At 39.9% G+C, this 71699-nt stretch overlaps 4 protein-coding genes across 5 annotated transcripts in view; 3 read left to right on the top strand and 1 right to left on the bottom strand.

The window, feature by feature from the left end:
* Positions 1 to 13950, top strand: part of LOC113168257 (cysteinyl leukotriene receptor 2-like) — a 14519-nt gene extending 569 nt beyond the window's left edge. The window contains 5 exon segments of the mRNA XM_026369266.1: positions 6255 to 6447; positions 9590 to 9757; positions 11053 to 11220; positions 12010 to 12317; positions 12320 to 13950. Of these exon segments, the coding sequence (XP_026225051.1) occupies positions 6255 to 6447; positions 9590 to 9757; positions 11053 to 11220; positions 12010 to 12317; positions 12320 to 12534 (1052 nt within the window). The 3' untranslated portion in view covers positions 12535 to 13950.
* A 4804-nt stretch (positions 13951 to 18754) lies between these two features.
* On the top strand, positions 18755 to 42878 carry LOC113168217 (kinesin-like protein KIF1C). The gene is made up of 28 exons (XM_026369210.1): positions 18755 to 19415; positions 28235 to 28362; positions 29207 to 29283; positions 29387 to 29465; positions 29906 to 30006; positions 30698 to 30763; positions 30846 to 31024; positions 31489 to 31600; positions 31709 to 31786; positions 31883 to 31948; positions 32056 to 32134; positions 32220 to 32298; positions 32410 to 32558; positions 33472 to 33576; positions 33687 to 33820; positions 34147 to 34226; positions 34587 to 34662; positions 35001 to 35080; positions 35381 to 35475; positions 36287 to 36370; positions 36564 to 36744; positions 36916 to 36988; positions 37134 to 37232; positions 37639 to 37800; positions 37896 to 38189; positions 38333 to 38422; positions 38509 to 38731; positions 38880 to 42878. The coding sequence occupies exons 2-28, from the start codon at positions 28254 to 28256 to the stop codon at positions 39770 to 39772; spliced, it is 3843 nt and encodes a 1280-aa protein (XP_026224995.1). The 5' UTR covers positions 18755 to 19415; positions 28235 to 28253; the 3' UTR covers positions 39773 to 42878.
* An 864-nt stretch (positions 42879 to 43742) lies between these two features.
* On the top strand, positions 43743 to 49483 carry LOC113168226 (platelet glycoprotein Ib alpha chain-like). Its single transcript, XM_026369223.1, has 6 exons — positions 43743 to 44123; positions 44807 to 44902; positions 45015 to 45206; positions 45954 to 46049; positions 46199 to 46378; positions 46941 to 49483. The coding sequence occupies exons 1-6, from the start codon at positions 43962 to 43964 to the stop codon at positions 48564 to 48566; spliced, it is 2352 nt and encodes a 783-aa protein (XP_026225008.1). The 5' UTR covers positions 43743 to 43961; the 3' UTR covers positions 48567 to 49483.
* A 1812-nt stretch (positions 49484 to 51295) lies between these two features.
* Positions 51296 to 57042, bottom strand: LOC113168254 (zinc finger protein 525-like). 2 transcript variants are annotated; one of them, XM_026369263.2, is made up of 3 exons: positions 56996 to 57042; positions 53567 to 53673; positions 51296 to 53474 (listed from the first exon to the last, which is right to left on the bottom strand). In XM_026369263.2, exons 2-3 carry the CDS (start codon positions 53582 to 53584, stop codon positions 52416 to 52418), a joined length of 1077 nt encoding a protein of 358 aa, XP_026225048.1. In that variant the 5' UTR covers positions 53585 to 53673; positions 56996 to 57042; the 3' UTR covers positions 51296 to 52415. The 2 variants fall into 2 exon arrangements, with proteins under 2 accessions (XP_026225048.1, XP_033182461.1); XM_033326570.1 differs by lacking the exon at positions 56996 to 57042 and adding an exon at positions 55035 to 56989.
* Positions 57043 to 71699: the final 14657 nt, after the last annotated feature.

The raw sequence follows: 71699 nt of genomic DNA, 5'->3' as shown, positions 1-71699 counted from the left end.
ATCTTTGGACATCAAACTGAAAAGTATTACATTTTAAACAACGATGTTGCTGCTAACGTGACTGTACAAGTCTAACCCAGGTTTGTTTCACATTTGTAGACATCTAAACCTTTTAGATCTTGTTAGATTTCATTCATGAACAAATTCAAAAAGAGAAAAACATCAAAACCATACTCCTACATGCACCATTAATTTTTTCTTTTTGCTAATTAGCCATAAAAAAACCAACATACACAACTGAAACTAAACAGTTTAAAAAGTAAAAGCTAAGTAAAAGTAATGCACCTGATATACTTTACCAAATTGTACTGGAGTAAAAGGTAAAATATTTTCCTTCAAATTACTGTGAAGTAAAAGTAAATAGAAAGAAAAAGTTCAAGTAAACAATGGTACTTTCTTACTTGAAAGTATTACACATTATATATATATATATATATATATATATATATATATATATATATATATATATATATATATATATATATTAATTTATTTATTTATTTATACACACACACACACACACACACACACACATACATATATATAGCTGGCTCTATTAGTCAGACGCCTTAATGGTATCAATCAGAACACCTAGCTTACCTTCAGCAATGCTTGCTGTGTGAACACTTTCTGTTTCTGCCAACACACAGCCTAACTGCTGTGACCTTTGACCTACTCACTTGTTTGGAAAGTTATTGACAATGGAACTGAGTGCACTCCAGAAACCTCATTAATTTTAAATGAACAATATGCTACAAGACAGAAAAATTGTCTCTATCTACCTATCTATCTATCTATCTATCTATCTATATACATATATATGATCAAACTGAAAAACAAATCCACCCAGTAGCACTTTTCAAGCTGAAAACAATAATTAACAAACAAGCTCTTGTTTGTTTAACTCATAAAAGAACTGACGTGTAAAATTGATGGGAGTTGAAATCCTGGACTAACAAGATTTACCAAGTTCTCTAGAGGAAAGGAAATCAAAGAACCTAGATGTAAGAGCCAAACAATGACAAAAAAACAGGATTTCCTTGTGGAACAGATGCCAGCTGGTGTTCCTGAAACAAACAAACAAAAAGATGACAGTTCAATTAAAGAACATCTTTTCCAATAAAAAAAAGAAATTCATGCTTGATTGGCAAGTTACATTGCCTTCATCTTAACAAATTTGAAGCACTGAAGACAAACACTACTACTGTTAGTGTTATTAATAAGGTTTTCTGTGTCCATATGAAAATATGTATTAGCACAATAATCAACTAGACTACATGAAAGGTTTTACTGCACTTGCCTTACTTTAAAAAGTTATTATTATTGAAAATACATAAACACAAATGGAGATATGACAACAACAAGCAATAAATAAACTGCACAGCAGTATTCGAAGGAGATACAAAATACGTTAACGTCAAAAAGACCAAACAGGCCACAACAGAAAGAGACAAGAGACAACCACAAAAAGCACAAAAAAATGACCAGAAAAAGACAAAAATATCCACAAGAAAAACTGTAAAACACATTCAATTAACACTACATGACCACATGCTACAAAAGTACTAAAAAGAGATACACAAACAACCACAAAGATACATGCATCAACAATAAAGAGACAAATTTGCACCACATAGACACAATAAACGCAAAGATACACAATGATTCAACCAGGACTCAAAAAATGACAAACATTTGCAAAACACAAACAGGCCAGGACTACAAAGAGACAAAATTGATCATAGACACATCAACTACAAAGAGACAAAGAAGTGCTACAGTGATGCAGAAGATGACCACAAAAAAACATGAAGCAGCTACAAAGACAAAAATCGTCTACATAAAGACAAAAGTGACCACAAGGAAATGCAAAAGATAAAGGGCCTTAAAAAAAGACAATGAGTTACCACATACTGAAAAGATACACATGGTGACAATGAGACAAAACAACAACTACAATTACCTGGTAGCAAACAGAAAGTCATTAAGGCAGTAAATTTACTGTTACCGCTCCTTTAAGTGCACAAAGGGCTCCTAACTCTTATCATATAATTGAAGTTTGAACCTTTTAAGCAAAGACTTGCTGGTCTTCTATCAATAGCCTGCCCAGAAGTCACATGGCATAGATGGCCAAGCCTGCTATAAACAGACTTTCTGCTGGACTCAACCTCAAAACATGATTAAGCAAACAGTCTAATCACGGCAAAAACCACAAATGTTTCCAGAAAAACGATTTAATGAAATTTGATTTAAGAACAGTAGTCTACAAAGTGACTTATTTACACCATCTGTGAAACTTTTGGTAAGAACAGAAACAATGTGGTCATTGTTTTTATGTTTCACACAAGCAAAGAATGGCGTTGTAAATCAACACTGCCGTCTTCAGGTACAGTAGGTTATTACATCCACTGTAAGGAATGACTGGACAGTTAGTTGTTCCATTTTAAAAAAATATGATTAGTTTGATTATCCTCCGTTTGCCACATTGTGTGTGAGAAAAGTTAAGCAGCTACTCTTGTATGCCTATATGTGTGGGTATATAAAATGAGTATATAAAAATATAAAAAAGAGTGACAACCTCATGCATCCTTACAAAATTAGTGCAAAGTTATTTATCTTTAGCAATGCTACACAACAAAGCAACTACAACGAGACAGATAAAGAACTATAAAGATACAAACAACCATGGACACACAAACACACAAAGCAACTGCCAAAGACACACACCATAACTACAAAGGAGTTGTCTTTAACTAAGTCATCACAAACTTTAGACACAAAACAAACAAAATCACTACAAAGACACAAAAAAAAAACAACCACGGAGAATCACAACTACGAAGATACACAAAAAGAGATGACTAGCACCACACAAAGAACTATAATGACATGCAAACCAATAACGATTATACACAATAACCACAAACAAATGCAAAACAAATCAACAAACTGATTCTAACAAGACACTAAATGACTACAAAGAAACACAAATCAACCACAAAGATGCACTAAATGGCTAAAAAGAGACAAAAAGAGCTATAATTTTTTATTTAACTACCTATTTTTCTGCATGTTTGTGGTTCACCACACCCAGTATTTACATTACCTGTTTGTTACCTGGTTACCTCCAAAGGTTCCTCCAAAACTGCATATGACCAGTTCGCAGGTGTGTCTGTGGTAACACCTAGACATACCTGAATGTGTTCAAGAATAAACTGCAGCCACAGTGGTACAAATGTAAACCTGACTGCAGTTTTTCTAGCAGTATTCTTCTTAAATCAGTACATGACAGTAGAACTTGCCTCTACCTGAGCTTCAGCACACTTCTTCCCACATGTTGATCTCTTTGCGTTACACTCAAACTTGTCCCCTGTGTAAACTAGGGCAGGTAGGAACTAATGTTATTTTAAAGCAAAGAAACATCCATAAATGTGACTCGTGAGTGTGGAAAAAAATCCTAAAGTGCCGTAACTGATAAGTGAAATAATTCTGATTGTGACTTGTGACAAATAACATTACTTAATTCCACTTAATGCTGCCAAAGTAAAGCAAACAAACCCAAACACACAGTTTACTTTACAAAGTAGTACAATAAAATCTGGCAGTGAAGGCATTGTCAGTAGATTCATATTAGCATTTTCTGATCTGCAACCTCAGCAGGACGTAGATTAGAGCACGTAGCAACTAGTTATGCAATGAGCATAGAACCTACTTTATCCACAGTAAAAAACAAAAAAACAAAACAAAAAACAAACAAACAATAAAGCAGAGTTTAGTGTAGGGAGGTACTTTTCTGTACCAACCATCCACGTTTTTATTCTTTTTGCTATTATAAATTTATGTCTTTCATGATTCCCCGCAGGGGTAGAGTATGTGTAAGCTGTGTTTTTCATGTGTGTAAAAATGTTGTTTATTATGGTTTGGTTTGGTTAGGGTTAGGATTAGACAAAGATTGGTGTTAGTAAAGATTGGTGGTGTGAGTGTAAGCATTTTATCTATAAAAGCCATTCAAGTGCTGGGAGTGTCATAAACACAAAAAATGTCTTTGGAAAAAAACAAAAGTGGAAAATACCGTAAGTTGCGGCAAGGAGCTGGACTTCTTCGTTATTATTCTAACACGGAAGAGCTCTCAAGAGTTCTTCGTTATTATTCTAACACGAGAGCTCTTGTCATTAGAACAATAGAAGTGCATTTTCTATGACTCAACTTCCAGATAACTTGGGTGATAATCATCATCACAAAACTCAACATTGTACGTCAAATTTTTTGGTGGTAAAAGAAATAAATTAGTTACATTTTATTGATAGGTTCGGTTTTTATTGGATTTGCAACATACTGGTCACACATTCTCAACATCTTCTCATTATGTTGATAATATGTTTAATATGGCTCAATTTGTCATTGCAGTTCAGTTTTAGGAAACAGGATTGAAACAGAAAATATTTTTATTGTTCCTCATTACAGAAATGACATACCTAAAATAGAGTGAAAGATAATGCTGCAGGTGATCAGATTATTGAATACAAGGCTATACACATGTGATAAAATATGATTAACACCAGGAAGAGACACAGCAGGAATTAGTTTTCATGTACTAACCCTAACCCTTACCCAATAACATGAGACAGAACAGAAGCTAAGTAAAGACAAACTAATTACATTTGGTGGAAACCTGCTGAAGAATTGAATCTTTTAATTAGTCCCTTTAAGGTATTCAAGCCAAGAAGAGGAAAAGCATTTCTGGTTTTCTGAATATTAAAATAACCAGGGACAATCCAATCCAATCAGGGACAATTTGATTATAATGATTCATACACATTTATTGTTCATGTAAACTTCCATAGCTTCTTTGCTTGTGTAAAGCTGCTGTGTGACAATGTCAATTGTAAAAAGCGCTATACAAATAAAATTGAATTGAATCCTGTTAACTCTATGTTAATTAAGTTTAATGTCAGTCACAGTTAATTTCTATTCAGTATAATAAAGGTTTTCATGGGAATTCAGTCTGAACATGTTAAAAAGAGCCTTCAGAAACCGTTGAACAGATATAGCCCCTCCTTTTTAATAGCTAGGTTTTAATGGTATGTTACATAACTTATTATATTGCATTAGATATGTTATTAGAATACATAAAGTACATAATATATTCAGTCATTTCCATGTCATTAGATAAGCAGATAGTTCTACATTCAAGTAGCCTAATTCAAATTTACAATCCAGGAACCAAAGTGTTTTCTCTCACCAGGTGTCCTGATCATGTTTGTTTAATAAAAGCAGCTTTGTCAAAAACAGGTCAACTGGTTAGAGCTGGTTTACATAACTCACACGCCTTCTCGCACGCATTACTTTCCTTGTCTGCAGCTTAGGTCGGGCGGTGAGTTTAGGTTCAGTCAGAGATCTCAGCTCTGAAAAGTGGCAATAATTCATATTTAAGTACATTAAGTATTCCAGTGCCAGACATAAAAACTGGTGTTTCACTGTCAGTCTTTGGGTTTTACAGCAACATCAGGAAAACATTTTTACTTAAATACATTTCAATTTAGCTTTTTTAGCCGCGTAATAATATTTTCAGTTAAAACACGTGAAAAGTACATCATAGTATGAGATTAAGGTGTTTTACAGTCTTTTGGCTTTAAGTCACTTCTAGCTGTGTTTCCTTGGTTCAGTGCTTTGGTTGATTTCAAGAAAAAATTCTTCTCCAAACTTATAACTTGGTTTAATCTAATGAACCATAAGAAAGGAAAAACTCTCAAATACTACGCAGACGAATCAACAATTAGAGAAAAGTCCCCTGAACTGAAAAATAAAATCAATCTCAAGCTGTTACAATAATAATAATAATAATAATAATATTGGTGGTTCCACATTAACACAATAAGGATTCATTAACAGTGGAAATTCTACTAATAACATTTTAAACCATTATCAGCTTCTACAGAAACTTCTACAGAACTTTTTAGTTAATGCCAAAAACTACATAGTAAAAATGCAAACATTCTGAATTTTGGGTCTAATTCATTAAATTCTGGATCTAAAACAGGTTTGGTAAATAATTAAATACAGAGAAACAGTACATTTCAGTGTAACATGTTGCATAAAGAAACACTACATTTTTTAAATTTAGTGTTTCTAAAATTTCAGATGATTCCCAAACAAGTCTCTACTATGTTAATTGTCTTTATTATTATTATTATTATTATTATTATTATTATTATTATTATTATTATTATTATTTGTGTGTATGTGTTTTGTAGAACGCCAGCTAACTACTCGTAGCATCAACAGCAACAACACCTCTGTGACGATGGAGGTGCTGTCGAAGTGTTTCCATGATGACGATGAATTCAAGTACCGCGCCTACACCATCACGTACCTGCTGCTTTTTCCTGTGGCGTTTCTCTGCAACATCGGAGCACTGGTGGTCTTCTTCCTGCAGCGCAACCGCAGGTCTGTATGTCTCTTTCTTTGTGAGTCCATTGACATTCACTAGTTTTTAGTTCCCAAGTGCTAATTAGTGGTAACCGGACTTGTTTATGTTCTTAAAGACGTTTCACCTTTCATACCAAAGGCTTCTTCAGTTTCCCCAGAATGGTTGGGTGCCCCAGGCATTTAATCTCACTGGGTTTCTGAAAGAACAGGTTTAATTATTTACAGCCAGAAACGCATTTCAACACAGAAACAGGTTTTGCTTGCAATTATCCTGTTTCCGTAAATCTTTAACCTTTAAAAACAGAAGACAAACTTTTACAGTCAAAAGAAAAAAAACATCATGGAACTGCTTATAATTTTCAGTTTTTCTACATAACTTGGTCATGAAATGTGATCTGATCGTTAACAATCCCACAAATAGAAACAAAGTCAATATGTCTAAGCTGGGAGAGCCATTATCTTTCGTGTCTTTATTGAACACGTCCATTGAACATACAGAGTGACAGTGAAAAACTAAATGCCAACAGTGTTTTTTATCCATTCTTCTAGGCTACAGGAAACACTTGATTGACATTGTTGCCACCAAAGGTAGTTCCACTTATAAAATCACTGAAAACCAGTGGCGTGACTTTCTCTTTCTCAGCATCATTGTGACATAGACCTCCCTTGATCTGCATCTCTGCATCTTTGTGAAGTCCCTCTGGTGACTTTCATTCATTTTCACATTTTACAACAGAAAATCAAAACTCACAAAAACATCTCAAAACATCTTACTGCATTTTTAAAATGTTGTTCCATTGACTTTCATTCATTGTGCCCATTAATATCAAATCACACAAGCACAGATAGATGCATCCAAATCCTTCATGAAGTCACTCTGTTTTAAATTTAACATTAGCATGTACAAATGCTAAGGTGTCTCCACTGGCTCCTATTTATTCTAATAACATAGCTACATTTCTAATCTCATTCTTAAAATACCTCCAAAACTGGACTAAAGTATATGTGTACACATGTAGGGGTTTCCTCCAGTGCTGAGACTAGAGTCTCAGTCTTAATCTTGTATAACACTTATAATGGGAGATACGATCTGGTTTTCTAGTATATCTAGAAATGTTTGGAAGCAGTTGAGGTAATGTCTCTCTACAGGCTGTTCTAGTTCTTCCACATCAAAGTGGGAAAAGCATTTTTGTAGTGAGTTCCTTTTATAACGTGTTAATACAGGAGGGGAGGCTTTCCCTGTACTTTCACTGTATTTCCTGATACTGTTGGCAACGTGAACACGGTGTTAAGGCTTTGTAATACTTGTAATTTAAGAGAAGTATGTTAGCATTCAACAACCAAATATCCCAGGAACTCACATAGTGTATTCAACTTTTAGGTTTGTTTGTGTTGCTTTTTAATAAAAGTGTATTTTTTTTGTTTATAGTTTGCTAATAATCATGGGAATTAACTTTTTTCTATTGAACTTTGGGGAAATGAGAAATGTCTGGATGATGCTGTCTGTGTCTCAGTCATCAGTGGATTAAAGAGAAAAAACATTTCCCTTTAGCTTTAATCTATTTGTGGACATCAAATTTATTTTTGGGGTTTGGTTGATTGTTTTGTTTTGTTTTTGCCAAGAATATCTTCTTCTTTTCAAATCTAATATGCCAAGCCAAAGGATCAGCTAAAATAAATGCTGATTGTTTCTTTACAGTACTCTACTGTGATGTGTGTACTTCAGGCTGCCAGTGTCGATGCCTTTCTTTATCTCAACCAACCTTCACAATGCTTTCATTTGAAAGCACAGCAGTGTGAACAATGAGTAAGGAGCACTGGTGCAACAGGTTGTTGAAATGCCAAGGCTGATGAATTAAAATCTCTGTGGTCTCGTTCTCATTAGCAAAGATTTCCAAAACATCCAAGTAGCAGCCTCCCTTTGCTGATAATCATCTGTGATGGCATGTAGGGTCAGTTGTTGTTCATTTGTACTCGTTTAGTGAGCAACTACTTTGTTAACTATGAAGTGTCTCTATTTGACTGTGCAACAAAGTGAGACGTCTTCTTCCGTCTTAACTGTATTTCCGAACCAAAAAATCTTCAGTATTTGGACAAAGTAGCTCCTGCGTGAGAAATACAGTGTTTCAAATGTTACTACAGAGCATAAGATACATATTTGATCAACAGTTAGGCAAATATAAGTATTGGATCAGACTTGGTGTCAGCAGATACACAGTTACTGGGATAGTGGCCAAACAAAACTAGGTGCTAATAATCCTGCTTTTAAAACAATCAAATAATCTGACACCTGACACAACACATAAGCCATCACATTATTTTTATTTGAAACTATTGGCTGTTGCACGTTTTGTGCCCTGTGGATCATTTGTTTGCCACGCTGTATACAAATCAGGGACAGGGATATACTGCACCTAATTAGGCTTCTTTTATGATATGCAAATATTATAACATAATAATAACAGATAACTGGCAAACCGTCTGAGTGTGTCTTTGTGTGTTTAGGTAAATATTGATAAATGATTCAGGTCTATTTGTTGAAAGGAAAAAGAAACTAGCGCTGTGTTATTAACACTGTGGAGTTTTCATGGAGCCTCTTGTTAGTACTTTGGGAAAAGAAAACTGCTACAGTGACACGTACAATAAACAGTACATGAGCATTCATCTGGAACTGTAGCGGTTTGCACTTTTGTCTCACAAGAGTGAACTGGGGTCGGCCAGGTGCCTCTCTGTGTGGCTTTTGAATGCTCTCCCTTTTTCTCTGTTTGTTTTCTTCAGGTACTTCGGCTTCCTCCCACAGTCCTAAGACAGATAGGGGTTAATGCTAATTAGTGGCTCTGTGTTATACATAGATGTGAATGTTTGTCTGTTTCTTTATGTCAGCCCCGTGATATACTGGCCAACTGTCCAGGGTGTACCTCACCTCTCGCCCAATGACAACTGGGATAGGCTGCAGCACCCTCATGACCCTTGAGAGGGGAATTGGCTAGGATAATGGAGGGATGCAGTTTAAGTCTGTTCACACCGGCTTCTTTTGGGCATTGGCAACTGCAGCCCAACACACAGCAGCAGATAGTTTTTTACAATCATAAAGACCAAAGTAGTCACTGCTAAAACATGAATAATCAACATGCCTACTCTCTCCATGTTTCCCTTCCAGAAGTTCAGCCTCCTGTGTGGTCATGATGAATCTCGCTATATCAGATGGCAGCTTCTCGCTCACCCTCCCGCTGCGATTGGCTTACTACTTCAGGGGCGGGGTGTGGGACTTTCCTGATTGGCTGTGCCGAATTTGTGTATATGGCTTCTACGTCAACCTGTACACCAGGTAACACACACATATACTGTAACAGTCAGTAGTGTTGAGATATGATTTGCATTTGTTCCGAATGGTGCTTCTTCTCGTGACTTGCTTTCTTAGTTACATTAGTTCCAGTTACAGGCTTAACGAGTGCATGCAATGTAACTCAAGTTTGTCTACAGTTGCTAACAAAATGTGCAGGACCTTAAAATGACCACACCTCCACTTACGAGACATATATCTCCAACACATAGTTGCAGTTCTTCCCTCCAAACTGTGTCAGGCCATTAAAGTTGCATGAATGATTTACCAGGCACAGGTATATAAGTTTTAAGTTTTATGAGGTTCACAAGAGCCCAAAACTTGGAGTTTGCTCTCATGTCTTTGATGTGTTTGATTGATGTTTTGAAATATGATAGAAAGAGTTTGTTAATTAGAAAATTAATGTACCTGTGCTGCAGTTCTATGAATGTTCAATGTTGACTGTGTTCTTCACGCCATTTGCATGAAGATTATAAATGAGGGTAATCTGTTTTTACACTATGTAAAGTGTTATGGACTCTTCTTAGAGAATTGGGTTCTCCTAGTAGAGTCTACTGGAGTTCTCCATCCATCAGTTTCTGTGTAGATAAACCGACACAGGATCACTAACCCTCTATCGAGTGGCCATAGTCAACATTTTCTAGCCAACTAGTTTCACGGTCATGTTTTGATCCTTTGCCTGTTTATGGCCTTTATCTGCCCGCTCTGTACTTTCACCTTTGTTGAACTGCCTCCCTGTCAGATTTTTATCCCGTATCTGATCTTCGTCTACTGGACTATCTTGGTGTTGTGTTCAATGGCATTCGCTTTTTGCTTGGCCTGTTTGTGCTTTTAGCTTGCGGGTGACCTCATTTTCCAGTCTATAATCTGCAGGGCCGTATCAAACTCATCAACAAATTTGAATCATCACAAAAATAGCGGCGAGTGTAAAACAACCTTATTCAGCTTTTCTACAACTACCCACATCAGCACAGCTGCACTGCATGTTGTGTTGCACTTTTCTCTGCCACGATCTCAACATTCATCTCTGAACCCGTCTCCATGGCTTCTGTTTATGTTGTGCAAAGGTGGGTGTTCATGAAGAAGTTCTGCAGTCACTCAGGAAGCAGTTTGCTCTAATCAGTCCCCTTGTGGCAACACTTTTAAACACAAATTTCACGGTGAATGAACTAAATTTCCTTTTCATCCCCATACAAATGGAATAAATTCTTCATAACATGACCACTCAACTCATACCGTTGATAGGTGAAATGACCATGATGCCTCTCTTCCTCTCTCAGCATCCTCTTCCTCACTCTACTGAGCGTGCTCCGTTGGCTGGCCGTGGCCAAGCCCCTCCGTCACCGCACACTGACCACGCCCACTCGCACCCTGTTCGTCTGCCTGGGTATCTGGGTGTTTGTGGGCGCGTCCTCGGCCCCTTTCCTGTCCCACGGGATAACAAACAGGTGAGAGTGTGACCAGGTGGTTTAACTGTAGTAATATGTAGGTTCGTTGGGTTTTTTTGGTCAGTTTTTACTTTTTATTTTCACTTAGTTAGTTGTTTTATGTTTTTCATTCAGCTTCATTAAATTTCTGTGAAAAATAATTTCAGCTCTGAGACTATCCACTGAACCAGCATTCATCTTTAAGGAAGGAAGTCACTTTGAACAGAGGGTTTGGAAAAGGGTCAAGAGCAGCGGCGAGCAGCTTCAGAGCCTCAGCTCTGGGAGAGATCTGAAGTCTGCTGTCACTTTGTTGTTTTTAATTGATGGATTTCTGTAAACTGTGGAAAGTTTTTCTAGTGGAAACACTTCTGCTACTGTTGATTGATCGGTTTAACTGAGCAGAACAGTGAAATTTCTGCATTTTTTTTAAAGCTGACAGCAGCATAGAAAACCTTTTTTGCCTGCAGCTGCCACTTGAGAATTAAAGTATGTCATGTTTGGATGATTGCTATCACCCTGCAGTTTCCTGTTTTGCAACACCATCATACCTGCAGTCAGTTTGCGTGTTTTTAAGATGATAAATTTGAGCTAAGATACACTCAGAGACAGTCCAACTGTGCATCATTAGTCCCAGTAGCAGTGAACAGGGAGAAAGTGAAGGGGAGTTTGAATAACTTCCCTAAAGAGTTGTATTCCATGTGGTGGCTGTCATGAACACTGCAGCCTGTAGGGGTCACTATTTAATTAGTAGTCTGGCTCTAAATTGTGGGAATTTAAAGGGATGAGTAATGACTCTGTCCGGTCCTCAGGGGGGGGACAGCCTCGTTGCTTCGAGCCGTCCAACGTGTCCTCATGGGAGCGGGTCCTCATCCTAAACTACGTGGCGCTGCTCCTCGGCTTCCTCCTGCCCTTCCTCACCATCATCATCTGCTACAGCAGACTCATCCGCCGCCTGCTGGACGCGTCGGGGCCCCGGAGCAGCAGCAACCTGTCCAGCGAGGCGCGCAGCCGCAACAGGCGGCGCTCCGTGCACCTGGTCTCCATGGTGACGGCGACCTTCCTGCTCTGCTTCCTGCCCTATCACGTGATCCGCTCGCTGCACCTGCACGCCGTGTGCGGGGGTGGGGCTGCGACGTCACGGTGGCGCTGCAGCGGGCCGTGGTGGTGACGCTGTGCCTGGCGGCGTCCAACAGCGTGGTCAACCCGCTGCTGTACTACTACTCCACCAGGACGTTCAGGAACAACCTGAGGGACGCGCACTCCTCGCTGCTGTCCAGCAGGAGGGGGTCCTACAGGTCTGGACTGGCCATGATGAACAGGAGGAACACCACCTGAGACACCTGGAGGATCATCAGCGTGAACTGTTCAGCTGGAAAAAGCACATCACAGAGAAGTTTTGGAGATGGCAGCACTGTTATGTTATTTATTTCAATTAAAACTAGGTATTTATAGCATCTTCCAGAAAAATAAAGGTGTAACTTTTCTTAACTAATGAAGGTGGAGGCGTCAGGCTGAGATCAGCAGCACTGGAGGGTTCAGGTGGATGGTAAAAGGTCTGCACTTCTATTTTCTACCTTATTAGTACTCAAAGCACTTTACACTGCTTCTCATTCAGCCATTCACACACACACACACACAGTCACACACTCGTGCAGCAGTCTGATCCACAGGTCCACTGCGTTGCCCAAGGGCACTTGAATACGATGAAGAATACACATGTTGTTGGCGAGTCTCAGGGATCCTTAAGGTCCAATCGCTGTTTAAATGTCCAGCTGTCGACGAGGGTTCTGCCTCTTCTTTCTGTTCTGTATCAGGGTCAAGTGTAATTTAACATCTGAGTTCAAATTGAGTCGTTACAAACAGTTTACCAGGAAGCGACCCAGGAGGTTTTTTTATTTTTATAATTATAGTTTTTGGTCCTAAAACTAGCAACAATTTCTTCCAGTTTGTCATCATGTCCTGTAGAGTCACAGCAACCTCATCAGGATTTGCACTAAAAAAACAATCACATCCGATTACCTTTGATAAAACTGACTGAAAGTGATGTTTGTTCATGTTCAGACTCAAATCAGCAACGACTGTATCCTGCTAACAACTCTGTGTGTCGCAGCCTGATAGATGTGCATGTGTTGTTGTATTCTGTTTCATTATTATTATTATTATTATTATTAAGGATAAACAAGTGATGTCGTTTCCAGTGAAGAGTTGTTGTTTACGTGTTTGTTAATAAATGTTCTAAATCTGAAGTTTCAGTCACGTACAACGGAAATGTCTTCATATGCAAGTCCCACAGGGAGCATCTCTTCCTCTCATGCTGCACGTTTTGGATTGTTTTTATAGAAATCTGTCATTTTTGGGAGAAATGCTTGCTTTGATTTTTGTCCCGTGATTGTAATCCTGTGTGGTTTGTGTCCTGGTCAAAAGCCAGTTTGTAAAGCTCAGGCTAATTAACCCGTTTAAGAGGTTCTTAAATTCACAGTAATTTTTCTATAATTCTATAAACAATTATTTATAAACACCTCCAACCCAACTTTAAAAGCATTTTAAAGATAATTTGCTCCATGGGTTGATCGAAGGCCTATGGATGCTTTTATCTGACATTAATTAAGGTCAAAACCAGAACACAATCACCCAGTTGTCACAAATATTTAAATTGTCATGTATTAAAACACAGTAAGGTTGAATGCTTGTTTTCATTGTGGTCAGTGTAACATGCAAAGCAAAACAATGATAAAAAACAGATGTATGAACATGTAAAGTACATGTAAATAATATTAATTTTAATATATATGTGACCTTACAATTAATTTAGTCACTAATCTGCTGTTTCTTAGTTTAATAAATAACTGAGTCCAGATAACTTTGAATCTTAGTTTTCAGGAATTAAATATGTCAGGAGGCAAAATGAGCATTTGGACATTGATCAATTTTCAACAAATCAATTATAATTTTGTGTTTTTAACCGTGTCCATGCAGAGTTGAGACCACATTGATTTAACTGATATTACATACACGTATGCCATTAGTAGGAATTTGCCAGGAGTACTTATCAGTGTGAAGTACTGACAAAATGTGATGTTTTCATAAAGTACATAAATGTACCACTAAATCAATTCTAATAGGTTTTAATGATGTTCAGCAACATGAACATTATTAATTGGTTTCAATGCAGCAAAACAAACAAACAAAAATAACACAAAATATTATTTTACGTTTTTTAAATTGATAACATTAAATCATGGGTTTAGTTGACTAATAATAACAAACTTTGCTTATTTGCACACACGGTACTTCCCAACATGCACTGCTGCAGTGCTAAAATTACCCAGAAACAACCAAACAACCTGACACCTGATCTTCAACCTGGTGCTTTTGTATTTTCCTCTCCAAGAATGAAAACATCAATGGAAGCAGGTATTAAACGGCACTGCAGCAACATCTGATGCTGTGTTTTTATGATCTTGGTTGGAACATGAGACCAAAGGACAAGAACGTCCCTGTGCTTCAGTGCTCCGGCAACTTCCCTGACCTGAACCTCACTGGACATTTCTGGAAACACATGAAAAACCCAGTTCAGGACGTGCAGCAGGAAGGCACTGAAGGACTTGTGAGTAAATATAGACTTCATTTATTTTATTATTTTGTCGAGTTGGCAGATCCAATGCCCACAAGGATGCAGACGCTTTTAAAAACAAGGGGAAATGTGAAAAAAAAACAAATAGTTTAAACAGTACTGTGATAAGAAGGCCCTTCTCAATGGACGCTGGATGGATAAGTAAACACATTTTGATGTTTTCATGGCGTTTAGGTTCAGTAAATATAATGAATATCCATAATAAATACCACTGACAAACTTCCTGGAGCCTTAATGTGCTGTATTAAAAGTTACTGTCTGACATCAGGCCTCAAACTCAGCATCACAATGACATCTGGTGGTTTTTTAAACTAACAACAGCAGCAACACTTGAAGCCAAAATGCCACTTCACTTATTTAAATACTTACATTCACAGATGTAAAAGGTAAAATCCAAGAATACTGTACAGACACTGCAGTACATTTGTGACACTTTAATTCACATGTGCTGCTTCAAGAGTAGATTTTGCTGTGGGGCTGTAAAATAATCATGTCCAAAAAGTCTCCTGAAAAATACTAATTATTCATTTGTTTTACCTTAATGGTTAATATTTATGTCAACATTTACACACTAGTGTCGATTTAATTAGTTTCAATAAATTATTTATACTTTTACCAGAAATCATTTTAGGTGATCATCTGCATGGAAAACCTTTTTTTTTTAATACATTATGGAAAATGTTCTTAAAACTCTATGAATGTGAAATTATTACTACTAAAAATATTGTCTGTTCCACAAACATGTATTAATCATTTCATATTATATGTGAATGATATCATGATAAATAACATATTTTGCACGGTGGATCAGCCTAAAGTCAAAATTCACACTTATAACTTTTAACCTGACCCTCCATTAGTAATTTTTTTAAACTGTTTTTGTGTTTTTTATTTTCTTGGCATCCATGAGCTTCCATTTCTATTTAAGCTTTCTATTCAAACAGTTTGAAAGCATTAATCAACCCCGCCTAAAGAGAACACAAACATCTGGTGGAGAGACAAAGGACACATTGTGGAGCAAAGAACAAGCCAGGATCCTACTGAACTACACGATTGACACGACACACCCTCAGAAAATATAAATATAATATAAATCACAAACCCTGAAATAGAAGGATGCAGAAAAAACAGAGGTGACTCAGACACGGCTGAAGAAAAAGGTAGAAACATCTGGGAGTGGTGAAGCATCAGGAACTGAGTCTGTTGGAGCCACAGTAGTTTTTATTGTGAGCTTTTATTTCACTGTGGTGGATCAAGATGTTTTCCTCTCCTCCTCATCGTTTCTCTGCCTGTGTCCAGACTCTGAAGACTCAGGCTGAGCTCCAGGTTGTTCTGGGACGTTTTCTCTAACTACTGTGGTGAATATGATGCTCTGGTCCTCTAGTCCTGTGTTGGTGGATTTCTCTGGAGCTGCAGGGATGATGGACTGTTTTGAAGTGCCTGGGACCTCATGCTGGATTTGTGTAAAGATAGAGTCGCCCTCTCCTGGCCTGGGGCCTTCATGGCCTTGTTCCTCTGAAACAGCTGGCTCACATCCCAGTGTTTGAAGTTACAGACTTTTATTTGAAGACTCAATATTAAAGAATGAATAAATTAAATCTAATATGAATCAAATTCAAAACACAAGACTGGACAAACAATAACTGTTCTTTTGTTCACAGCCCCAAAACTGTCAGATAATTTATCTACTGAAACAATAATTTCCAATATTAATCAAACCGTGCACTTAATTATGATGTTAGTGAACCAATAAATTCCACATTAATTAGGCTACAGAGTTATTTCCACAGTAATTATACAGAGGTATTTGGTGGCAGCTGCAGCAGCAGAGACGAGCTGTGGGACAAAGTATCATGCTGTAATGTGAAGTGGCTTCCAGCAGAGGGAGCACGTATTCAAACCGCAATTGAATGTTAGAACACTATGAATTGTGGGTATTTCCTGTGTGTGTGTGTGTGTGTGTGTGTGTGTGTGTGTGTGTGTGTGTGTGTGTGTGTGAGACCCCTCCTCACAGCTGAGCTTCATTACATCACCAGAGGAAATCCTGAGGCACACAGTGTGGAGGAGGTCAAAGGTCAAGCCTGACAACAGCAAACCTCATCATAAAGTCACAGACAGAAATTTTATTATACGGTTTGTTTTTACAGATTTTTAAAAAAGAAAGAGCTACTCTCTCTCTCCGTGGGTTTCCTGACTCCCAGGTGTTTCCTAACCCCACCTTCAGGTTTGACACACACTCGTGATGTTTGACGTTGACCAAACACACAGACAGAATCTCATGTGATAAAACCTTATTTACCTTACAGAGACAGACCCATAGAGAGAGAGTGAATGTATTGAGAGTGTATTTACTGTTGTTACATTGTGTTACACAGATTATTATTACACAGATTAATAAAGAGAGAGTCTTTGACATAAACGTACTGTTTTTGTTTACATTTGATCAAATTGTCGATGTTAAAAGGAGACAAATTAACTATCATCAGATTTTGTTTGCAGTGTATTCCTGAATGTGCAGACAACTCTAACAGAATTATCTTTATAACGATGAAAACCTAAAAACAACAAGATTCTTCAGCAAGTTCTGCAGTCGTAGTTGTAAAGTGTTTATTTTTAATGACGTTGAAGCGGATTTTATTCTTGATGGCTGTATTTCTAGTTAGTTACACTGAATATAAAACATTTGTATTGTGTCTGTGTGGTCAAATATGACTGATTCAAGCAGCTGTCTACCTTACTTAGACAGCTGTAGCTACTGTTTTCAAATGTAATTATTAAATCTTAAAAAGATCAACAAAAACAAACTTATAACAATTTCTGTAAAAGCTGTGATAAACTCAGTCTGGGTTTTAACACCAATTACAATACAGATACTGAACAGCTGGTTTCTACAGTGTCTGTAAAACAGACGGACTGCTCCTTTAACATCGCGTCCCAGTGACACGGCGCCAAAGATCGTCTCTGTAGGAAGATTATCTATTCCAGCAGGTTCATGATACTACAATTTGTAACTTCTTCAATAGGTAAAAACCCTATTCATGACGTTTTAAGTGTAAATTATGGTCTATCGCAATTGTTAAATGTTGTGGTCTGAAGTCGTTAGTTAACTCTAAATTACCTTATATGAAATAGATTTTGAGACGGAGTTAGATTTATTTATTCAGATTCATGACACATTGACTCAGTGTGTGATTAATAATTAAAACCTTTCAGGAATTAAATAAAATATGTGATGTATTTAGAAAAAAATAAATGTTTTCTTTACTTTGTTCTGATATGAGTTTGGGATGTTTCCTCATATAATTCATGCGTGTTGTCATTGTCAAATAACTGAATAAAGTAAAAATAAGTTAAAAAAAAAAGTTAACATTAAGACAAATGTCAAATACTTATATTCTACTAATGGGAGTGTAGTATTATCAATGTATTTAGGATACTTTAAATATATTTACTTCAGTTTTACTTTTTCAGCATGATTATGAGGGACTTTAACTAGTTACTATGGTCTTTTAATAAGTGGTGGTTGTAATAAAAGTATTAAAATGATTTAGGTTCAACTATTACGGTAAAATATTCTGTTATGTAAAAAAAATCCTTCTTTGTAGTAATTACCAGGAAAGTACTAGTAACACTCAGCAGAGTGTAACACGGTTAAAATTAAGACATTTCCCTCTGTAAGTAAGTAAAAAGTGGAACCAACACTACAAACTACTAAAGGACAATAGAATGAAATAAAGTATGTAGTAAATGTACTGAGGTACTTCTTTAAAAGTACTTTAAAGAAGCTTCTGGTTGAACCATTGGTCTTGCAAATGTGAGTCAGAGTGAGACCTCTGTCTGTCTGACCTCCGGAGGAGGGACCGGGGCTGGGACTCGGGCAGGGCGGGGCGGAGCGGCCCGGGCCCCGGGGCTGACGGCTGACTGGCTGGCTCTCTTCCCGGATCTCGACTCCTCCGTCGCGGGGACGCGCCCGCAGCTCACACGCACACACCCGCGGCGCGGCCAGGCCACCGGCCAGCCTCTGTCCCCCCTGTCCGGTCTCCGTCTCCTCTATTTAAAAGTCCACTGTCCGGTAAAACCTCCCGGTTCGCCGGTAAACTCCCCCCACGAACACCGGCCCGGACCAACCAGCGGATTGTTACCGAGTTTCAGCGACTAGTTCGGGGCCGGACCTGCCGTGATTCACCGCCCAGGAGCCGCGGGCCTCGACTTTCTCCGACTTGGTTCCGCTCGTTTCTTCTTCCGCCGGTTCACCGGACGCGGACTTGGGTCCCGGGACGAGTCGGGACCCTCCGCCGCCGTTAAACCGGACGAGTTGAACTTTTGTACCAACGTGACGCTGACCGACCCAGCAGCGCCCCCTCGACCCAACTCTCCGCCTGGGTGTCCGGCACCGACAGGCCCGGACCAGACCCCGACCCCGGACCACGGCTGGACCCCCGGCTGCTCCCTCCGCCCGGTTCCCGGTTGTTAGTTGTTTGTTTGTTTGTTGTTTTGTTTCGTGAACCGAGAAATGGGGACTGTGTGAACGGATCAGCGCGTGGCTTCCACGAGACTGACGGTTTCCTCCGGTCCGGTAGAGGTGAGTCCCCCCCGGTCCGGGTCCTCCCGGTCCGGGTCCTCCCGGTCCGGGTCCTCCCGGTCCGGGTCCTCCCGGTCCGGGTCCCGGTGATATACTGGGCCTGTGTAATAATAACGTAATATACAGTAATAGTAAGTAACTAAGAACAGTGACTAAAGTACTGTACCTAAGTACATTGAAGTACTTGCTACGAGTATTTTTTACTTCAAACTGTGTTCTCGAGACACATGTGGACACATCTGTACTATTTCAAATACTTTCAGTATCAGTATCTCACCCTCCTAGTGGAGTACTTTACTTACAGTAAGTTTGTACTTTACAGTAAATTTAGAGTGTGTACTTTGTACTTCAGCTTGAGTAAATAATTAGAGGTACTTCTGCTTGTTATTTAGTACTTTTTAAAGTGTTGATTGGTGTAGTTAGTTTAAAAAATAAATAATAACACATGAAGAGATCATATAAATTAATAATTACCATTAATTAGTAGTTTTTCTTCTAATTATAATATTAGTATACTCATAGTAAAGTAATATTTAATATATTGTTAGAAACTAGGGAATAATCTCTGTTGACATATACTTATACTGTTTATTTTATTGTTTTATTAGTACGCTCAATGTTGGCAGTATAGCTCAGTGGTGAACATAGTACTTCATTCTTTTACTTAATCTAAGTAGTTACCAATACCACAATAAGTAAAAAAAAACACTACATTAAAAATGTATGGAAAACATGTCAGAGGTAAAAGTACTGCAGAATGACACATTTATAGTATTTAATGTTACATTTAAGGAACTTCGACATGCTGGTAAATAATAACTACAGTAGTTACCTCTGAAATATAGTTAGGAAAAGTATGAAGTATAGTTTATAAAGTATAAATAAGTTAGTACTGTAATTAAGTACTAACTTACATTAAGTACTGTAAAATGGAAAACTGAAGTAAAAATCTACACAAATACAGTACTTTTCACTGCAATTATATAAATATACCAAATACAAACTAAAATAAAGATTTGAGCCCTGTGAAGGTGTCGCTCTGGGTACCTGTGACGACATTTGTCATCAAATGTGAAAGAAACTGCTCTGATTTGCTAAAATACTGTTTGAACCTCATATTTTATTCCACAAACAATCAAAATATTATAAAACAAAGAAAATCAATTAATTGCTGCAGCTTCACAGACGATTAATTCAAACATGAATCAAACAACCAGCAGGTTGTAAGTAAGCAAGTAGCTTCATCCCGAGCAGCTACAACAGTGAATAGCTGCTTGTACTTCATAAATAACACTGACATGGCCATTATCCCACTTCAGTACCTTTACCTTTAACAAAAGTAGAAATATGGCAATAGATGATAAACACATCATACAAACCAGTCATGTTTTCATGATGTGTTTGAAGATATGTTTCATGTACCAACACCACCACCTGTGGATTTTTAAAGGTGCAGTAACAAAAACAGGGAGTGTTCGTATTCGTGTTCTTTAATTCACTGTTATTATGTCGACTTCTACTTAACATCTAAATACACGATGCAGACGTGGAGTATGTGGACATGTGATTCCAAAAACCAATCTTCATTGTTTACAAACTAACTAATTATGACTGTGCTGCAGCTTTAATATTTCTGTTCTCTGGAACTGTAGGGACGAACCAGACGCACTGGGGTGTCCACATGCTTCTGACGATCAGAGCAACATTTAGAGGCAACATTGCTGTCAACAGAGGAGCAGAGATCCACGTTCAGTGCACACTGTTCGTGTTGCTAACGTTAGCCTGAGTGGCTAAAGCAGTTCTCAGCAGGCATCTCAGCTATCTGCATGTGTGTTGTGTATTTATAGCTGCATGTTGTTTGGATTCTGCTCTGATGTTATTAGGCAACAGCACAAAGTTGATAACACGAGTCGTCTGCTTCATAATGAGAGGCCTCGTTGTTTCCTTCACCTCCTCCAGGTGAGGAATGTTAAACGTCCCGTGCAGCACAAAGTGTCTGAGACGCTCCACTTGTTAGCATCTCAGTGGAAACACGAGTTAGCATCCAGGTTTAGCACTTAGCTCAGACCTTCCTCCACGTTAAGCGACTAAACTCACCTGAACTTTGTCTTTACATGACAATAAAAGCTGTTTTTTCCTGCTCCTCTCAGCTGACAAACATTGAGTGGTGAGGCGTGACACAGGCAGCTGACTGATAAAATCCTTGTTACATCACCATCTGATAAAATCAATACAAACACAGATGCAATGTGTTTGACTTATGTCGTCTCATTTATGTCAACAAGTCGAGGTTAAAGAGCAGAAATGAAGAACAGTTCAACAACAGGACAAATCAAAGTGATCAGAAACTGAACGTCACCTTCATGAAGGAGGATTTAAAGCAGGACGGTGTTGGTTTTTAACTGTGCAGCTGTTTTTAGTGACATGGGCAGAGAGCATCACTGTAGTGGGATATTAAGTTCACGAGATGGCAAAGTAGAAGTGCTTTGTTTGTTGCTTGCACGGCTGAGTGAAGCAGACGGTGCAGCAGTTTTAACAAATGTGACCCTTGAACTCAGCAGGACGTCCATGGATTTGTTTTAAAGTTAAGAAAGAACAGTGGATGTAACGTCACCACTGGACTTCATCCAGCTGTGCCTCTTAGCAGCCTACACACACGAACAGGGTTTGTGATGCTCGAATAAATGGATTCATCGTATTATACCACTCCTCTTTTTAATGATTCTCTATGGAGAAAATGCTTTTTGGGCCAGTGAGGGGCATTTTGGAGCAGAAACCACCCTAGTCATGTCCTCAGAACCCGGGAAGCATTTCAGCACTTCCTGTATCCCTGTCCTGAAGTCACTGGGTTTCTGGTGAGATGCCTGAAATGAGCTCTGTTAACACAGTTTTTCCAAATACTAGTTTCCAGGGCGACTTTCAAAAAGCTGTCAGTGTCGCTGTCATACTTGATTAGTGATTGGTCCTTAAACTACACACATTTAGCTTTGATACTAGAAAAAGTTGAGTCCTTAAATGTTGAGTTGTTAATAAAAGTTTAAACTAAGACATTTAACTAAACAGCCGATGTCTTCGTTCCAAAAGAGCCAATGAAAAAGATTTCACAAAGGACTCAAGGGGACTTGAATGGGATGCTAATTTGTCTAGATAACAGTATTTCCCAGGGCATGTGAAGGCAGCACGTGGTCATTGTCATGTGCACAAGACGTAGAGTCGAAATCAAACAGTGTCAGAGAGTAAAATGTTCTTCAAACTGGGCGTCGGGTCGAGCTGATGGCTAAGTTTAGCTCAGTGTGTGTGTGTGTGTGTGTGTGTGTGTGTGTGTGTGTGTGTGTGTGTGGTATGAAGACCGTTCATTATCACATTCCTTTAAAGAGGCCTACACATGGGAACCAAGTTTGTCTGCGTCAGACCTTCTTCACATGGCTGTAATCACATCATCACGGTGATCTAACGTGTTCACCTCTGATCAATAATCAATCACCAGCAGCCGGAGTATCTGTAGATACCACATTAAACATTAATTTAACTATTTTCTTAGGGTTGTAGTTTACATCTGTCTTCATCTGTCGGTGTTATTTCCTTTAATAAAGTGGCAGACGAAGGTGGAGATGAACAAACACGCTGGTGCTGCAGGAGTCGGAGCACATGCAGCTGATGGAGGAGGTTACATTAGAGATTAGATTAAATCTGAACACACAGGCAGGAGACAAAGTCAGATTTGAGCTAATCTAGTTGCTATTGTGGCAAGTTTAGCTTTTCTCCGGGGTGATTTTCTCATATTCTGTTGATAAAAGCTGATTCAGTGAAGGAGTTTTTAAAGACTTGATGATGTAAAAATGCCTCTGAACTCCAACTGTGCTGCTCGCATGAGCTGTATTCATTAAACGTGGGCTCTGTTTCCACACGGTGTGACGACTGTTGTGTAATTTCTGGCTCTTTCTGCTGCAGCTCGTTGGCTAACGGACGGTTTCAGCTGCGAACCTTCATCCACAGCAACTTTTCCCCTTTGAAGCTCTGCAAACTTTTGTGTTTCTGTCTTGTCCTGTGTGTTTAAACAGCTGGTTAGTTTGTCTAACAGACAGCAGATTTACAACTAGCTGGGCCTGTTTCACCACACGCTGAGTGTGTGTGTGTGTGTGTGTGTGTGTGATGGGATGCCTGTGATGTGATGTCAGCGTTTCTGCCCGTGCTCTGTGGTATGCAGGCTGCTCGCTCACCTAGACACACACACAATAAGATTACAGCACAATCCTGTATCTGTGTCCTCCATCTTGTCTGTGTGTGTGTGTGTGTGTTTGCTGTGTTGCTGACTTGAAGCTGTGTTGACAAAGCAAACACACACACACAAACACACACACTGTGTGTGTTTGTGCTGTAGGAACATTTAAAACATGTTTTCAATCAGCTGAATCTGGAACCAGTATCAAATCCGAATCCCTCTGAGTTCTTTATCAAATTGAATTCAGTTTAGTTTTTTATCATTTTCAGATTTATTAACCAAAAGTCAAAGGTTGAGTTTAGGTCAGTGACCAAAGAGTTTATTTTAATGACTAAATCAATCAGTCAATCAATGAGAATGAGCTGAAATATTGATTATTGAGTGATACGTTAAAAAACAGCTGGAACAAACTGATCTTTACACCCAATTGTTCACAGACGGCTTCATTCAAATAATGGAACAAATAAATAAAAATAAAGGATTCAGTGAGTTGAATCGTCCGACTTATAATGATTGGCTGTTCAGCCGAGCGAATCACTGCGTAGGAACAGAAAATGACTTTTCAGGCGGACTCTCCATTAGCAGTCCTCGGTCTTCTTCTGCTTTTACTTTTTAAATAACTAATAAAGATTTCCGGGCCCCTACAGCTACAGAAAGTTAAATCCTAGTACTACTTACTGACCCAGACGAAGTTGACGTTGCCTTTTAATTACATAGACACAGTAACACAAAAACAACACAGTATCGTGATACTGAAGCTTACTGATATTTTCTTACACCACTAATCCGCCTCCAAACGAGCTCCACTAGTTTCTGCTGTTGATCATTTGCTCAGACGTTGAGAGCTCGTGTCATGTCGCTGTTCACTTTTTAATCAGACCTCTGTGTGTGTTACTGTAATGTGCTGTTAGCTGGTTTTACTTTAACACGATTAGTTCCAGTGGCTGAACTAACAAACCCAAGCAGAGACTGAGAAACCAGGCAAAGCTACTCTAGAGGCCAGTTCCTGTTTTGTTGTTCCAGGTAAATCCCTGATATTTATGAACTCATCAGATCGACTAGTTTTGGCGCCAGGTTGGATGCTTTGATTTCCACTGCACCCACACACACAAGAGTAAAGGAGGATACTGAAGAGTGTGATTATTGTTACTTACTATGTGGCTGGAGAGTGTGACACAAGCAACCAAAGTCAGGAGAGTTCACTTCAGAGTTCAGACGACTGTGGTTAATGCTTCTATGTGATCAGTGTGTAGTGTTTTTACACACATCATGTTTTGGTATCGCCTCAGTTTAGCTTGAACCTCGACAGAGGTGATACCAAAAAAGCACCAAGTGCTCCCCTCCACATTTTCCAGAATGAGCGGGGTCGAGTTGATCTGATACCACGTGGTGGAAAAGCACTGTTAATCGACTTAGTGTGGAGGACCTGCAGGTTCCTCTCAGGGTTTGTGGCTCCAAAACATGAATCAACATGTGGCACCAACAGAGCTCAAATGGCTGCAAGTGATTTGATGCTTGTTGTTTATTGTCACATGTGAATGATGCACTGGGCCTTGTCGACACCACTGTATATCTCTGTTATGGCACCACGTTCTCTGCAGAGAACAGCGCCATAGCACGAGGAGGTCGTCCACAGACCTCTTGTTTAACCACATTTTATATTATATAACCACTAAGTTGGAAATGAAATCAAAAGCACAAGAGATCAGAGTTACAGTAGCAGCAGGAATGACGATGAGCAACATCAGATGGAACAAACAGTTGAGGGAATGAATTCAACTCAGTTTAGATCGGTAAGGCTCGTTTTCAGTCTTGTGACGATCGTGGAACATCAGAATAACATTTATGTAACATGATGGTTGTTATCGCTGTGACTCTTCTGGGGCTCGGCAATGACTTCAGTGACAAAAATGTTTTCACAGCTCAAAGGAAAACTGGACAAAGTGTAATGATACGCTCACAACGTACTGCAGGCATGGGGCAATTGGAATAGTGACGTCAAAGAAAACTAACGCCTGCATAAGGACCCATCTCCTATCTGCAGTCAGAGTGCAGATGGGATTTTCAATTTAACCAGTACAACCTGGCTTAGTTCGACTGATCCACTACGTCTAGCCGCATCTGAAGGAAGATGTGTTAAAAGCTTATGATTAGGATTAATTGAAAATGTATTAACTGAACACACTCCATTATACTGTACGTGCCCTGATGGTTTATTACACCAAAATAATAATTATTAATAAAATAAAAAATAACAATCCACCAACACCAACTAACAGGATTAAAGTGTGATCCAAGTTGTAATAAAGTGGATTTAATTTAAAAAAGTGATTAAGGTGAGCGAGTCCGTCCTACTGGAAGACTGAGGAACACCTGCGAGTCATAGGAGTGTCTGCGGCCAGTGCGGCCACTACTTCATTTGTTTGTTTTTGCATTAGCATCCTGGGCGTCGTCTGTGCTGCTGAAAGAAACAAATCTCAGAGAGGCTGCAGAGGAAGTGTGAGAGGACTGCAGCCGGGCAGATACTGAAACATTAGCTGAAAAACTACAGAAACTAATAATAAAAAGAAAAATTATGGTTTAGACTGTAGTTTGGACAAAATCAGATATTTAACTCATAGTCTTAAATACAGTGAGGGATGTTATAAATCATCTGCACGATTATTTGTCTTGACTCTACGTCAAGTCTACGTGTGTCTATGTTAATAATGGAGTTTGACTCACTGATGTGCTTTTAATAGATTGGGGACAATAGAGAAGCTCTGTGGCTCAGGGGAATAAGATAGCAGACTTGAACAGCATGTGTAACACTGACACCGTCTCTATCGGGGCGTTTCCACTGTGGGAACTTTCCCAGAGCACCAGAAACCTTTTGAGGAACTCAGGAACTGAACCAGAGGAACTGGGGGGCACTGTTCACTTCAAGTGCACAAAGAACACCGTGCTCTGGGGATCTAGGTGGTTCTTTCCAGAGTTCAGGAACTGTAGGGGCGGAGGCTACACGGACGGATAAACTGCACAGAACTCATCAATAACACGGTCACAGCCCTCACTTCTTTGTGTCTTTGTCTTCTGTGGACACTCGTTGACGTGACACATTCTCTAGCATCTTACCCTAAACCTAAACATCAGCGCTTCATACCTAACCCAGCCCTAACCCTTAGAGAACCCTTTGGAAGTATACGGGGCAAAATGTTCTCACCGTGATGGCACAGGACAAAAATGTGTCCACACAACGACATAAAGACGTGTACACACACTCAGTAACGTTATCTGACAAGGTGTTTTCCCATGAGTTTAACTGTGTGGGTTTAAAGGCCTGAGGTGTGGGCGTCCAACAAAGGCCAACAAAGACAAAGAGAGTGAGAGAGAGAGAGAGAGAAAGAGAGAGAGGGGGGACATGATAAATGAAAGAAAAAAGAGAGAGAACGGGCATTAGAAAAAGGAACTGAGAGATGGAGACACACCGAGGCAGAAAAAGTATAAAAGGAGACAGCTGTGCAGCTTCCATAGCGACAAGGAAACACATAACAGAGGACAGGAATGTAAAGAGAGAGAGAGAGAGGGTAAAAAAATGTGGAAACATGAAAGAAGGAGGAAGGGAGAGAAGGAAAGAAGAGGAGGAGGGGTTAGGGAACGTTAATGATAGGAAAAGAGAGCCTGAATGTGCAAGATAAGTTAGAGGAGAGGACAAAAAAGTGGAAAGACATGATGATTATAAAGGAGGGGGAGTAAGAAAAAGGGGAAAGAAAAGGTAAGAGAGGAGGAGAGCAGGAAGAAAAGGAGGAAAAAGAGGAAAGGAGGTTGTAAAATGAGGAAAAAAAGAGGAGGAGAAAAGTGGTTTGAGGAGTTGAGAAAGGAAAGAGAGAGAGAGTGGATTGTGTGTTTCAGAGTTCTGCTCTTTGTACGTAGGTAATCCAGATTATAAGGTTGGTTCTCTGCCACATGTCTGAAAATGTAAAAGTTACTGACAGAGAACTGGCTCAAAACGTGGTATTGTGAAACAACTTGGTTGATTTATTTATCATTTTATGTTAAAATACGCAGATTATTTGTCACCTGTTGGCATCATATCACCATTTTGAATAATTTTCTACTGTGAAGAGTTATATAAAAAAAAAAATATATATGTAGGTAGAATAAAATTTAACACTTAAAGAAGAACTGTTGACATTAAGGTGAGGTTTTGTCACTTGAACACCACCTTTTATTAAAAGATGAGCTACAAACTGTTCTCAGGGTAAAGCTGCTCTTTGTGACTTGTGACTCACAGCTTATGATTCATAGTCTGCGATAAAGGTTTAGGAAAAACTGTGGTGCTGAATCTAGAGCAACATAAAAGCAGTGAAAGACAGAAAGACACTTAAAATGAGACCTTTGTTCATGATTGTGTTTCACTGCTGCATTCTGGGAGAGTTCCCAACACACTGACCTCATGTACCTGCAGTCACGTCATCTTCTTAATGTGAGAGCCCAGTGTTACTGAAGATCAACACAACAAGGGGATAAGATGAACCCGGATTAATGTAGCCTGGATTAGATAAACATCACAGTTTGATGACACACAAGTGAAATGTTCTCATTGTTCCGTCCCCAGGTGGAGTGGGTGAAGCTGAATGATGGCGGGTGCGTCAGTCAAAGTGGCGGTGCGGGTCCGCCCGTTCAATTCCCGAGAGATCGGACGCAATGCCAAGTGTGTGATCCAGATGCAGGGAAACAGCACCTGTAAGACACTGTGACACACACACACACACACACACACACGACTGATCAGTAGTGGTCTCAGAGGCTGAGAAGCTGTCTTTAAAAGTCCTGAGAGGTGGTTTATAGACATGTCCTCCTCCTCTGAGACCACTACTGGAGATCCTTCTTTTGACATGACGTTTGCTGAGTGAGGTTTTCATTCTTCACATCACATTCTGTCTGTGTTTAGACACTGTACAAAGCTTCACTTTTGCACAGATTCAGAGCTGTGACTTGTCATTTTAATGTGAACTTGAGTTGATAAAACTCACAGGGACAAAGGAGTTAACGTTATCAATGTCACTAAATGGCTTGAATTTAAAGTCCGGCATAGAAAACGTGCAGAATGTTAAATATAACCTATTTATTAAACATTTCATTACTTGTTGTGTCTCAAATAGTAGCATTTGTACTACATTTAATATCCTGCGTTTTCCCAGTCCCAGTCTTCCTATGTTGGAGGTTTGCATAATTTAAAAAAGGCCTCAGCAATCCCAGAATGCCTCTGCTTGTCACGTGAACCTGCTATTTAAACACCCACAGTAACACACACATGAACATGCTTATTAATAGACTTTGCTGCAGCAGGATTGTTTTAGCAGCCGTCTGAACACGCTCTCTGTCCACGCAGATATTTATACATTGAACTTGTTAATGACGGACGTAGTCAGAGTCAGATGTTCAGTGAGCGTTGGGGTGGACGTGTGCAGATTTCACCTTCATGTGTGTCTGTCTACATGCTGCTGGCCGTGGGCTGCATCACAAAAACTAGACGAACAAGGTCGAGGCTCTGCTTGTTTTTGATTATTTGTCTGTCCCCTTCCAGGTATCTCAAACCCCAAACAGCCCAAAGATGGAGCCAAGAACTTTACCTTCGACTACTCGTACTGGTCTCACACAACGGTGATCACACACACTCTCTGACATACACTTTGAAAAATGATTCGTAGTTGCACAGACAGTATAATAACCAGAAGTGTGTGTGTGTGTGTGTGTGTTTCTGCAGACTGATGACCCCAGCTTTGCGTCTCAGAGGCAGGTATATAAGGACATTGGAGAAGAGATGCTGCTGCACGCCTTCGAAGGTAAAATAACCATATGTGTCAGCACTGAGCTACACAACATCATAACAAAGATGAAAATAAAGATGTCAGCGTGATGCTAATATGATTTTACAATGAATGCTAATGCTAAATATCTCAATGATGTTGCAACAGGGGTTAATACTAATAACAATTATGTTACAGATTATATTGTGGGTGCAAAAAAACACTAATATTATTGGTGTCAGCACTCAGGATGGTTATGAATATGCTCATGCTACGTATGCTAATGACGCCTGTTTGAGACTTAATTTGGGAAAACATGTAATCTGCTCTCAACACACATGGGTCTCGGTAGTATCTTTTAAAATTATGTGTTGCTGATGTGAAACCTTGATAAATAGTTAAAGGTCCGGTTGTTCAGCTGTTTTGTCAAATTGAAAACAGGATAAACAGTAACTGATATTATTGTTGTTTTCCAGGATATAATGTGTGTATTTTTGCATACGGCCAAACTGGTGCAGGAAAGAGCTACACCATGATGGGAAAACAGGAGCCTGGACAGGAAGGGATCATACCACAGGTACAGAAACTGTTAAATGGAGAGAGACACTTAAAAAAGTGACTTAGTTATTTAACATCATTTGTTTATCATCTGCTGATGAACTGTGTAAAAATGTATTTTTTCCAATGGGACTTTTGAATGTAAAACAAAAAAAAATCTACCAATTGTTCTGTAATGACAACAAGCTGATAAAACTAAGTTAAGGAACCGTGGGCTGCATTTTTTACTGTTTAGTAAGTCCGACCCAACTTACATTACTGTTCTTTTCCAGAAAAATAACTTGGATTTGACCCACAGAAGCACATTTTGAGAAATCTGAAGCTTATTTTTAATGAGTTATGGAGAAGAGCTCCTCCCGAAGGTAGCAGCATAAAAAAAGTGGAAACATTTTAATGATATGTAATCTGCAGAGGAGATTCCTGAGCCTTTTCCTTCTTCATGATTTAACCCTCAACAGAAGAATGTAGGAGGAACACTCTGATGTGTAGTGTTGTTTTTTAGAGGCCACAACAGTATGATGGTGTTTTTCTACTGTGTGACACAGCCTCATATTAACTCTACTCCTTTTTTTATAAAGATGAGTAGAGTTGAGTCAAGTTGAATCAACACCAGGCAGCAAGGGAAACACTATATTATGTGTAATTATGAACTGAATCTTTGTTATTTTAATGATTGAATCTGATCAGTGATCCCGTGTCTCTGTTTTCAGCTGTGTGAGGAGTTATTTCAGAGAACAGGAGAAAACACAGATCCCGACCTCACCTACTCTGTGGAGGTAACCCCGCTCTAATCTGTTCTGTCAAACTGATCTGTTCAGTAAGTGCCGAGCGACTGAACGCTGTCTCCTCCGTCTCCAGGTGTCCTACATGGAGATCTACTGTGAGCGAGTTCGGGATCTGTTGAACCCAAAGTCCCAGGGCACTCTGCGGGTTCGAGAGCATCCAATCCTGGGGCCGTATGTAGAGGACCTTTCCAAACTGGCTGTGACCGGATTCACAGACATCCGCGACCTGATGGACGCCGGCAACAAAGCCCGGTCAGTCCTCCTCCTGTGGATAGTTTCCATCAGCACAGATCCAAGTATTTCTACTAATCAAATTGGAATCGGAACTAAACAAGGCTGAAGTTTGTGAAGGAAGTGTGTTTGTTGGTGCTGAACATGTGCTGAGCTCATGACTTCATCGTTATCTGGTTAATATAGTTATTTTATTGATGAATGCACTAGTTGGTCTAAGTAGTATTACCAGAAATATAAAATGCCCATCAGAAGTTCAAAGTGACCTGTTCAACACCTTGTTTTGTCAAATTAAAGACACTAAAAATAAAGTGCAGAAATATAATTCTCTCACGTAACTGATTCATCGTTTGACATATTTATCTATCAAATAGTTTCATGCTGTTATATACAAGCTTTGAATCCCAAACTTGTCCTTAACGTAAACAGAATTATTCACCTATTGAGTCTGTGATCGATTATTTACGCCCAGTTATTAATTACAGGACGGTTGCTGCCACGAACATGAATGAGACGTCGTCCAGGTCACACGCTGTCTTCACCATTGTCTTCACTCAAAAACGACGGGACCAGATGACGAGTCTGGACACGGAGAAGGTCGGTGTCCTCTAAGTGGTTGTGAGAACTCTGTGTTGTACATGTGAGGATCCAGTACCTTTAAATTAAAGTGCCACCTCACACTGGTGCTGCTAACTTTCTCTTCAGGTCAGTAAGATCAGTCTGGTCGACCTGGCTGGAAGCGAGCGAGCTGACTCATCTGGGGCAAAGGGCACCAGGCTGAAGGTCAGAGTTGGCTCGACTTAAATCTCAACAGTGTCTATGAACATACTCACGTTCACTGTGCCTTTATTTGATACCTACTGTGTGTTTGTTGTACAGGAAGGAGCAAACATCAACAAGTCCCTGACCACATTAGGAAAAGTGATATCAGCTCTTGCCGAGATGGTAAGTCAGCACACAGTCGATGTTTGAAAGTTTCTAACACAGAAAAGTGAAGCTGCTGGTTCTTGTTTTATGATGAATGACGACTTTTCCTCTTCCGCCCCCAACAGCAGAGCAGCAAGAAGAGGAAGAGTGATTTTATTCCCTACAGAGACTCTGTTCTGACGTGGTTACTGAAGGAAAACCTGGGTAACTACAGCTACTATAAGGGACACTATAACCACTGGAACAAGTGTTGGTGATAACATTAAACTTTTAATGTGCTTTATTCCAGGGGGGAACTCTCGGACGGCCATGATTGCTGCTCTAAGTCCTGCTGACATCAACTATGAAGAAACACTGAGCACTCTGAGGTCAGATACTGACGTGTCCTATGTTTTAACATGTAACCTCCTGACAGCTCCATTGTAAGGGTGAGATAAATCCACTTTAATCTAATCTAACTCTGTCCCAAATGGTTCCAGATACGCTGACCGGGCCAAACAGATCCGTTGTAACGCTGTGATCAATGAAGATCCAAACGCCAAACTGATCAGGGAGTTGAAGGACGAAGTAGAGAGACTGAGGAACCTGCTGTTCTCCCAGGGCCTGCAGGAACTGCTGTGCAATACCAGTACGTGTAAATATACAATTTATACAGTATAATAATGGTATCCTGGAATAAAATAAATGTTGGATAGTACAACAAGTACAAGTAAACGCATATACTGTTAACTTAGATAACTGTGATATCTACAAATTATAAATACATTAAACTGGTAAACAACTAATCGATTAGACTGGTATACACATTACTCTGTATTGATTGTACTTGTATATGCACAAATAAATATAGAGATTATACTAATATACGGACACATACACACACACACAATATACTGTGTAGTACACACTGGTGCATAAACATAATATATGTATCATACTGTGCACGCTGTGTACAATAGACTGGGGCACATACTGTACATAATAGTATGCATATGTAGCAATAATAGTATACACACAGTACTAAAAAGTGAATTACTAAAGTACTAGATACACTATACTGGTGTTTACTCATACATTCTACATAGTAGTATACTCATACAGTAATAATGACACACACATTACATTATTATACACATAGCAAATCCGTTATACTGGAAAACAGAATAAAACAAGTTGTTAAATACGTTTTATGCAGTATATTGTACTTTTTATACTTGTACTAGTATTTACACAGTATATACTAATACACACATGTAATACTCATCATGTATAAACTGATTAACTGTATTTCAAGTGGGGTGTGTTTTATTTGAGTTTGGTATGTATGTTATGTCTATGTGCGGCATGTTTAGAGGCGGGTATTTAAAGACAACGGCAACTGTGTGTGTGTGTGTGTGTGTGTGTGTGTGTGTGTGTGTGTGTGTGTGTGTGTGTGTGTGTGATATTTACAAGCTGTTCTTCACATAACCAGCATATCAGAGATTCCTTCTTGTTAAAACATGAAACCCAACTCTGTTCTGCTTTCTCTCCGTCTCTTAAAGTCAACAACAACGGCCCCAGCGGCGTCGCAGGTGTTGTCCCTTCGCCACTGCAGCTGGCACTCACAGCCAATGGGGTTGCAACTAAGAATGGCTCCGCCCCTCCAGGTAACTGTGTGTTTTGTTGACTTTATCCTAATTCCTACCTGATAAACAATCTGCTGTCAGCAGCTACAAGTGTTTTTTTTTTTAAACAAAATGTGTTTGTTTGTCTGCAGGTGAGCAGGTTGAACCGGCGACGGCAGGTGACGCACCTGCTGATCCTGAAAACCTGACTGTGGATGGAGAGGAGGGAGAAGAGGCAGTTGCCACGGAGACCATCAGTAAAGAGGAAGCAGCGGAGAGACTGTTGGTAAGGCAGAGAGAGATAGTGCTGTTAGGCTGAAGATTGGAAATCATAGAACAGATGTGGCTCCTTACAACTGCAGAACTTGCTTAAGAATTTATATTTTTTAAAGTTTTCTTTGGTTCCAAACTAATCCCGTGATGTTTATCTGTACGTCCTCGATTACACTGCAAACAGAAGCAGATAATAAACAATTCAGCTACTTTTAATAGGGACAGTTACTACAAACTTTCTAAATTGCTGGTGAGTGTGTTGGAGATGACTTAATTTTATCTAATGGAGGCTCACACTGACTTTGAAACCTGGACCAACCCTGACGTTTTGTGTTCTAGGAAACTGAGAAAATCATCGCTGAACTAAACGAGACATGGGAGGAGAAACTGAGAAAGACTGAATCAATTCGCCTGGAAAGGTAACATCATAAACCTCGCTTTGTTTTTCATGTACCTCTAGTTAATGTTTAGCTTTAGTCTTAACTAAGCAAACAAAACTGAAACTATAGGACATGAAATGAGTCAGCGATATGTAGACTGACAATTACTGCGGCTTGATGAAAAGAGCGACAGACCCCTTTTTATAGGGCAGTAAATTGTTGGTACTGAGCTGGTTTATTAATATACAAGGTGCGCAGTTCAGCTAATGGCCGTAATAATGTGAGTTTCCTCCTTTAGTTTTATTCTGCAGACATTGAATTAATGCAATGTCGAGGCAGACATGAAAGATAACAATAATCACGCCTCTATTCACTCTTTCTCTGTGTCTTATCGCTCAGAGAGGCTCTGCTGGCTGAGATGGGAGTGTCCATCAAAGAAGACGGAGGAACGCTGGGCGTGTTTTCTCCTAAAGGAGTGAGTTTCTATCTGCTCAAATGTCAATCTCTTCATAAACTGCACTCTGTGTCAGTATGAGCCTCAATAGGAGCTATGTGTAACACCTGTTATGGTTATTTTCATATGTTCTTTGTCAAATGTAATAGAAAACTTTTTAATTTAAATGACAGATGTGTCATTTCATGTTTTTCTTCTGCTCCAGTAAAAACAGAACTGTGAATTTACTTTTTGGTTTAATTTCATCTGCACTGAGCAGCTGGAAGGCTGAGTCAGGATGAAAGAACGTCTTTTGTACGACCTGTAGTGAAGTAGAGTTTAATTATGCGGCGCTCGTCGCATGACTCTTCGTGTTGCAGACGCCTCACCTGGTCAACCTGAACGAAGACCCTCTGATGTCAGAGTGTCTTCTCTACTACATCAAAGAGGGATTCACCAGGTCAGACCCTGTTTTATGTTTAACGTAGAGCTGCAACGATCAGATATTCTCATAATTAGTTAAGTCAAGGTCGCTCTAAACCACACCTCTATTCTTGTTTTATTGATTGGGCTCCAGGTTTGCACCTGGCTCCAGTTGGTGTTTGATATGTTTGTTGATATTTGTGACTTTGGTGAAGATCTGATCATGTTTCATCACCAGTTTAATAAAAGCCCGGTTGTATTCAAATAATATGTAACATAGAAAATGGTTTGTATGTGTAAATAAACTCTGAATGTGTCTCTCTCTTGTCTGTCTCAGGGTGGGACAGCAGGATGTGGACATTAAACTGTCCGGTCAGTTCATCAAAGAGATTCACTGTGTGTTCGTCAGTGAGACCAACGAGCAGGGAGAAGGTGAGACACCTGTCTGTTTGTGTGTGCTCATATAATGAGTCAGTGTCGATAAACAAGTTAAACGTGTGGGGGGGTGTTCCTGTTCTAAAACATCAATCAGCATAAACACATCGAAGACAGAGAACAGACGTAAAAAATGAAAAACTCCCTGAAGGTGGCGTGCTGCTTAATTGTTTTTTTTTTAATTGATTTAAAATTTAGCGTTGCAGTGCTGCCCACTGTCCTGCTGTTGGTTTCCTGTCAGTGAGTGTGTTTACGTTGCCCCCATGTGGTCACATCTGCAGCTTCAGAGCATAAATCTTTAACTGTCTTTAGTTAAAACCTGAACCTAGAAACTGAAGATGCTTTTATTAGAGTCATTTTATTAATTAATTCAGTACATTTCTACTCCTCCAGGTTAACATTCATCAGATTGTATAAATAAATATATTTTGATTATGCTGTAGAGTTCTTGGTACTAACTCTCTTGTAGAATCTGTGTACTTTTACACATCAGCCTGGACCGCGTGCTGACAAACTAGTGTTTGACTGTAACAAAGTGAATAAATCCAGTGAACTGTGGTGTGAGGTTTATAATATATATATTTGAGTTATAAGATCAGGTGTGAGTGACTCTTTGTTTTTCTCTCTCTGTAAAAGCTGCCAGGAAATCTGTCAGGTATCGTTGAACAGTCACTGTTAGTAGCTGCCCTGGCCTGTGTTTCCTGTGCCTCCTCTTCCTCCTCCCATTTCCCTCCCCTGTGTGTGTCTGACTTTACCGAGCGTACAGATATTTGTGTGTTTTTACTTTAAGTCTTTTCTTCTTCTGTAGTCGTGGTGACTCTGGAGCCGCTGGTCGGAGCGGAAACGTATGTTAACGGGAAACAGATCAGCGAAGCGGTCATCCTCAAACAAGGTACCAGGGAGACTCAAACACATTTATTCTGCATTGTTCCAGATGTAAATAAATTATTTTGTCCTCTGGAGTCCAAACTCCTGAGTTTGATCTTCTAAGTTTTGAGAAAACTATTAATTCCTCTATTTTCTAACAGCAGACTAAAACATAAAAAGGTGTATTTTGAAAATTCCCTGTCTCCCTCTCTTCCTAGGGAACCGCATCGTGATGGGAAAGAACCACGTGTTTCGATTCAACCACCCGGAGCAGGCGAGGCTGGAGAGGGAGCGCAGCGTCACGGCTGAGCAGCAGGCGGAGCCGGAGGACTGGAACTACGCTCAGAGAGAGCTGCTGGAGAAACAAGGCATCGACATCAAACTGGAGATGGAGAAGAGGTAGAAAACCAGACCAGTAAAAAACTCCAACCGAGAGTTCTAGTTTCTGTCCTACATCATCAAGTTATGTAATTCCAACACAATTCACATGGTGTTGTAGGGCAAACTCTTTAAACCTGAAAGTCCACTGATACATTTAACTTAAAGCCTATGCGCTCCTCTTCATGACAGACTGCAGGACATGGAGACTCAGTACCGTAAAGAGAAGGAAGAGGCTGATTTGCTGCTGGAGCAACACAGACTGGTTGGTTTCTGTCAGTTTGTATTGATGTCACTTTACGTTTTGGCCGACAGTAGAACTCCAGTGTTAATCCTGTGTGTGTGTGTGTGTGTGTGTGTGTGTGTGTGTGTGTGTGTGTGTGTGTGTGTGTGTGTGTGTGTGTGTTCAGTACGCAGACAGCGACAGCGGTGACGACTCAGACAAACGTTCCTGTGAGGAGAGCTGGAGGCTGATCTCCTCGCTCAGAGAGAAACTACCAGCCAACAAGGTTTGTATAAGACCGTCTGTTTTGTCTAGATCAGAGCTTTAAGTTGGTTTGTCATCGGCCACATGTGCATGACAAACAGCTGCAGACGGAGAAGCCAGCAGAGAGCAAGAGGGGTTCATTTGAGAGTCTTAAACTGATTTCTGTCAGTGAGACCAGAGTAACTGTAACTGAAGGTCGATACCAGTTTGCAGTGAAACCATTAATGTACAGACAACTATCACTGGATTCATTTAGTCCTGATGAAAACCTAAAAACCTGATGATTCACAGGCAAAACGCAAACAGCAAAGAGGCTCTTCAGGAGCCACAGAAATCTGTTTGCTGTGGACAAAACTGATTTCTGACTTTGCTGCTCTGTCAATTTTTCTGTTCATGCAACTTGCTGCTTCTGGTCTGTGTGTGTCCAGGTGCAGTCCATAGTGAAGCGCTGTGGTCTGCCCAGCAGTGGGAAGAGGAGGGAGCCTCTCAGGGTCTATCAGATCCCTCAGAGGAGGAGGATCAGCAAAGACCCCAAACGTGTCACCATGGAAGACCTCCGCATGCAGGCCGTCAAAGAGATCTGCTACGAGGTCTCGCACACACACACCACATCTGTACATGGACCCAGCAGCATCTGCACAGAACTTGTTTTTAAATGTTCCTCTCTGTGTGGCGCCCCCTACAGGTGGCTCTGGGAGATTTCCGTCACTCCCGACAGGAGATCGAAGCGCTGTCCATCGTCAAGATGAAGGAACTCTGCCGCATGTACGCCAAAAAGGACTCCAACGAGAGGGAGAGCTGGAGGGCCGTGGCCCAGGACGTGTGCGACACCGTGGGCATTGGAGAGGAGAAGAGCCCCCCCACAGAGGAGGGAGGAGTTGGCGGAGGAGGAGGAGGGGGAGAGACGGGAGAGGGAGGACAGAAGGAAAAGGTGTATGACCTGAAGGCTCACATCGATAAACTGACTGATATCCTGGAGGTGAGTGATGTTACTAAGCAGCACATTTTAATTTAATCCGTTTGATTTAGGTGAGTCGGGAATGACACTAAACATCCTTTTTCCTGTTCTCTTCTGTCGTCTTGATCTCACTTTGATTAAACAAATGTCTCTGACTCCCTCAGGAGGTGAAGCTGCAGAACAACATGAAGGACGAGGAGATCAAAGCTCTGAGAGACAGAATGATCAAGATGGAGAGCATCATACCTGTTCAGGTGCGCTGACTCCTCCTGCTCTGTCAGCTCATCCTCGGTCTGTTTGATCGCCGTGTGACCACTCTCTGTTTTCCACTTGTTTCCAGGACGATGATGTGAACGGCGAAGAAGGCGAGTCTCCTCAGCAAGACTGGAGCGGGGCCAGCGACAGCCCCAACGTGCCGGAGGGCCGAGTTCAGCGGCTGATGGACGAGGACCCGGTGTTTAGGAGAGGACGCCTGCGCTGGCTGAAACAGGAGCAGCAGCGAATCCTGAACCTGCAGCAGCAGAACATCACCAAGAAACTACGAGGACAGAACCAAAACCCAGGTCCGAGGTTTACTGCTAAGTGAAGTTTCAGAACTATGTAGGAGACTTAACCTGGATGTGGTGTCGAGTGTGGTTTCAGGACCTGAAATTGATGTGTAGACTTTCTCGATCCAGTTTACTTACTTCATGTGTCTCCCCCCTCCTGCAGGTCAGAACTCTCCCACTGTCCCTGTTCATCTTCCGGGGACCGGCCGCTTCATCCCTCCCCAGGAGTGCAAGCTCAAATTTCCCTTCAAGAGTAACCCTGCTCACCGGTTGTCATGGGGACCAGCCAGTGCCGCCCTGCAGGCTCTTGGTTTTGCAGATGGAGGAGAAGAGGAGGGCGAGGCGAGGGAGGAGGGGGGAGGCGTGGAGGGTAAAGGTTCTCCTTCACCTCCTCCTCAGAGTCAGTCTCCTGCACTCTTGCCCCTCCCTTTCCCGCCTCCGCCACCCCGAATGCGCACCCCCAGCCCTCATCGTGCCTGGCAACATCGCAACCAAGGCAACCAGGGTAACCAAGGTAACCAAGTTGGCTTTCACTACCATCACCAGGGCAACAACCAAGACCACCAGCGCCGTTACCGCCGCAACTCTCTGGACAGCTCCACCCGAGGCAACGGTAACTACGACAACGACCAACATCATGGAGGTGGAGGCGGTGGTCACCAGGGGCGACCGAGGCAGAGGAGGGGGGTATCGCCAGGGGGGGACAGAGGAGGAGGAAGAGGTGGAGGAGGTGGAGGAGGTGGAGGAGGAGGGAGAGACAGAGACAGAGACAGAGACAGAGATGGTTTTTATTATAATCAACGGCAGCACCATCAGTTCCATCACCATCCCTACTTCAACCCCCACAGTGCACCATTCCAGCCAGGACCCCACCCCAACTACCACAGCCTGCCGCGCTCTGGCATCCTGCCCCCACCTGCTGACATGCTGCTTGGGGCGGGGCCACCACTGGCAGGGTGGGGCTTCAACACCCCACCCAGGATGAGACGGCAGTTCAGTGCACCAGACCTCAAAAACAACAACAATAACAACAACAACAAGGCGGCGCCCATCTGACCTCTGACCTGACAGCAGTCTTCTCTGATTGGCTGTGGGGGTGGTCCTGATGCTGTAGAGAATAGGCTGTGAGAATGTGTGTGCGTGTGCGTGTGTGTGTGCGTGCATGTGTGTGTGCACGCGCGTGTGTTTGTGTCAGCACTTTTACTACACTGACTCAGCCGGTCACACAACAGCTAATGTCACACACATCCTGTATCCTCAATCCTGCTGTGTTTTGTGTGTGTGGCTTCCTCCTAGCCTTTACGTTAGCACGGGTTAGGTGTTTTTAGGACAATGATTATTTTATTTTCTGTCAGGCTGCCAAACAGGATCAAAGTGTTCAATGTGATGATTTAGTTTTAATGATTTTATTGATTGATATTCTGATCTTGATCAGCTTTTTATAACAAGGTGCCTTAAAGTGTTAGCACTTGTTAGCACAAGCCTCCGGTTGAAGCTGTTTTGTTTTATTAGTTGAAGTTTGTTCTTCCTGGGCAGGATGGGTGTTTGTACTTAAATAGACTGGAGTTGTAGCCGCTGTTAGCCCAGGAGGCTAACTAGCCTCGTTCAGCCTGAGTGGTCTCTGTTAGCTTGTGCTAGTAGTCAGGAGTCAGTTAGCCTGAGCAGGGAGCAATGGATGACTAGTTAGCTTTTCAGGCTAAGGTGATGTGGTGAAGTGCTAGCAAAGGCCAAGTCCAGCACAGATGAAAGTATTATCTTAGCTTAGCCTAACCAAGAAAGCATTCATGTTATATGGGAATTACAGTTTACACTGCTTCAACCTTAAATCACCATGGTCGCAGTTTCAGACTCCAAGATTTAAAGACACCAAGACTATCTACAGTACTTTAACTTGGTATCTTGGTCTTGAGGGTGTATTTACTGTCTGGAAAAAAGCGACCTTATGGCATTCTAAAAGAAAACGTGAATGATTTTAACTGGACAAACAACCTTTAAATACATTTGATGAATTGTTGATTGAATTGAGTTAACTGAATCTTATTCATGAAGCAAGTCACATTTATGACCTGAGCGCTGTTGGAGTTCTCTCTAAGCTTGAAGCTTGTTTTTACTGCGTCTCCCATGTGACTTGAACGCTGCGTCGCTGAGTGCTACAAACCAAAGATTTGCTGTGGCGCCTCCTGCAGGAGAGCAGAGAGCTGACAGACAAACACTGCTGTAGAGAGAGAGATGGAGGGTGGACATGTTAGTGCTGAAAGACAAAGAGTGTGACGAGGTCGTAATGTCGAGACAGACTCGCGTGTTAAACCGTTTTAAAGTGTTGTGTGTATATTTGAAGTGTATCCTGACTTTTTTGTTTTTGTTTTTATGAAGATGAGTCTATTTTAAAAAACAGGCTGTGACATGCAAAAAATGCTCATGGTGAGTTCACGGTCTCTTGCAATTATGGGAAATATAGTAAGTGACACCTGACACGCGATGCCTCATGAGATATAGAAATACTGACTTATTGAACAGAAATGGGAGATGTAGTGAATACGATGGATTATAGTTAATGTAGGGCTGTGAAAGCAAGGAACTGTGGGAAATGTAGTATGAGACAGATGAGGAATAAGAGAAGGCAGAGAAGATGGAAGAATGAGATACTTGAAGGACTTTGAGATATGAGTTGTAGTAAGGGATACTACAATGTGCTCTGTGTGATATTTACTCTTGGAAGGATCTGACACTACGTTGTGTGATTATCGACAGCAGTTGTGACGAGAGGAGACGAGGAATAAACTGCTCTGACCTTCACAAGTTGTCAGGAAGTTGGAAATTGTGGCTTTTTTCTATTTGAGTAATTCATGTTGCATTTATTGTCACTTTAAAGACTGTTTTTCAACATAGTTACTGATGGTGGCAAATATTTTTCTAATGTTGTCAAGTTGAGGCTGCCATATGTTCCCACAACTTATCGCTGCCCAGAATAGTTGCTTATTGGTGCGTTCACTGCACCTCTGAAGTGTAGAAACTATCAGCCACAAATTTCCCACCTTGTACGTCAAACTGAACGCAGCATCGAAGTGTTTAATCTGCCCTGAATGACGACATGTTTACTGTTAGTAGGAGCTGGGAGTTAGCAGTACTGCCTAAACCCGCCCCCGTATAGAGCAAGGTATGGTGGGATATGGCGAGTCTTTGTCCTCCGTTACTTTCAGACCTTTACAAAGACAGGTTCAAACTGACTAATGGGAGCGCTCCCTGCGGCCACGCAGCCAGTCAGGGAGAGAGTTACCACAGTGATGATGACAAAAAAAAAACAAAAAACACGAGTGTGAAGTGAAGTGGAAGTGATTGTGATTGGCCTGAGAAAACATGACATCAGCAGAATTTTCTATCTGCCTTGTTTTGCTCTGTTGTCTCTGGAGTCGACCAATCAGGGGACAATCCTGATAACCTGCCGCCACCGCCGGGCTTGATGGGAAAATGTTTCCTTTTTGTTTATGCTTTTTACCTTTTCCATTTCCAGCTGCGATTGGCTGTTTTTGTCCTTTTTCCTTTTTTTCTCATTCTAAATATTTTAACTCTGCTTCATGGTGTCATCATCATTAATATGATTATTATAAAGTTATGATTAATATTGGGTTTTTTTGGCTGCTGCTACAAGGAGCTTCTTCGCCCTCGTGCAACCACCTGAGAGTGTGTTTGTGTGTTGGATGTCAGTGTGTGTCTTTCTGGGTTCATTTAGAATCATTATCTTAAGTTTGTTTTACTTCCTTAAGCAGATTTTACCGTTTTTCTTTTAATCGTTTGTTTAGTTTTTGCTATTTTGGAGATTTTTGAGGTGGAGGAGGGGCCTGGAAAGAGGGCGGTGCCATGGCGAATTCCAGGACACTCTAGAACTCCCCTCACTGAGTGGCCCCGCCCATTCCACTGCAGCTTTGCTCCAATCACAGCCTCGGAATCTGTGACATCACAGAGCGATGTCACTTCACGACTCTGTAACACAGGCGTGGACGCAACGACATCAAGGTCTAGCCCTCCTCCTATTGGCTGAGAGCCCCTCTGAAGTTTTTCCTTCTGTGTCTGTTGTTGTTTTTGTTGTATCAGGAACCAATCTCAGGCTCTACCTGCAGACAACATGTTGGCAATAAACTGTCAGTAAGAATGAAAAACTAAACACGACTCACCTCTTTCTTTGCCAGACGTCCCTCCACCAGACAAAATTTACATTAAATAAAAAAAGTTCCTCACACTCACACAACACAATCCAACATACTGTAAAGCAACATAAACCAAGCACTCATCACACCTTTGAGGCTCGTTTGCTACACATCTGGTTGCTGTTTATTAAATTTAGCTACTTGTAAGAAACTATGTGGGGCTGCAATGAAGTGATTTTCAGGCCCACTGAAATAACAAACTTCAAAAAGAAATATTTCTGCTTTACCAGCCGTTTTTTCCTCCTTTATTTCAATCCAAAAACTTGAAGGACGACAAACAACAAACCACAAAAAACACTTGTTAGAGTGCACTGTAAAAACAGTTAATTCAGCATCATTTTACTGGTCCAAGTTTGTTAAAATGTAAAAAAAGTAAATGAAACTGATTGAACCACATTTAGCAGTATTAACCTGCACAAGCTCCTCCTCCAGCTGTGGATCAGACCTGCACAACATCAAGGAGGAACTTTGGACCTTTCTTCCTCACATAACCGCTTCAGAACAAACTGTCTAAGAACAGCTGACTTGAGGTCACTCAGCATTTCTAGTGAGTCTACATCTGGGCTCTGACTCACATTTAAAACCGGGAAACCGCCGACAGCGGCATCGCTTTTTCTTTTTCTTTAAACACTTCACATCAAGTCAGAAACAGTTTTAACAATTCAGATTTTTTAATATTTAGGAAAGTGGACATAAACTAAACTAACCAAGCAGCAGATTACACTAGTAAAGTGTTGGTGTCGCCAACTCAGCTTTCAGTGTGTTTGTATTTTTCTGGTAAACCGCCGCAGGAAGCCTTCAACATGTAAATAGGACATGACTTTAAAAAAAGGATAAGAGACATGCTGAGTGACAGAGGAGTCAGATACCAACAGACTCAGCTGAACTCGAGTATTTATCACATTTCCTGCAACAATTAAACTACACACACACAGACACACACACACACAGTGGATACTTTCTGGTACTCTGTTCAGTCTTCGTTTCTCCTCTCAGACAAACACACGTTGATTTTCAGGAGCTCAGGGTCTTTTTCCACAATGCACCTCTTCCTCCACCTTCTCATCCTCCTGTCTCATGTTGCCATAGTTACAGCAGTGGCTGGTTGCCTCAGTGACAGGGACAAGGACCACCGGCCGAGGGAGAACTGCACGGAGGCCGGGTTCAGCGACATCCCAGCAGGACTCGGCGTAACGACCAGGGTAACGACATGAAACAAAGAATCTATTACATTTAGAAAAATAAGAGAAAATGCAATTTGAAAACATTCAAAGTCACATTTAAAAAAATAAAGCATTGAAATACTAGATTCAGAGGAGACAGTTTTCTATTTGAGGGCTTGTGTCTGACACTCGTAATGATGCCGGCTCAGTTTAATTCTCTTTCGAAAAGAGGCTGAAAGTTAAAGAAGTATAAAAATAAGCTGTAAATACACGTTTGACATCAGGTCATCACTGGTTTTGGTCTTCTCTGAGGTTTGTTGTCTACCATCTACTGTACATGTGTCGCCTGACTGGTTGAACATTTTGTCAACAAGGTTTAAAACACTTTACACCACATATTTATTTATTTATTGTAGTATTTCGCTGTAATAGTTCCTGCTGAATCATTTCAATCATAGACTTGATAATTTGGTGGCACAGGCTTCATTTGGCATCAAAGTGATCAAGAATTACGATCTGCCAATGAATCCATTCACACAGATGTACAACAGCAGACACTGAACATCACTGTCCTGAACTCAACCGTGACTGGATGAAGTGTTTGAGTGAAGGGACGACACGACAGCGGACACACAAGCTTCCTTTTTGAGGCTGATAAGGAGACTGTTAAACAGGAAGCAGCTCTAAATGTTAACTTCCTCTGTTTTCTCTTTTTTCTTTAGGTTCTTCTGTTTCCCAGGAACCTGTTCACCAGTCTATCCTGGTCTTCCTTCCAGACTTTTACAGAGATCTATGAGATTGACCTCACAGGAAACAAGGTGTCTGACTGGGTCATGCTTATGAATGAATATCAACATTAAATCAATAAAGTTAAAGTTTCTAGCAGTGACCATAATTAAGTTTCATTAACATGACTGGGGTTCTCTCCAGGTTCCAGAGGTCACACCAGGCGGAGCACCGATCTTGCCCAGCCTCAGTGTCCTCCGGCTGGGGTCGAACCATCTTAAGTCCCTCTCCGACGGCTCCTTCTCGGCCTGTCCTGCTCTGACTGAACTCTACCTGGAAAACAACGCCATCACATCTCTGACCGACCACACCTTCTCTGGACTCAGCCTACTGGAGGTCAGAATGTTATGACAGCTTTAATTAAAAGGCCTGGTCATAAATGTTGGATTAACTCATTTTAACCTTAGACCCCAGTTTTAGTTTTAGGTTGAACAGTGTGTTAGTTCTTATGCCTGGTGGTAACTCCTTAGCAGTTTAAAATGGGCTGAGGTCTGGAACCTACAGACATCACCAGGAGCGTCTTCCCTGGTGATGCTCTGCCAGGTCTTTACTGCTGCTGCCTGTTTTGGGATGTTTTGCCTTCAACAAGTGAAACACTTGCTTAGTTGTATTCAGTTCAGGGTAAAGTTAGGGAAGGGAAGGAGCCTGTCCACATTGTTCATCTGAACGTTGGTGTAGACTACAACTGCATTGATCTGACTTTTAAGAATGAAAGAAAGACATCTACAATCATGTTTCAGCTGGTCATAATAATGTTTTTGAATATTCAAAATAACTTCAGTGACTGTTTAACCCTTTTTTTTAGATTGATGGAATATACTTCACAAAATTCCAGCTTGTTTCTGACTACTTCAAACCGTAATCTGAGATTTATCGAAGGTATTAGTCATCCTGAGTCGTTCTTAAAAGTCTTAACTTAATGTGTAAATATAAATCCTGTCCAACTTTAAAAACACTACCATATGTACAGTGAAAATAGTTTTTAGGAAGAATAGTTTTTTTTTATTTTGGAGGTCAGTCTCTGAGTTTTCCTACTAAAGAGCTCTGGATTCATTGGTTCACTTCTGACTGTCCAATTTCTAGATTTTGGATCTGTCATCCAATCATATCAGTGTGCTTCCCAAGCTCATGCTCCACCCTCTACCAGCTATAGAAACGCTCTATGTGGAGAATAATAAGGTGAGACTACACACACCAAGAGAGTTTACAACCTATTCAAGCACAAAATCATTATGTTAAGTTACATTATGTAGATTACAGATGGTACAAGTTCACAGCAGGTTGCCTCAACATTTCCATACTTACAGATCTTATCTTTTCCACGTTAGATTAAGGTAATGCCAGATGACTGGTTCAGCAAGAAGGAGGAAGTGCCATACCTTTACCTGTCAGCCAACCCATGGGCCTGTAACTGTTCCCTTGATTATTTGCACAGATACCTTAATGACTATGAGCTCAATGTGTACGTCCGAGATGGCCCGATAATCAGCTCTGATATTGAGAGTGTGGTGAGTAACACAAACAAAAAAAAGACACGTTGTCAAGAATAAAATGTGATCATAATTGTTGTTACTCCACTCTATGGTTCCTGATAAACTTATCTACCTGTGTTTTCACCAGAGTCAGCAGGGTCTAAGTTTAGTTCCACAACCATAGTTTTACTACAATGAAAAATACTTATTGAAGAAAGAAACTTCAGCAAAATACCATTAGTTTGCACACATAGCAAAAACACTGGAGTTGTTTTGTTCTCTTTTGCTTGTCTGCTACGAAAATCAGGATGGAGCAACCCAAGATATTTAAGGAAGCAATGGGACCAATACTTAAAAATAATGACATTCATGCTTTTCATACATCAGTTGCATAATTACAATCGCAATTGACTTTTACACAACATAAGGTTTCTGCACTTTAGTTCCTAGAAATAAAAAGTCCCAGGAACTTGGGGAAATTGCCAATTTTTGAAAACTAAAAAGGATGAATGGACAGTTGAGTAATTAGTAAAAAAAAAAAGTTGTCTCTTTAATGCATATTTAAATCAAAAGAGATTCATTTGTTATCTGTCCTCAGGTATGTGATTCTCCACAGTACCATAAGGGTAAAGCTGTAGTGAGTCTGGAAGAATCTGATCTGTGTTCGCCTTCAACAGAATGGGCTCTCAACACCTACAGGGCGGTGGAATATGAGGGTCATGGGATTTCTAACACCCCCTCCTACTGGCTAACACATGGTGTGCCTACTGAAGCTCCAAATATTCACATTTCTACACCTAGAAACACCTTTCATACTACTACTACTAGTCCTGCTATTACCTCGGCTGCTCGTCAAATGTCCACAGCTGTGTACCGAAAAGTGGTTACGTGGACCTGGTATCAAACATTTGCTAGTCTCATTGAATGGTCAGACCATTCAGGAGGCAGAGGAGATGGATCTTTATTTGGGTCACGGGACATAGGTACTCATTCACCTTTTCCTACAGTCACACCGTCAACTGAAAGTCCTGCTATCATGACAACCACTGTTCCTACAGTCACACCGTCAACTGAAAGTCCTCCTATCATGACAACCACTGTTCCTACAGTCACACCGTCAACTGAAAGTCCTCCTATCATGACAACCACTGTTCCTACAGTCACACCGTCAACTGAAAGTCCTGCTATCATGACAACCACTGTTCCTACAGTCACACCGTCAACTGAAAGTCCTGCTATCATGACAACCACTGTTCCTACAGTCACACCGTCAACTAGTGTTACAACGAATCCCACGATGTCCACAAAACCTGGGACAACTGAATCTACTTCGTCAATTATAGCATCAACGACATTGATAACAACAAAAACAACAACATTCTTTTCCACCAAGGCAGCCACCATGTCAGTCCACCCGCTGGTGATCCATGAAGCTGACCGTGGTGGTAAAATTAGAGCCGTCAGTGCTGCAGCAGTTTTCTGTTTTTGGCTTTTCGCAGGGTGCCTGCTGCTGTGCATTGCATCGGCAGCATGCGTAGCGGCAACTCTGGTGGGGCTAGTTGTTTGGTACAGGAGGGTGTACGAGCCACTGAGTGCGATGCAGGCAAGAAAGAGGGCAGGAGGTAATGAAGGACAGACACTTTTAACATTCAACAGGAGGGAAGAGAATGAGGTGTTAGGAGGAGGAATACTGGCACTGTATCGTTCTGTTCTTTATGTCCACAGAGAAGGGCAAGAGGCTGGGGGAAAGGAAGGTGAAGGGGCAGCAGAAAGAGTCCTTGTAAATCTGGAGCCAGCAACAGCAAGGGGAGAGGCAATAAGGGAGGAAGAGGGACACAGAGAAGGAGAGGAGAGGGGAGTGTACAGGAAAACGCTTTACCGCTTGCTAAGCAGAGAGGAAGAGATAGAGGGATGGAGGGACGTGATGGAGGAGTGTCGGATTTCTGCAGAGGGCGGAGCGAGGAAAGGAGTCAGGAAAGAAGGGGAGGTGGGTGGAGGAGAAGTTTCAAGGAAGCGCTACAGCGTGATCCTGAGAGAGGAGAGGGAAGAGGCCGGGGGAGGGAGAGAGGAGCTGGACTGGGTGGTGGGAGGATGGGAGGTAAAAAGAGGAGAAGGGATAAAGGAGGAGGAGCCCAGGAGCAGCTGGGGGGAGTGGCTGGCCCACTACTTACCCAGCATGCCGTGGGGGGTGACCACACCTCCCGAAGGTGAGGCAACACCATGATGTGCTCATTATCACTTCACTGTCTTTCTGAAAAACTTTGTTTCTGAAATGTATTATCTACATCAGTCTAAGGTTGCAGACTGTATCCCTTGTTTTGACCCAATTTGGTTATTGGATTTATTCATTGGAACGCTTGTCAGACTTCTTTCCTAACGAGTATTGTTGTATTTAAAGTGTACATGTTGGTAAACAGCATTTCTAAAAGCTGGGGTGGTGTTCTCTGAAGGACACAATCACACAACTACAAGTAGTGTGGTTCTTAAGATTTACAGCAGAAGAACATGACTTCTGCAGGGTTGGAACAACTCAGTGTTGCTGAGGTTCAACACTAACATGGGTAATTGTTCCTTAATATGTGGTGCAAGAAACAGAAACTAGTTATTAATATAATTATACAGATTATTATTATTTCTATCATGTCTATATAATTCAGATGCTTACATTAATGTATTGTTTGGACTTTGGAATTCAGCTTAACTGTACTAAAATGTCTAAAGCTTTATTTGTTGTTGTGAACCTGTAATCGATGAATACGGATTGAAGGGTTTTAATCCAGGATGCAATTGCATTTGATTATTATGCTTGTTTTACCACTCGCTACATTTTTTTTCCTACCAGATGAAAAAATGAAAATATAATAAAGAAGGTCTCTGAACTGTTGTGTAGCTCAAATCCTCAACCTCAACCGTCAGGGAAAGATTGTGGCTTTCAAAACTAAAAGCTGAGTTCCGTTTGCAATTCTGTTTTGTTAATGAAATACTTTATTGATCCCCAAGTGGAAATAAGAACAGGCGATGAAACACTTTCCATTAAAAATATGTTTGAAATGTTTTGCAAAAACACACTTTTGTTCAATTTATGCAGTTATTTAAGTATTTGTGGAAATAAAACATCTGACAGAACCATTAAATTTGACAAGTAACTGGCTTATTCAGGTTTAATTAAATGTTTTGACTGTAGAACAATTTTTATCTTTATCGTTAGTGTAGTGGTAACATCACCGCCTCCCATGTGGGAGACTAGACTGTCATCAATTTAAAACACTACAGAGGTTGAACAGACAGTGCTCCTGGATGTCATTGACATGACATTGTCAGAAGGTTTGCTGTGTCTTCCAGCACAGTCCTAAGAACAAAGAAAATAGTCCAGGAGTCAGATACTTTAAGAAAGCTGGACGGGGCCGTAGAAGGTCCTTAACCCATCAACACGACCGGTATCTGATCATTTGTTTAAGGAGGAACAAGATGAGCATTGTCAGAGCAAAATGACGTCCTCTTGTGGGCCCTATGCTCACTGTCCGGCACCATGGAGCTTGATTGGCCATACAACAGTAGAATTGGCAGATCCATCACTGGGCCCCTGTGCTGTTCACTGATGAGACCAGGTCTGGCAAAGCTGTGGAGAACTTCTGCCTGTAACATTGTTCAGCATGATCGGTTTGGTGGTGGGTTGGTAATGGTCTGGGGAGGTTTGTCACCTTGAGTGCCATTAGATATTGAGATGAAATCCTTAGACCCACTGTCAGACCCTACACTGGTGCAGTGAACAGATGGAAAAACTAGAGTAAAATCAGCAGTTTAACTAGTGACGTTTGGTTGTTTGTTATTAAAATAAGTAAGTAAAAATTTACGTTGACCAGTTTTTCCTACCTGCAGCTCAGCTCGAAGATCCAACATGTGTGACAGTAACAACTGTGGAGTCTTGGTCCATGTAGGAGGTACAGTTAATTATTCAAGTAATAAGGTTCCTGATGCTGTGTTTAGCTGCAATAAGTTGGGATGAAGAACTTGAGACTTGCTATTTGGTTCAGTCTCTTTGTCTCCACTTGGAAAATAAAATTTAAAAAAAGGAAACAGGAGGACGCAACAAGTAACTTGACTTTCACAATAAAACACAGTAGAGCATTTCTACTGTCCAGCAACATGGTGTTGAGAAAAAAAGAGGAAAAGTTAGTCTGTCTGTGGTTAGAAGAAGAAAGTAGTTTAAATTCACTGCATGTAGAACAGAACGGATTCCAGCTGTCACTGGATGAAAGGTGGTGTACTGTACCACGTCACTCAATATCCATATAACTCATTATATATTCAAATTAATCATTGTATATACATAATGAGGGTTATACTTTTACATTTATTTTTTTCATAAAACTGCCATTTGTTATAACTTATAGTGACCCTTATGAAACTTGCCTTTGCCCTTGTTAGACAGTGCACCAGACTTTTATCTTAAGGAGTCAGACAGGATGTCCTGGCATGGAATTGACCTCGAGACAAGAACCAACTGTAATGTCTCACAGACAATTGTCATCTATTCACCTTTCCCTCCCATCTGAAATCCATAAAAACAACTGTATGTGTTAGATTCTTTCAGTATGTTTCTGTCAGTCGTGTGCTGATGTATTCATGCTCTCTGTGTAAGAAAATAAACTACTGCCTTATTAATCTCATCGGTTGTCCTGAGAAGTTTGTTACAGAAGTTTTTCAGTTTTCTTTTTCAGGTTTAACACACTACAGCTTTGTTGTTTTTGTTGACTTCACGAGAGTCAGTTCTTCATGTTGTGATAAAATCGTTAAAACACTGGTTGATTAAATAACTTCAGGCTAAATAGTGTCTATTTAAAAAGTTGCCTGATTGTTTTCAGTTGATGTCTTCAAAAGAAATCAAATTGTTAATGTAAAAAACAATTCAACAATATGATCATACAAAATATTTATTAGGAAAAGGCAGGAATTAAAAATAAAATCAACAACAAAACAAACAGGGTGAGGGTCTGATTTACCACTGTAGACCTACACATAGCTGAACCAATCAAATACTGAGGATTAACACATTATTGACATGATATGAACATTTTAACTGAAAGATTCAGAAGATAATTAAAGATCATCAGGTTTCTATCCACCAACAACAGCACGTTTCATTTGTCCTGTCATCAATTTAAAACACTGAATTCACATCATTCATGCTGCTGTTTAGTAGAATTTAATTTTACCTAATGAATTTAATCAAATTTAAAAATTAAAAAACAGACAAATGTAATACTACATTTTAAAAATAACAAACACAATGAGTAGAATATTTTCAATGCATTTCACAAAACAAAACTAACAACATATATCAACTTCATCTTATCTAACTTTAAGATTACTGATGCTAATACAAATAATATGAGCTACTAGAGCTAGCTATAGTTATACAATTGCAATTATTTAAAAAAAGAGATTTTAACAAAGAAAAAACGTAATACAAAGTCCAGATCTGGAAGGACATAACATCATCTGTTGTCTCATTAGGAGCATGTCCTGATGTTGTCAGTCGTGTATACAAGGACATAACAGCTACTGAAAACCATTTGACTTGCTGCAATGACATTTCAACAAAATGGACAAACCTCCCACCAGATGTTTTTCACTTTGGTTTTGAAGGTGTCTTTGAATTCAGTCCTCTGTAGGTTGATAACTTGAATTTCCATCAAACAATGTGGCGTCCTGTTGTTTCTTCCACATAATCGAGTCCAGATCAGTGTAAATATCCAGCATGAACTTTTTACCCATTAAGTTCTGATGGATTTTAAAAATCATCCTAACAATTTTTTTAGCAGTTCACTTTAATTTAATTTTACTTATGGAAAACAGACTGTATTACTGAAAACAGCTAGTTGACAGTTTTCATACAAACTCTGAACAGGCTGCAAAGTTTACATTTGTTATGGGGTTGGAAGACAAAATTGGTGAGGATCCATAAAAGGTGACACAAAAAAAGTATGGCGCAGACTCTTTAATCCTCCAGGTAAATGTATGATTAAAAAACCTAATTCTGAGCTGATATGAATGTTTTCTCAGATTGTTTTCACTTATTGGGTTTCTCTCCAGTGTGAATACCTTTATGACGCCATAATGAAGTGTACCTGCTAAAGATCTTCCCACATTGATCACAAGGGTAGATTGTTTCTTTAGTGTGGATGTTTCTATGAACCTTTAAATTTGCTAAGTAAACAAATGTTTTCCCACACTCCTCACATCTATATGGTCTCACTCCAGTATGTGTTCGTTCATGGTTGTTGCGCTCTACTAAAGAAGTGAAAGTTTTTTCACAGTGTCTGCACTGGTATGGTTTCTCTCCACTGTGAATACGTTTATGAATTGTTAGGGTTCCTGATCGAGCAAAATCTTTCCCACACTCGTCACAGTGATAAGGTTTTTCTCCAGTGTGAATCCGTTTATGATACCTTAATGAAGCGGAGGTGCTAAAGATCTTCCCACATTGCTCACAAGGGTAGATTGTTTCTTTAGTGTGGATGTTTCTATGAACTGTGAATGTTCCTAGGTGACCAAATGTTTTTCCACACTCCTCACATCTATATGGTCTCACTCCAGAATGTTTTCGTTCATGGCTGTTGCGCGCCGATGAAGAACTGAAAGTTTTCTCACAGTGTCTGCACTGGTATGGTTTCTCTCCACTGTGAATACGTTTATGAAGTTTTAGGTGTCCTGATATAGCAAAATCTTTCCCACACTCGTCACAGTGATAAGGCTTCTCTCCAGTGTGAACGCGAAAGTGACATTTCAGGTTACCTAACTGAGAGAAAGCTTTACCACACTGATCACAACTGAATGGCTTCTCTCCAGTATGAACTCTCTGATGAAGTTTTAATTCTCCTGCTGTTACGAAAGTTTTGTCACATTGCTCACAACTGAATGGCTTCTCTCCAGTATGAACTCTCTGATGAAGTTTTAAGTCTCCTGCTGTTACGAAAGTTTTGTCACATTGCTCACAACTGAATGGCTTCTCTCCAGTATGGGTATGAGTTTTTTCTCCACTGTAAATTATCTGATGAAGTTTTTGTATGTATGATGAAGAGAATTCTTTGTTATAATACTGAAATTGTTTCATTGCGTTTCTGTGTGTCTAAAATGACAGAGAGAGAAAATGTAAGGTTTTGTTAATGGAGATAATAAAAAATGCAAAATATGTGAGATGTGAGAGATTTAAATTCTGACCTTTTGGGGAGAACTCATCCTGCTTCTTTCTCAGTGGCACTAGATTTCACAAAGCTGTCCTGATGTCAGGCAAAACAATGTTCGTCCTCACCTGAGATGAATGTGATCTGTGAACCAATAAAGACACAAGATAAGACAAAAACACAGCTACAGAATATCACTGACTCAGCAGATGAGGATCACTGTGTGCAATTGATCCCGTTGATTACTGACAGCTGACTGTCACAGTGAACAAACCATTTATAGAAACTGAAGTAGAGAATGACTATTAAAACATGGCCCTCCCTGCCTCACACCAGCTGCTGGATGTCTCCCAACTGGGAGATTTTTGACCACCCAGACCGGGAGGAGCACACAGCAGCAGTCCTGTGCTACATCAAAGACTGCACAGATACTGTTACTGTGGACAAGTGCATCCGAATGTATCCTAATGAAAAACCCTGGATGACCAGAGAGATCCAGCAACTGCTGCGGTAGAGGAACACAGCCTTCAGGTTCAGTGACATGAACGTGTACAGCTCTGCCACAGCCAACCTGAAGAGAGGCATCTGATAGGCCAAACTGGACTACGAGCAGAGGATTGAGGACAACCTCAGCACAAACATCACACGGCAGGTGTGGAAAGGGATCCAGCATTTAACCAACTACAGACCAAACCTCGCTACTGTCGATGGGGACCTTTCAGTGGCAGAGGAGCATAACCTCTTCTTCGCCCGCTTCAAGGTGGAGCCACCAGAGGTCTGTGAACCCGAGGAAGACTGCCGGACCTGATGGCATCACTGGTCGGGTGCTCAAGGACTGCGCGGATCAGCTGGCGGGGGTGTTTACCAAGATCTTCAATTGGTCCTTACATCAGTCCATTGTCCCACCCTGCCTCAAATCCTCAACTATGGCCCCTCTGCCCAAAAAATCCACAATCAGCAGTCTTAAGGACTACAGACCAGTTGCCCTGACCCCAGTTATCATGAAATGCTTTGAGAAATTGGTACGTAGTCACATCACCTCATGCCTTCCATCTACACTGGACAGCTACCAGTTTGCATACAGTGCAAACAGGTCCACAGAAGACGCCATCACCACCACTCTCCACATTGCTTTGTCCCATCTGGAGCAGCTGGGGAGCTACGTGAGGCTGCTGTTTGTGGATTTCAGTTCCGCCTTTAACACCATCCTTCCTCACAGACTAGTGTCCAAACTAGAGGCCCTGGGACTCTCTACCTCCACATGCCTCTGGATTTGGACTTTCTGACAGCCCGCCCCTGGAGGGTTAGAGTAGGGTCCCACATGTCGACAGTTCTCACCCTCAGTACCGGCTCCCCACAGGGCTGTGCTGAGCCCCCTGCTCTACACCCTCTACACACAAGACTGCACCTCCACCCACTTTCTCAATCTTCTAAAGAAAAACAACCTGAATGAGAAACTGCTAGTGTCCTTCTACCGTTGCTCAATAGAGAGTATTTTAACATACTGTGCCTGTGCCTGATTTGCCAGTTTCACAGCTGTGGCCAGGAAAGCTCTCTGGAGAGTCACCACGAGAACCCAGAAGATCATCGGCTGCCCTCTCCCATCCCTGGAAGAACTGTACAGTTCCCGCTGCCTAAAAAAGGCTCCGAACATTCAGCAGGATCCATCACACCCTGAACATTTTCTGTTTGAACTGCTGCCTTCAGGCAGAAGATACAAGGCAAATAAAACAAGAACAAGGAGATTAAAAAACAGCTTTGTTCCAAGAGCCATTGTTGCCTTAAACGCTGCTAAAAAAGGTTAATTTATTGAGGGAACCGTGCAATAGCTGGAGTATGTGTAACCTACTGGTGTTTTATATTTTTCTTATTTAGCAGTTTTTAGTTTTCATTTATTTATGACAATTTTTTTCTACCAAAACGATTGCACTCTAATTTCATTGTACAACGTACAATGACAGTAATGTCATCTGATTTTATTGATTTGAGTCCTGGAGAGACTTGGCAGAATTTACAAATGAGAGAGAGCTACAGATGAGGAATGTCTCTCTTCAGACCACCGCTGAAGAAATTTTCTTATCTGGCTTGTCAATCCACATGACCTACCTTGGCTTCCCCAGACTCAAAATGTTTTGTGAGAACAAAACCACAGGGACAATAATAAGCCAGAAAATCAGAAGAACAGGTTCTTCAAGTTGAGAATCTCACAGAAAATTGTCAAAGACCTGAAAGTGATAGAGGAAACAAAGAGAGACATCCTTTGGAGGGTAAGGTAAGGCTGTCTTAACCTCCAGAAACCAGGAAAAGTCTGCATGGACAAGTAAATGATTATTTTTATGGGCCACTGTTTCATGAGGAAATTTGTTCCAGGTAAGCTGTACTCTACTGGTTAAAGGTATTTGTACTGGGTGGGGTGGACCTCTGTGACTACAGTTGCAAGATGTTCCTCTGCATAACAAAGAAGAGAAACTGCTTCCTAAAGTACCGTCACTAAGACTTTAATGAAGGAAGAAAAGAAAGAGGAAGAGAAGGAGAACAGTGAAGAGAAGGTGGTGTTACAGATTCAAACCTGTGCTACCCAGGACCTCTGGACTGGAGACTTTAATTTATGTTCATGTTCAGTTTCATTTAGAAAGTTTCATTAGAAAATGGATTGACATTCTTGTTTTCTTGTCAGTCTATTCTGATTTTGAAGTGTAGCTGTTTTCTAACAGTAAATTTGTTCTGCTGTCCACTACAGTGGACATGCTGTAAAATATCAAATAATAATATGTCTGTGAAGATTTTCAGTCCTCCAGGTAAAGTTATCTGGAAGTTGAGTCGTGACAACTGTACGTCTTTCTTGTTTGGTTGAAATGTTTCACTACTCATCAAAGTCGCTTCTTCAGTCTGAGGAAAGTTGGTTAGAGACAAACAACAAACCCTTCAGGCTGGAAACCAACTAGTGATGTCTGTCTGACTTCACCTTGGTTTCACCAAGAACACCTTTTACCAACAACTACTGACTAATAATCAACTAATCTTTACAAACATGTATGAACATTATTCACAGAAACTCTAGTTACACTCATCACATCTTTATAAAGACGCTGCTTTTACCACAAATCTTTGAATGAATGAACCCATTTTCAAGACAGTTGATGAATTGATTCATTTGAACATAATCAAAACAACCTGGAAGAAACATTTTTCTTGGTTTTCAGTAGTAAATATATGTCTTCATAAAATAAAGTTAAACATTAACAGTGAAAACAAAGACACGGTTACACTGTTATGAAAGGAAGCGTGGAAACTTTGGTTTCTTTAAAGAGCTGTAGAGTCCAACAAAAACACGTAAAACCCACGATTGTTGCTAAAACTGAAATAACTCAGTTTAGTTTCTTTGAAATATAAGTTTAAAACTATCATTTAGTACTTTTAACTACGTTTTATCGACGTAAAAACGGGAGAACCCGCATGGACTCACCTCAACGCAGAGACGGAGGAAAACAGGAAGTATACTCAGGAAGTGACATCATCGGGTCAGAGGTCATGCACAAAACTCCTTCAAAATAAGATTAAATATACAGTTCCATACATGTAGATGTAGTAGAGTGATGTTGTTGCACTGTGATGTGAACAGGACATTTTACGTTGTACTAAAAATTCCATAAATAATCTGAAAAAGATTAAAAAAGATGTTCTCCTCACATTACAGTATCAAGCAGTTTGTTTTATTTCCAAAAGAAAACTTACACATATAATTAGTTTTTTTTTTTTTTAAAACAGGAAGTCTTCTTGTCTTATCATAAAGTGTCTGTACTAAACTCTCCGGTTTGTTTGCTAATTTAAAGTGTTCATAATTTTATTATTATATTATTATTAATATAAGAACAAAGAAGAATAAAGTGTGAAACTGTCCTTTAGCACAGTTTCTGTCCACAGTCTTGTTAAATCCTCAGTGAGACTCCTGCTGCTTCTCTTGTCTTCATCAGTCTCCACAGTTGTTACTGTCCCACATGTTGGATGTTGGATCTTCGAGCTGAGCTGCAGGAAGGAAAAACTGCTCAACGACAACTTTTACACACTTATTTTAATAACTATTGACTGAACATCACTGATTTCATCCACTTCATCTACTGACAGCTGGTTAATCTGAAATGATTCAGTCCTTTATTAACTGGTTCTATTTGATACGGTACAAATACAAAGTAGACTTTAATGACAACACTGTAATGTACTTTAGTACAGTTGTTACTTCCTGGACCTTTATTTATCGACTTTATTAAATATTAATTATGTAATGTTACAGTTTTCAACTCTTTTTACGGGGATTTATTGGTATTTTTACAGATAATAATTATGAAGAAAACACGTCTCTGTTGGTGTTTGCTGATTTTCAGTGCTCTAGTTTAACTGTATTTATTTTTTTAGGTTGGTTTATAAGTTTTTCTAATCACTTCATATCTCTTTATGATAAACACACTGTGCTGTGGGAGTAGATTCTTCTCAACAAAGAGTCTGAGTGTTTTCTGAAAGACTGAGATAAGCCTGTATTCTGACCTTGACTGTCTGAAATGGGATTTTCCATTAAAAATCACCCTCAAACACATTTCTGTACTTTAGTAGTGTGTGGATCCAGGTTTCCAGTCCAGGAGGGAGCACCCTTTCTCTGGCTTCTGGATTTACTGTATATAAGTTCCTTTTATTAAACCACCAACTAACAAAAGAGGTTTGTTTAAAAAACTGTGGGTGGGAAGTTGTGTGCTTTAACCACAAGGCTGTTTGAAGTGATGGATCTCTGAAGAAATGTTTGTTCACAAATTCACAAATATGGTGAGTTTGTCTGAAAGTTGAGTCATGTCAACTGATTCTTTCTAGAGCAGAAACTTTTCTCCACCAACATAGAAAAATGTGTCATTTTAAACCAGATCTGTCCAGAGGAAACATTTCAGGTATGATCAGATCAGGTAATAGCACTGCAGGACTCTGATGCTTTAGGGAGAAGGGGGGTGGTGTAAGACCATTCTAACCAGTGCTGTTGGTTGGTCGTTCTGTCTGAATGGAGGCTCCTATTGTTATGTTTATCTGAGCTTGATGAGAAGATTCAAATGTCCTTTCTAATGATAAACAGCTCCTGAAGCAGGCAGACTGAGACACACTACATCCAGGTGTAATGAGAGTTAGTGAATTTTATTAGGTACATTTGTGAAGTCCAATGCAGCCTAATACACCCAGTAACTGATAAACCTCTAGAAGGTAGTTTGACAGCTGTGGCAGCGTGAGCTGCTATTCTTATGCTTATCTATAATAATTATTAATTTAACCTGAAAGCAGGTGTAAATACTGAACAGAGGAGAAACAGATGTTAGTAGGTACTGACCTCCAAATGCTTTTAGATTAGATTGTTTAAGTTTTGTGGAGTGTTTTAACTTTAACTTTATCTGACTGAATACAACTAACTGCCATCTCTCTCTTTCTCTACCTCTCTCTTTTCCCTCTTCCTGTCTTTCTGTCGAGCTACACGTCGTTCCACCCTTTGCCCTCTGGACCTGTCTGACTCGCCCTGATGCCCAACTTCTGGCTGGAGATCTCGTCGCCTGGATCCAACGTTTGCCCAATGGGATGCGTTTGGAGACTGGATTGGTCACACACTACTGGGAAATCGGTTCTGGGCTCGTCGGACGTCAGCAGCTGTTTCTCGGAGGTCTCGACTCAACACTCGATAGTCAAGGAATGGAACAAGTCTGCCTGCAATAACTAACTGGACTCCACATTAACTTAAAGACATTAACTGTTATACTGGACTGCCTGCTGCCTACACAGCATGTAATCACCCATATGAGGATGGGTTCCCTGTTGAGTCTGGTTCCTCTCAAGGTTTCTTCCTGTTGCCTTCTCAGGGAGTTTTTTCTTGCCACCGTCGCCCTCGGCTTGCTCATCAGGGACAATCTGATTTCATGATTCATACACATTCACTGTTCATGTACTGTTCTTTGGTTGTGTAAAGCTGCTTTGTGACAATGTCAATTGTAAAAAGCGCTCTACAAATAAAATTGAATTGAATTGAATTGAATTGAATTGAATTGAATTGAATTGAATTGAATTGAATTGAATTGAATTGAATTGAATTGAATTTTATTTAGCCTAAGCAATTCCATTCATTCAACAGCAATACTCACAGTTGACCCCACATTTAAATTCCCATAGCATTCCAGAGGAGTCTTAATAGTTGGCAGTTTCTGGTGGACATATTCGTCAACATAAGAAGAGTATGAAACTATTATGAATGAGACAGATTCCTGCTCCGGCAGTTGAGGCCCTACGATACAGTCCTGTCTGGTTTCAGGGTTGTAAAAGCCGTTGAAACAGATGGTGAAGAATTCACTGGAGATATTCACCTGTTAAAACAAAAGACACAAGTAAAACAACAGTTCTACAAAGGTTTGTGATCAGCTTGTGATTCAGTCAGAGCTCTCACTCTGCTGCCGCTTCAGTGGATGATCAGATGTTCGGTGTGACTGCAGTGGACATTAAAGAGATGCTCACACATAGCTTCATATGACTCACATAGATTTGTTCATATCTTTGTTCTTGAGATTCTCTGCTAATTCTTCATGTTAGTTCAGCTGACGTCCCTCAACAAGTCTTGTGAGTACAGTTGACAAACTGTGTACATGTAGTGTGTGTTAACTCACCTGCCCGCAGGCTGAGAGCAGACAGGTAGATCAGGGGGTGGAGCATGTTGGGAGACGTCAGTACAGCTGACAGAGACCTACAAATCACAGTTGGACGTCTTTGAGTGGACAGAAAGTCACATCTACCTTCAATGTCCTGTATGTTTTCAGACTGATGGTTGTGATGTGTGTGTCTTGTGTCTTTAAATGTTGAGGAAATGTCTTGTCAATAATGAACTGATTAGATTTTAGTGATCAAAAGTCACGTACGTCACATTCTCATCAAGACTACATCTCTGAAAGGAATTTAATTACATCTGGCACAAACATCCACTTGGATTCATAAGAATATGAGTCTCGACAGACATGTGCATAAACTAAAACATCACTGAGTAGCAGAGGCCAAAAACCACAGTGGGGTAATTCTAGTTTGATCAGTCTCTGTTGGTTTGATTATTGTTCAGTTTTAGCAACTTCAGATATTCAAATTGTTAACCAAAGTAACATTTACTAGTTTTAGAATGAGCTAATCCAACATCAAGTCCCCCTGAAATCAGTTTAAATTTAAGATGTCGGCATGTGATATTTTACAGAAAATATTTTCAAATGAGAGAACCAGAGCATTAATATAAGGAAAACAAATATTCGTGGCAGAACATTTCACATAATACTGGTTTTGTAACAGCTTCAGCTTATACAACAAATACAAATGTCCAGCTGTGTATGAGGAGGGGTCAAAGTGTGAGTACAACACTCAGCAACTATAGGAGGATTCAAGTAGAAAAAGTAAATATAAACATCAACAACACCAATATATATTTTTTGTTAATTTTACACAATCACTATGGATTGTGTCTCCTATCAGATATACCGACAGTACATTATGAAATTATTATTTATTGCCCATTAAGAAAATATAAATATTTACCTAATTAAACACACCTGGTTTCCATCTATATATATTTTTCTACCTCTAGAGCAGATGTTTGCAGCACATCTTTTAAATGTTGTCTTACCTTCAGGATCTTTGCTGGAGGATGGAGAAGATAAAGGTTGTTGGAGACTCATGTTGATCATTCTGCAGATTAAGTTTGTCTCTGCGTGAAGAACGAGGATGGTGCTCTCTGTCTGTCTCTGTCTCTTTTTATGAGCATTTTCCATGTTGTCCACACCCAAGGGGACAGAAGTGTTGGAGGAGGAGTCAGCAGTTGTGATGCCTCCTGTACACCTTTCAGCTCCTGTTATCACCAAAGCCCTGGTTTCTATTTTTAAAGAATCCTATCAGCAACAATAATTTTATAGCAACAAGTAAAAACTCATCTTTTGATCATTACCTTTTCCTCTTCAAGTTTGTCAGGATAGCTTGACAGCTGCCTAGTTTCTAACAGTTAGCGCCCTGCACCACCCTGCAGTGTGTATGTTGTGTATGTGTGTGTACCCTGTAAACAGTCTTCAGACTTTGATCTGTGATTTAGTGGTTAATCAGAAATTAACCAACATTTCTGAAAACTGCAGAATCTTTATTAAAAAATAATCAATGGCATTAATCAGCCACTGGTCCAACATGTTTTTTCTCAAAATAAATAAATAATAAAGACTATTGTTGGTTACAAAGACACCTCAAAGGTAACGAACTAAGCAGAATTATGAAGATATGAATCATATTATATGATGCAGTGGATTTTTTTGAACAACCAGAGCTTCAGTCCAGAGTCACATGTGTGGTTGGGTTTAGGCAACATAAGCATTTTGGTTGAGGTTTTCTTTAATAAATGCTTGATATGTTCAGTATCAACTTGTCATTTAGCTCTCTGATAGTGCAGTAAGAGAAAGATAAATTTATGATATCTGCTCTACACTTACACAAGACCTTCTAGTATTTTAATAATCAACCTCAAAGGATATATTGTGCTCTTGAAATGTGTGTCAGGAGGTGGGGTGGAAGACATCTTTATGTGATGTCTCATCCAACATTGTGTTCTCCTGTGTGGGATATGCACTGCAGGTTTAGCATGTTTGATGTTCCTTAATCTAATAATGGTTGTTGTGTTGTTGTGATAGAAAAATACTGTTGCTGAGCTTGTGGTGAAGAACTCTGGGTTGACATGTTACCTAAAAAGATACCTGGCCTCAAAGTATTTCTTTTAAGGTTACTTCTTGTTTGACATTGCATTGACAATCCAAAGTAAAATAATTACTGCATTGCAGTCGTCATAGTGGTGAAGAGAAATTCAGTGAACTTGGCTTTACATTTTGCCACACAAAGATATTTAAGTATGAGTAATCCCAAGATCAATACGTACATTTTTATCTTTAGTCTTTGTTTAACTTTTTCTTGTTGGCAAATGTTTGTGGGCTTGTTGTGTCAAGTCCCTAAATCAAATTTTTTGCTGAAAAAGGAAAAAACGACTTTTTTTTTTTAAAGAAGAGTTTTTTGTAATTACAATTGTTTTTCAGAGGATTTAACAAAATAGAAAATGAATGGGGCTCAAATCAAAGAGGAAACATATGAAAAAATAATAATAAAAAAGTTGATTCATGGGTCATTTAATTAAAAATGAATAAAGAGACCAGGGAGACAATTAAATTACACATCTGTCAAAGAAAAGGTCATAACAATGGAGGTCATGCAGGTGAAGTTATCTGGATGATGGCTACTGGACTTATTTCTTGTTACCGCTGCTGCCTAGTCTTCACACACCTAGATGGATAAAATCAAGAAGTTTACAATGTGAGCTGCTGAAAGCAATGAAATCTGTCAAGTAGCCAAACACATCCACACCCAGAACAAAGCATCTGGCTGGGAACTTCATTGTCATTTCTGAAATTGTAAATAAGTAGGTCTATTTTCTTACCTTTTAATGAAGCCAAAGAAAATTTCTATTCTTCTTCTTTCGGCTTTTCCCATCAGGGGTCGCCACAGCGAATCATCCTTTTCCACCTAAATCTATCATGAACATCTTCTACCCTAAAGAAAATTTCTATTAGTTTTTTTTTTTTTTAATGGAGCCAAGTCAAAATAGATGCCATAATAATGCAGTCCACCCTTAAGATTTAATACTTTACAAAATATAAATGTATACAGAATTATATAGAAAACACAACAATTGCATTTGAGCAGCATTAGGCGACAGTGGAGAGAAAAACAAATCTCCACTGTCCCTAAAACCTACAGGAGAACCAGGCGGCAATCTGCCTCAACCAGTTGAGCCAAACAGTTAGCTATCAGACCACAGACAACTGTGAATTGTGAAATTAGCAGTTTTATAAACAGGTGCTTGAGTAATACAAGCGTATGTTACGACCTTTACTTCAGTTGCTGTCTATTAAAAGTAGGTATTTAGCATTGAAATGAGTAACACAGCTAAAGTAAATTTACATGAACACTACACATGAACAAAAAGTCAGCGGCGATAACAGAAATCAATGCAATACACCTACCGGAGGAGGATCAGCAAGGAGCAGTCAAGAGAGGAGTAGTTTAATCTTGTATGGGGCTAAAAATATTACATTTTAATTTATAAATGAACAATATCATAAGATTGACTTTTGACAATTGACACAACCGACATGAGACAGTATATACTCCTTAATAGAGCCATGTCTACCTGTACTACTTCTAGTGACTGCAGCATTTTATTAAATCTTAAATTATGTGTGAAGCACGTAGCATCATTATTCAGAGTAAACTACTTAGTCTGGTGTTGTGTGAGTTGGGCGAGAAACGTTACAGACAAGTAGCTGCCACTGAAATGTACTGGTCATGACTTTCTTGTCACCTCAGCAGAAATGAACAAGGGATGTTCACAGTGCTCACAGTGACACAGAGAGTCAGATCAATCAGTGTTGATTCCAGAACATGTTCCTGTCACATGAGATCAAAGTAAACACACCACAACATGAAAATCTAGTCAATTTGAAGTGTAAAATAACACAGAGGTTCCAGTGGTGACAGGTGTATAAGGCTGGGCAGACTTTCTGTGAGCGGCACTGCAAGTCAAACAACTTTGGAGCCACAATGTTTTGACTAAAATGACATGTGCAAGAACAATATGAGCCTAATGTTAGTAATAATTAGGAATCAGAGGGGTCTCACCCACTGTGACCTGCCCTTGACGCTGGGCATGAGCCAGAGGAACAGAATACATTTTGAGGTAGTGAGTGTAGTGGAATCGTACAGTTAATCATGGTCAGGTGAGAGATGCAGGACAGGAAGGGACACAGAAGTGAAATAGAGAGAGGAAATTTGGGAAAAGAAGCTAGTGATTCATTCCTGTGAACCCTTCACCTGTTTTTCAGTGAGAAGCTTGAAATCAAATCCTTTCTGTTACGGTTGGCTGTCCTCATTTGGGGCCTGTACCATCTGCACTTAAAACCCTAAAATAAAATCATGCACTTATTTCTCATTTACTTTACTTTAAAGTTTAGCTGATGACAGTACCAATCTTCCCACTGGTGGACTGTGCTTACACCCTCAGTCATGGATGTTAAAAACTTTCACCTGCTGAGAAATGAGTCCTGAAAGGAGACTGCTTTTCCAACAGGCACAGTGTTATTCCAAATGAACTTAGTAGATACTGTCACTGAGTTAAAGAAAGCCTGCCCTTCTAAAGATCGTGTTGGCCCAAAGTTTTGTTGACCTATCCCAGAAGGTTGGAAGACACTGGAGAAGCATGAAGAACGTCTTCTCAACTAATTTGCATACAAATGTGTGGGTGGAAGAAAAGGCGTCTTTATGTAACGTCTCAAACATTCAAACATATCATATTTTCCTTTGTAGGTGATGTGAACAACAGGTTTAGCGTGTTGCTATTATCATGTTCTTCTAATAATGATTGTTGTGATGGAAAAATGCTGTTGCTGAGTACGTGGTGAAGAACACTGGGCTGAAATGTTACCTAAGAAGGAACTTGTTTTAGTATTTAGTATTTCCTTTTTGCAGGGTGTGGACACCATTTTACTTTCACTTCTTGTTTATTCTCGATGCCAATTAAAACAGCTATTGTATTGCAGTCATCATAGTTGTCATGAACCTAAATCTTTTTTTCAAGCTTTATATTAAGAGGGTTTGTTGGTATTGATCATCCATCTTTCGGAGCAGTTTAAGTCAGAGACTTCTCCAGCTCCTCTGTGACAAGGAAAGGTACAGGAAGTCATTTGTGCCAACAGCCATCAACCTGTACAATGATTCACAGAGAGTCAGTGTCCACGCTGATAGTTTAACAATATGTCACTTTCCATTTAAGTTCTACAGTGTCTATCTATCTATCTATCTGAATCCTGTTCTCTGATGACAGTCGCTGGTTTCTACCGTCACAGAAATGATCATCAACCTCACTGATATCAAAGGACTCAAGTCTCAAACCACAGACCAGGTCAGAACTGATGCTCAGTGATGACATCATCATAGTCATCATCCAATCCCTGTTCAGTCTGTGTGGGTGAGGTCATCACCATGGAGACAGGCAGGTGATTTTCTAGAGTCACAGGTTGGAAAGAAAACGTATCAACAGTTAACACCTGAAGATTTGAGTTAGAGACAACTGAGACTGACTGATGAGTGTTTAGGTGTCAGGTCAGGGACTGATTCAGAGAGTTACCTGTGGGTCTGTGTCGATATAAAGACACCATGAGGAGAGTGGAGATGAAGTACAGACAGAACACCACCAGGTGGAGGACCAGTATGAACACAAGCTGGAGGAAGGTGGAGGCAGGTGGTGAGGCTGTAGTTGTAGGTTCTTCTGTAGAGAGAATCCACCTGTTCAGGTGAATGTGTGGATGAAATAAATGTTGAACTCAGAGTTTTCCTCCTGACCTGTGACGGAGATCCAGCTGGGTGGAGACTCTCCATGACTGCTGATGTGACACTTGTGAAGAGATGACAGGTATCTGACTGAACCAGTGTTCATCTGAGTAAATCAGAATCAGAACTGTGCTTGAATGATGTTGTCTGTATGAACAATTTATAGTACAAGACATGGACTGGTAATAGTTGAGAACTTGAAGTAAATTATTATTATTTTTGGTTCTTTTGTTGTTGGACTGTAAAGAAAGATTTAGATTAAAAAGGAAATACTACAGATAGAAACATAATAAGTTATTTAATTCATTTAAATAAGAAGCGAATACCTCTGATGTGTTTTATTTCAAATGTAACTTCTCAATGTTTATAATATTAAGCTTTGCTTGCTCCAGATTCAATGTTTACTCAAAACTAAAGTTTTGAGTTGAGTTGATATGGGAAGATATGGACAATTGCAGTAAATTTATCAAATATTTATTGAGTTTGGCCCACATCTTCATCCCAGTTTTAAATTTTGGCCCACTGCGAATTTGAGTTTGACACCCCTGCTCTAAGGTCTGCTGATCTGTAGTTTATAGATGTAGATGTTAAAACTCATGATGATGAGTAAAAAACAGAACTCTTTAGAAACTTCACTTGGTTTTGTGGTTTCCTTTACCAAGGAAGTTCATTAAACAAGTGTATATATTCTATGTTCTAATAAACTATAAATTTATAAAGTTGTAAAGTTAGTTTTTTTCCACCTTTGGCAGCTGGCTATGGTAAAGCCTTTCTTAACACGGCAGCACTTTGAAACAGTAATCCATGCCTTTATTACATCTCGGCTGGATTACTGTAATGCACTGTATTTTACAGTAAATCAATTTTCCCTTGCACGTCTCCAACTGGTCCAAAAGGCTGCTGCTCGTCTTATGGTTGGGGCACGAAAGAGGGAGCACATGACTCCCATCCTGGCGTCTCTCCACTGATTGCCTGTGTATTTTAGAGTTCATTTTAAAATGCTTTTATTTGTTTTTAAATCTTTACACAGTCCTACCTCCACTTATCTTGCTGAGCTATTTATTCCCTATGGTTAAGCTGACCTAAGACCCCTTTCCGGTCTCTCAGGTCAGCTGACCAGCTTCTCCTGACAGTATCGAAGTCAAAGCGGAAACCTAGAGGGGACAGAGCTTTTGCCGTTGCAACACCCAAATTATGGAATGACATTAGGCAGGAACCTTCATTGTCCATTTTAAAAACTTACTTGAAGACCCACTTTTATTCCCTGGCTTTTAATTCAACATGAAGACTCTGTGTTTGTTGCTTTGTTTCTATTCTTTTGTCATTTTATTTACTATAGCTTGTTTTTTCTTTTGACTAGTAGTGTGCAGCACTTTGGTCAGCCAAGGCTGTTTTAAATGGCTTAATAAATAAATAAAGTTGAGTTGAGTTGAATTGATGAATGTAAAACGAGACCTAGACTACATTTAGGTTAATGCTCTGTTTAGACTGTCAGGGCTTAAACATCTGTGCAGATGTTATTTTATCGTCTAGTTTCAGACTAACATAAACTTTTGTCCTGTAAAAGAATGTGTCAGTGAAAACTCATTAATATAAAACATTTCACAGTAAATAAAAGAGGAAACGTTTCTATAAAACTTCCTGTCTTTGAGCCAATTCCTGAACCAATCAGATCGTAGATCAGGTGAGAGCCAGGTGTTTCCCATCATGCCTTGAGAACCGAATATACGGAACCGGAAAACTGCCTCAAAATAAAAGTCTCTATTAAATAAGTCGGCTTTTACTATAACGTAGAATGTCCTGTTCACATCAAACAACATCACTACTACATCTGCACGTATGTATGTGGTTTTGTGAACTGTACAAAGTTTACAAATTTAGTTTGGTGTATTTCTTTTATTTTATATTTATTTCTTTTTATTTTCTTAACGGATTTTCTCTGCGTGACCTCTGACCCGATGATGTCACTTCCTGTGGATACTTCCTGTTTTCCTCCGTCTCTGAGTTGAGGTGAGTCCATGCGGGTTCTCCCGTTTTTACGTCGTTAAAACGTAGTTAAAAGTACTAAATGATAGTTTTAAACTTATATTTCAAAGAAACTAAACTGAGTTATTTCAGTTTTATTGTCAGTCTTGTATTATACGTGTTTCTGTTGGACTGTACAGCTCTTTAAAGAAACTCTAAAGTTTACCGTTTCCACACCAGACTTCTCCTGCGGTCCGCTGCTGTTTCTCTCTTTTAAAGTTGTTCATGTAGAAACAAATCAAATGAAGTTGGTTTACTAGTTTTTATATTTTACTTTACACAGGCACGTCTTCTCCTTTTTTATTTATACTTTTTATTATTTAGAGTGTAATTCATTTAATAACTTCTTTGTGTTCACTGGTAAAATTGGATCTGGATCAAACCAGATTCAACTGGTCTGATCTATTATTACATTTTTCTGTTTTTAATTATTAAATTTGATTAAATTGACGAGATGAATTTTAATACTACTAAAATATCAAACAGCAGCACGAATGATGTGAATTCAGTGTTTTAAATTGATGACAGGACAAATGAAACGTGCTGTTGTTGGTGGATAGAAACCTGATGATCTTTAATTATCTTCTGAATCTGTCAGTTAAAATGTTCATATCATGTCAATAATGTGTTAAGATCCTCAGTATTTGATTGGTTCAGCTATGTGTAGGTCTACAGTAGTAAATCAGACCCTCAGCCACCATCACAGGTAGAATCAACTTCTGGGAGAAACACTGTTTGTTTGTTTGTTGTCAATTTTATTTTTAATTCCTGCCTTTTGCTAATAAATGTTTTTTGTGATCATATTGTTGAATTGTTTTTTACATTAACACTTTGATTTCTTTTTAAGACATCAACTGAAAACAATCAGGGAACTTTTTAAATAGACACTATTTAGCCTGAAGTGATTTAATCAACCAGTGTTTAACTATTTTCACACAACATGAAGAACTGACTCTTGTGAAGTCAACAAACACGACAAAGCTGTAGTGTGTTAAACCTGAAAAAGAAAACTGAAAAACTTCTGTAACAAACTTCTCAGGACCACCGATGAGATTAATAAGGTGGTAGTTTATTTTCTTACACAGAGAGCATGAATACATCAGCACACGACTGACAGAAACATACTGAAAGAATCTAACACATACAGTTGTTTTTATGGATTTCAGATTGGAGGGAGAGGTGAATAGATGACAATTGTCTGTGAGACATTACAGTTGGTTCTTGTCTCAATGTCAATTCCATGCCAGGACATCCTGTCTGACTCCCTAAGATAAAAGTCTGGTGCACTGTCTAAAGAGGGCAAAGGCAAGTTTCATAAGGGTCACTTTAAGTTACGTGGTTTCATGATCGAAATAAATGTAAAAGTATAACTCTCAATATGTATATACAATGATTAATTTGAATATATAATAAGTTATATGGACATTGAGTGACGTGGTACAGTACACCACCTTTCATCCAGTGACAGCTGGAATCCGTTCTGTTCTACATGCAGTGAATTTAAACTACTTTCTTCTTCTAACCACAGACAGACTAACTTTTCCTCTTTTTTTCTCAACACCATGTTGCTGGACACTACAAATGCTCTTGGGTGTTTTTATTCTGAAAGTCAAGTTACTTGTTCCGTCCTCTGGTTTCCTTTTTCTAATTTTGTTTTCCAAGTGGAGACAAAGAGACTGAACCAAATAGCAAGTCTCAAGTTCTTCATCCCAACTTACTGCAGCTAAACACAGCATCAGGAACTGTATTACTTGAATAATTAACTGTACTTCATACATGGACCAAGACTCCACAGTTGTTACTGTCACACACGTTGGATCTTCGAGCTGAGCTGTAGGTGGGAAAAACTGGTCAACGTTAACTTTTACTCACTTATTTTAATAACGAACAACCAAACATCACTAGTTAAACTGCTGATTTTACTTTAGTTTTTCCATCTTTCACTGCTCCATACTCCACCAGATTAATCAGTGCATGAAGAAAAGGCATCTGTGTTGGTGTTCACTCTATTTTCTTTAGGTTTGTTTTATACGTTTTTCTTTCCACTTTATTTCTTTACAACAAAGAGTCTGAGTATTTTCTGAAATACTAAGATAAGCCTGTATTCTGACCTTGACTGTCTGAAATGGGATTTCCATTAAAAAACATCCTCAAACACATTTATGTAGATTAGTAGTGTGTTCATCCAGGTTTCCAGTCCAGCAGGGAGTGCCCTTTCTCTTCTGACTCCCCTTTTCTAAACATTATTTCAGATTTCTCCCCTGTACTTAATAATTTCACCATCTGGTTTGCGTCCCTAAATCCTGAGAGCAGTCGAAGCCATGTTTGTTTTACATGGAGCCACAGTTTATCTGCACACTCTATTTCTCTACGCAACACAAATTCCAGAAACACATTCCACATCAGGCCGGACTTTATACAGTACTCTGAGTGTGCATATCTGTTCTCTATGTGAGTGTCGTCTATACAGATGTGTTCACAATAATAGCACTGCATATAAAAAAGTGAGTAAAGCTCAAAATCCTTATAAGCAAATGAAAAAGAAAGTAAAAAGGATTTCAAAAATAGCATCTGTATAGTATGGTGTCTCCATTTTTCTCTACGTACTAACATTTACTGTATTGACTGAACTGAGTCTTATAGGTCATTGTAGCTCTAACCCACACCTCTATTCTTGTTTCATTGATTGGACTCCAGGTTTGATTAAATATAACTCCAGCTGGCGTTTAGTGACTCCCAATGTTTCACTAACTTTTTCCACTTTGACATTGTTTGTTTAATGGGTGTTTTTATTTAAGGTAAAGGTCAAGCTTTTTTTTAGGTTGTCGTCATTCGGGCACCTATAAAGTAAATAGTACATACTATAAAGCATGTACACCTATAAAACGAAGAAGATTAAAGGCCATGTGGTCATGATTTAGGGGACTACAAATGACTATCAGTGAGGAGTCACAGTAATTCAATGTGTGTGGACACCACTGGTGTAGTAGTTGGTGTGTTTTTTTATACATAGATCACAGGTTGCAGATTACATATACATATACTACAGTCACACAAGGAACACATTCACTGACACCCTGAACGTCTCCAGACTTCAGTGGGTGAGCTTCATGTGAGAACACAACATCTTTCAGTGGTTTCAGAGTTTTTCAGCTCGGAGAAAACCAGATTTGAGTCTGTAAGCCCCAAGTGCAAAGTCTCATAAACAAAAAATTTATTTGTCAGTGTACGTTTGGTGTCACATTGTTCCTCATGAATGGTCTAGACAGTGACCAGCCCCATTCCAATATTTTTTCCATTTTACATACTTTGCATTTCTTATTATTTCCAGTAACAAAGCCTTATGTTTTCTCTCATTTAAGACAGACAAAAAACAAAGAAACACTGTCAGCAGTGTAACAAAGAATTCCCTTCATCATAAAAACTAAAGATTCATCAGTGAGTTCATACTGGAGGGAAACCATTCAGCTGTGCGGAGTGTGGGAAAACTTTTTCAAGAACACCCAACCAACGTACTCATACTGGAGAGAAGTTGTTCAGCTGTGAGCAGTGTGGTAAATCTTTCTGTCGGTTAAATTACCTGAAAAGACACTTTCTCCTTCACACTGGAGAAAAGTCTCACTACTGTGACGAGGGTGGGAAAGAGTTTACTCACTCAGAAAGACTAAAAATTCTTAAACGTATTC

Source organism: Anabas testudineus, chromosome 18 (genome assembly GCF_900324465.2).
Source record: "Anabas testudineus chromosome 18, fAnaTes1.2, whole genome shotgun sequence".
Taxonomy (NCBI): domain Eukaryota; kingdom Metazoa; phylum Chordata; class Actinopteri; order Anabantiformes; family Anabantidae; genus Anabas; species Anabas testudineus.
This window is presented reverse-complemented; position numbering and strand designations above follow the sequence as displayed.

What these genes read in the sequence shown, in the direction of transcription:
- LOC113168217 (XM_026369210.1), top strand. Translation starts at nt 28,254, where the DNA reads ATGATGGCGGGTGCGTCAGTCAAAGTGGCGGTGCGGGTCCGCCCGTTC. An exon ending in GCGTGTTTTCTCCTAAAGGA is followed by an intron (nt 34,663 to 35,000) that starts GTGAGTTTCTAT and finishes TTCGTGTTGCAG; the next exon opens with ACGCCTCACCTGGTCAACCT. An exon ending in AGGACAGAACCAAAACCCAG is followed by an intron (nt 38,732 to 38,879) that starts GTCCGAGGTTTA and finishes CCCCTCCTGCAG; the next exon opens with GTCAGAACTCTCCCACTGTC.
- LOC113168226 (XM_026369223.1), top strand. Translation starts at nt 43,962, where the DNA reads ATGCACCTCTTCCTCCACCTTCTCATCCTCCTGTCTCATGTTGCCATA. An exon ending in GACTCGGCGTAACGACCAGG is followed by an intron (nt 44,124 to 44,806) that starts GTAACGACATGA and finishes TTTTTTCTTTAG; the next exon opens with GTTCTTCTGTTTCCCAGGAA. An exon ending in TCTATGTGGAGAATAATAAG is followed by an intron (nt 46,050 to 46,198) that starts GTGAGACTACAC and finishes TTTCCACGTTAG; the next exon opens with ATTAAGGTAATGCCAGATGA.